The sequence below is a fragment of the Aulonocara stuartgranti genome, assembly GCF_965226115.1.
Source record: "Aulonocara stuartgranti genome assembly, chromosome: 3".
Lineage (NCBI taxonomy): Eukaryota > Metazoa > Chordata > Actinopteri > Cichliformes > Cichlidae > Aulonocara > Aulonocara stuartgranti.
Window position 1 is genome coordinate 57,196,825 of NC_138941.1, and position 72,089 is coordinate 57,268,913.

Below are 72,089 nucleotides of genomic sequence, written 5' to 3' on the forward strand. Positions count from 1 at the left end.
GGACTCTCCCTTCCCTTCCATCCATGCTGGAATGGATCCTGCCCAAATCTGGAAGATCCTCTGTCTATTTAATATACAATAAGTTAGTTGAACATGGTGTAAAACCTTTGCCTATTGAATACATTTGGAATGGGGAACTGGGAGAACTACAGGTAAATATAGACTGGGATACAGTATGGTTTAATCTAAGCTTGACTTCTAGGAACTTGGCTCATCTACTATTTTATTTCAAAACTATCCACAGAACATATATTATACCCCATTAGAGATTTCAGATGAAAATACAGGCTACATATTGCTGTAATGTATGCAATAATCCATCACCAGGCACATTACTACATATGTTTTGGAAATGTCCAGTTATATCTGAGTTTTGGGTTTATGTAAACTCTTCTTTATCTGATGGACTTGAAGTTTTTTACATTCCTAATCTTGGTCTCTGCCTCCTTAATGATACCACTGACATCCCATTAAAACAAATTCAATGCAAAATGTTTGTTGGAGGAGGCAATAACTGATTTTGTGCACCTATTATTAATATTTGTATTTCCACTGTCTTTTCTTCTTTGCCTTGTGTTGCAATGTTGCCACTGCAGTTTATAATGTTGAATATGTCTGTACCCTAACCCTCTCCCCCTAAACCTGTAGTAAATCAATAAAATGTTTATCACAGAAAAATGAATCAGAATCAGATTACCATTTCAACTCTTCCTTGAAGTATTTGAAAAACTGCAGCCCTCCTTTTTTATGGCACTTTGGACAATTAAACAACACTTCATCATAACTTTCAAATAATTATGATATGAACATGTATGCTATAGTAAGTCTTTTAATTCAGAGTAAAAATGTTTTCGTTTGAAAATGTCCATAAGGTGGCAATAGACAATGTCTTGATGTATGCTTAGTTATCCAGATAAGGAAATCCCAATAGGTTGATCCTGTTCATCTGGACATAGTGAGTTCATTAGCAGAAATGTATCATCACTCATTCAAGTCTTATTCAGTTTCAGCTGACTGCAGGTTTCCCCAATCTTATAAACAGTACATTTCCACAATGACTGAAACTAGCAACACTCAGAGCCATTTCTCTGTAATAAACTCTCTTTTCCAAAGATGAGCGATTTCTCGATCAGATTTATTTTTTTTATTACTTTGTTGTTTCAGCAACATTAAATTTAAAAACTGTGCTTTTGAGTTAAAATATATATTTATAATTTTAACAAATGACAAATTAAAAAGGCATGAACATTTTTTTGTATCAAAAAAATATCGAACCGTGACACCTGTCACGGCCAGGCGGATCAGCTGCACGCTGATCAGCCCTCTCTGTTTCTCTCCCTCTCTTCCTCTTCTCTCTCGCCGGGGCGGAACTCACTGTGGGTTCACGCCCTCGGCCCACGCCCTCAGGAGATGAGACACCTGGGTCTCATTAAGGGGAGCAGCATTTAAGCCAGGAGGTGACTGCTGTTCGTCGCTGGATCGTTGTCTACCACGCAGCTTCCTGGATTTTTCCCCGTGTGATTCCCGAGTGGCAGTGTCGGAGTGTGAGCCTGTGATCGTGTGAGTGGATATTCTGAAGAACACGTGCTTTCCCTTGGACTTCCCTGGACACCCCTTCTTCCCCCACTCAGCTGTATATAACACCCCCCCCGCACATTCTCCTATATACACCTGGTGACTTGTAAATAAACCCTTCTTGTGAGCATCAGAACCGGAGTCCTGCGCTTGAGTCCTCCTCCAAACCGTAACAACACCAAAGTATCAAACCGAACCGAACCGTGAATTTTGTGTATCGTTGCACCCCTAATATATATATATATATATATATATATATATATATATATATATATATTTACACACATATGTATAGTGTATATTCAACAGATAGACAATAACTAATGCAATCCATTGCTTTTTTATTTAGTTTTGACAGCAACAGCACAGAAAAAAACAATGCTATAGAATTCTACATCAGAATGAAAAGTGCAGATTTTGTAATATGAAGCTTACCATCAAGTTTTTTAACATTGTGATGGTCATCATTTTTTGCATATTTAAAAACAAACATATTCAAAAGTAATAAGGAGACAGTTTTCAATTTTCAGTCCAAGTGGCAGATTGTCATTAAGCCTGCATATACGCATTACATATCTGCTAAGATGTTAAAAAAAAAAAAAGGATCAAAATAAGAATATTGCTTAATCCCAGTAATATGTTGATTGTTATTGCTCTTCTAGATAGTCCAGTCAAAGATGATCAGGCTCTCTCCTTTTAGCCTCCGCTTGAGCTGTAGGATGAACAGAACCTTTATGTAATGGAATATTTTATGAAGGTAGAATTTAATTCCCAAAAAGCAGCCTGACACAACAACAACCAAAGTTATTTTGTGCTCCTAGTTTGCCACACTTGTACATTATCTGCCCTGAGGCTGCAGGCAGGCCATGTCATTTCAACATAAAGCTTTTAATTTCTGTCACTGTTGTTGTCATGACAGACAGCGCTGAGATCACCTCAATAACCACAGTTGTTTCTAGGTGGACAGCAGCCAGAAACCTTTCTTGATATTTCTTATAGAATTTGAGTTATTGAACTGGTTTTACACCTTTAAGCTGGCCTCTTTTTATCTTGTCTGATCACCATGGTGTTGACCAGTTTTTACCAATTTGGACAGACTGAACTGACAAAAACTAAAAATAGTCAGTTTTGGTCTCTATGGTTTCCTTATAAATAGGTCAACTCAAAATAAACATTAACCCTCATACACACAGACACATCTGAATTACGCTAATTTTAAATGATACATCATTAGCCATTTGGGGTTCAAATATTTCTGAGGCTTAAAAAGTAGAACTAGAATGTAAAAAAATAAACTGTTAAAACCGGAATATTTACAGATCCTCTTACCTCGAGCCCACTTTCGGTACGTGTATATGCACAGCATAGCTATAGCAGTGTAGAGGAGGAACAGCAGGATTGTGGACACAAGATTGGACAGAGACATCAAAGGAGGCTCACTTGAAGGCTGAGCTCTGGCTGTAAGGAAGAAATAAAAGAGTTTTGCTGTTTAAAAATGTTCTCTCTGCTATTGGCCGCTATGCAACTCTTCTATTTTAACAGGTGTTGTCCCTAGGTCATTTAACTCTTGGTTGGTCGTCAAAATTTACACCCTTTCACGGTCGTCGGGACCCAAAATGGTCCCCATCCAAAAGGTGATATAGCAATGGATTTTATGAATTTTTTTTTCATTTTTTTTCACATCAGATCTTTTGAACAACTTCAGACCTATCCACTGATATAAAGTTTTTCATAATTTTTTTCATATTTTGTAGGTTTTTATGGCTTTATTGTCATAAAAACCCCTGTTTTTTGGGGGGTAAAAAACCATAATATGCAATATTTTTAAAAAATGAGTTGCAAATGGAACTACTTGGCATGAGGTTATTAGAGCCTTGGATAGGTAAAAAAATTCATAACAGAATTGATTTGGATACTTTATTATTTTTGGAGCAATAAGAGTTTTTCAAATTTACACCCTTTTATGGTCCTCGGGACCCAAAATGGTCCCCATCCAAAAGGTGATATAGCAATGGATTTTATGAATTTTTTTTTCAGTTTTTTTCACATCAGATCTTTTAAACAACTTCAGACCTATCCACTGATATAAAGTTTTTCATAATTTTTTTCATATTTTTTAGGTTTTTATGGCTTTATTGTCATAAAAACCCCTGTTTTTGGGGGGGTAAAAAATAATAATATGCAATATTTTTTAAAAATGAGTTGCAAATGGAACTACTTGGCATGAGGTTATTAGAGCCTTGGATAGGTAAAGAATTCAGAACAGAATTGATTTGGATGCATTATTATTTTTGGAGCAATAAGAGTTTTTACAATATACATCCATTGGTATCCCTTGGGACCCAAAGGGGTCCCCATCCAAAAGGTGATATAGCAATATCATATATGAATTAATTTTTCATTTTTTTTCACATCAGATCTTTTAAACAACTTCAGACCTATCCACTGATATAAAGTTTTTCTTAATTTTTTTTTACATTTTTTTAGGTTTTTATGGCGTTATTGTCATAAAGACCCCTGTTTATATTTTGGGGGGTAAAAAACCATAATATGCAATATTTTCAAAAAATGAGTTGCAAATGGAACTACTTGGCATGAGGTTATTAGAGCCTTGGATAGGTAAAGAATTCAGAATAGAATTGATTTGGATGCATTATTATTTTTGGAGCAATAAGAGTTTTTCAAATTTACACCCTTTTATGGTCCTCGGGACCCAAAATGGTCCCCATCCAAAAGGTGATATAGCAATGGATTTTATGAATTTTTTTTCCAGTTTTTTTCACACCAGATCTTTTAAACAACTTCAGACCTATCCACTGATATAAAGTTTTTCATAATTTTCTCAATATTTTTTATGTTTTTATGGCTTTATTGTCATAAAGACCCCTGTTTATTTTCTTTGGGGGGTAAAAAACCATAATATGCAATATTTTCAAAAAATGAGTTGCAAATGGAACTACTTGGCATGAGGTTATTAGAGCCTTGGATAGGTAAAGAATTCAGAATAGAATTGATTTGGATGCATTATTATTTTTGGAGCAATAAGAGTTTTTGCAATATACTTCCATTGGTATCCCTCGGGACCCAAAATGGTCCCCATCCAAAAGGTGATATAGCAATGAATTTTATGAATTGTTTTTTCATTTTTTTTCACATCAGATCTTTTAAACAACTTCAGACCTAACCACAGATATAAAGTTTTTCATAAATTTGTAAATATTTTTTATGTTTTTATAGCTTTATTGTCATAAAGACCCCTGTTTATTTTTTATTTATTTATTTTGGGGGTGGGGGGGGGGGAAACCCGTAATATATATTATAAATATATTCTCAATCACATTCACACCACTCTCTTATATCAGTTCCACTACATCGAGACTATTTTATGGTGGTCAGCTGTTTTATTGTCATGTATTTTGCATAATAAGATAACCATGTCCTGCATTCAAAACCACTGAAAATGTCTATGGTGGTGCTGTACCTAATATTGTGCTCATTGGATCCAAAACATATTTTTCCTTTATTTTGAAGCCTGAGGCTTAGATCCATTAGGTATTCACGAGAAAAAAATTATCACATGTCAGGATTACAGTATATCGAAAATATGTGATTATAATGGGAGTCAATGGGACCCAAAATGGTACGAGGACCACAGAAACTGAATTTGAATAAGTTCAATTTGAATTTGAATTGCTCAGATTGAATCTGAATTGTAACTTGAATAAATGCTTCTGAAAACTGAATTTGAATTAGTCTAATTTGAAATTGAATTTATGGTTTGAAAATGATCATCACTAAATTGAAATTGAATTTATATTTTGAAAATGAATTGATTTGCTTTGAAACTGCATTTTATCCTTTAAAAATTCAGCTCTCGAATAATTTCAGTTTCACTTCTCACCATTCAGTTTCAGTTCTACAATTCAATTTCAGTTCCAAAATTCAGTTTTTTGGAACTTACATCCGGTTCCGGTTCAAGCGCAGATTAATAGAACTACGTTTTACTAGCGGACCGAAAGTGTTACTGACGGGAATCTACAGCGTCTTGAGCTGAATTAAGACTTCAGAAGTCATTCGTCATGTCGAATGACCAGCGGATAAACTCTCAGGTTGGTAATAAATGTATTACATGTATAAGAACAAGCGTCATGTTAACAAATGATAGCCGTAAGGTAACTTTTATGCTTATTGTAGCTGTTAGCTAAAAACGCTAATTTAGCGTAGTTTGCCCTGGATTCAGCTTTGACAAACAAATATGATCGACTGTTTCTAGCAGAATTCCAAAGTTGTCATCTTGTACCCTGTCAGAGTACCCCCTCTGTATGCTTGCAGAGACCCCTACAGTAGGGAAACATGCAAAATGGTGCCCAAACCTTTGTATTTTAGCTTTATTTATGTCTTACACAGCATCCAAACTCTTTAGCTGACTTAATAACTTTAGCTAACGTGAATAGTTAGTCTAATTCATTAGTGCAGCATTACTGGATCATCTCTGTTTGAAGTGATATAATGTGACTAATGTGACAAGAGTGAACAAGCACTGATAGTGTAATCTACAGCTGTGGCCAAACGTTTAGAGAATGAGAAGTGTTGTTTGCTTATTTACAAAGTTTGCTGTTTCAGTGATAGTTGTATATCACATTATATCACTTCAAACTGTTGGTAGTACACATTATTGTGTATGTACAATAATACGTACATCTTTTTTAGATTATTGTGAAGGACTTTGTCCTGTGAAGAGTGATATATAAATGAAGTTGTTAATAATAATAATAATAATATTGCTGTTGTTTTTGCTAGACATATTGGTGCTTTAAACATCATAAGGTGAGTCTTTTAGTCAGTTTACATTACAGCGAATATTTTCAAAGTAGTCAAGAATAGCACTTTAGACCTCAAAATAACAGGTGAACTATCACGGTCACAGCAATACAGGCTCTGACTGGATTATTAGTATATGGATTGTGACACAATTGATCATAATATACATCTATGGTAAGTTCTGCAAGGTATGTTTTGTACTTGATCAAATACGAGGGGAGAATTTTTCAAGTTGAAATTTTTGTCTCCAACAGAGCTTTGCCTTGGAAATACACATTTCATTGTCCTATTGCAAATATAATCATGAAGCAAAAAATTTCATGTAACTAAACATCATTATCACCTCTCACACTCAGCCAGCTCTTTGGGGACTTTCCATGTTCAGGGTGTTCACAGTTGTAGAAGCCATTGACAGACATGGGCACATTTTTAAGGATCATCTCTCCTCTAGCATACTTTCCAATGAAAACATCATCTTTGTAGAAAGTAGCAAAGAAATCTGACGACGAATACTCATCATATCTTTCCTTGTAGGAGCAGCGAAGAGCCACATTATCTCCCTCAGTCACGGGAAGCGCAGGGCTCTCTAGGATCACCACACCAACTAAAATACAGAAAAAAAGCACAGATGTTTGCAATATGCTCTTTTTTCTATCGAGCTACTAACATAAACATATTTTTAAAGAGGTTAAAATGAGAAAATATAGACTTAAAAGCAGAGTGCATATTTAAGAATCTCCCACTTTGAGGAATTTAGCCAAACAATGTTATGACACTTTGACAGACAGCATAGCTCATTCAGACCTTTACTGCTACAAAGTTTCATTTCTAGTGCTTACATTTGTTTAACTTTAGTATATTTAATATGGTTGATTTAACAAATTGACAAATTACCTATTTACTTATTACTTATTATTTTTTTCTATACAATAGGTTTAGCTGATGTGGTCAGCTAACACAAAAAATTAAGAGAGGGACATTTCCTATCCCACAATTACGCTTAAACATTTTTACTTCTTTGTTGCATTTGTGCAAAGCCTCAGCCACATAAAGTGCTGTTCAAAACCAACAAACTTTCAGTGGAAATGGCTTATAAAGCCACTGAGTCTGCACTGTTGATACTTACTAAGCACACTCACTGGCAGTGCAGGAAATGCTTTTATGATTGGTGTGTGCGTGTGTGTTTTAAGATTCTTAATAACAAAACAAGTTTATTTTTCATTTTTATATATGTTAGTGTTTTGTGATACAAGCACAATTCTTGTTGTTTTTGTTATGACTACTGGTATAAAAAAGAAAGAGAAAAAATATTGAGTGGATTTTGGTAATTATGTAAACAACACCTAATTAAAACTGAAATACGATATGTAAGTTTTCCACTAAGTGATGAACATGATCTTAATATACCTCTCCGCTTTGGGTGAGGGCTTCCAAAAGCGTACTACTGTTCACTATTTTTAAAAAAAAGAAAAACTTCACAAGCCACAAGTGCGACTACAAGTGTGGCTACTACTTACACCCCCTATAGTGTGAGAGGATGCAGGAAATGGGCTGCAACTGGTTCCAAATAATGGGGCCTGAGAAACAAGACTGACACAAAACATGGTAATTTGGACTCTACCAAATGTCTGTCACATCATGAAAATGTATTTCTTTTAAAGATATTGTGTATTTCATCTGACATTTCATAGAGAATTTTAGTTATACAAATGTGATATATGTTAGGTTAAAACAGACCTTCCCAAAGTGCGGGGCCCGCAGAGCCATGGCAGGGGGGGTGCGGTATGAAAAGGAAAAAAAACAATGCTTGGACACTGCTAGCACGGGTGCCTACAGAAACGCAAAGCAGGAGATGTCGCATAGCTGAATATGTTTCCAAACCAACTTCATTCTAAGCCAAAGGCTAGAAAATATGGTGAAGCAAATCTTCCCTTTGGTTTCACCTGCACAAGTGCTGAGGTAGGTCTCTCCTGCAGAATTGGTTTTCCCCTTTGTCGGGAGCAGCGCTGGGCTGTTCAAATCACGGACAAACAGGATCCCACATTCTTGATTTTTAGTTCACAAACACTTGTTGTAATGACTAACTACTCCTGACATTTTGGCGATGTTAGCTCTTTACAGTAAAGTTACAGTGGGATACAAATAATATCAGGCTGATCCTGCCACGATTTGTTCCCTCGGTTCAAATCACAGACAGACAGAATCCCACAGCTATTTATGTTTTTAAACCCATTTTGCACAGAGGCATTTTTTGAAAAATGTATTGATAGCAATGTTGAATATTATTACACAGGAAAAAAAACACAACTACACGTAAAATAATCACACGTGACGCCTCTGCCTTTGTTAATGGAGGGACAGTAACTGTGTGTAAAACCTGCAGATAGTCAGATTAACAGTATTTTGTCTCTATCTGCAATTCATCTCAGGTAAACAATAACGTGGCGCACAGCGTGACGTGAAAAAAGGCACATACCTTTGACGCAAAAAAGGAGTTTTAAAAAAATCTCAGTTTTCGGTGATTCCAAACGCCGTTTACGTGTGGATGAAAGCTGCGTTTTCAAAAATACCCGTGTAGGTGTGGACATAGCGTAAAAGAGTTAGTAGTTTATTTTATTACTACCTGTAATTTATTGCAAGTTACTTGTATTTGCTTAATTGTTTACTAAATGTTTGAGGTGTGAAAGAAACCACAATGGAGCAAAATATGGGTGTGTGTGGTTGGAGGATGTGTTTGTGCGTGTGCGTGGGGGGGGGACATTTTTCTTGTAAAACAAAGGGTGGCCCAGCAAAAAAAGTCTGGGAACCACTGGGTTAAAATAACTGTTAACTGTTAATTAGTTAGTTTTTCTTTTTTGCTTTTAGTTTGCTCCATTACTTTTGCTTCCTGTGTTATTATCAAGCTTGAGTTTATTTCTGTTCAGATGATCTCTCAACAATGATTTGGCTTTTTTTACCCACATTCTTTTGGGTAAAAAAAATGCCACTTTTAAAATTTACCTGCTATCCAGCTCGGTCCCTCACATGCTTTAAGCATGCATTGCTAGTAATACATTTCATTTTTTAGTTTTGTAAATAAAAACAGTTTTTGATGGTAGTTTATTTGGTACAGAGTCTAATCTGACTGACATTGAGCAAGAGACAGGATACAACCTTGATAGGTCACAGTTACTTCACAGATCTAACACAAAGAGAAAGAAAATCCCCAAAACCCGTAGAAAATATTGTTTCTTGAGGCATCACTGGGAGCCATTGAACTATGGTATCACCCCAGAGACAAATCTGCTCTAAAACTCAATGTATAGAACAAGTATTTCAGAATTGCAGTCTTACTGTTCACTGTTATGTTGAGGGTGTTGCTGCATTCCTTCTCAGACTCACACCAGTACAGTCCACTGTCTGCTGAGTAGGCTCTGTTATTGATGCAGGAGGATCCATTTGGGCGACCCCAGCCATCCTCACATAAAACACGCAACCCCATGGAGGTGTTTCTTCTCACTGCCCAGCCGTTAAAGTTTCCTGGCACTGCGCAGTTGAGACTGAACGCTTCATAGCGAAAGAACTGAGTTCTGTCTGGCTGGATACTCAGCGTGGCTGCTGTGGGTTCCATTAAGAAATTATAGCCAAAAATCTTGTAGGACAAAGTTTGACAACACAATACTAACAATTGTTACTGCAAACTATATTGTATTGTGAACACTGCCTATAGCTTTATACGTTCAATTTGACCCCAAGCATAGGAGCTGTAGTATTTCACCAACCAAACAAATTGACTGAAGTCAATTTCTGTCATGCTATTCTACAGGTGAAAATGATTGCTACATGTGCTGGAATTTCAAACTACATTAAATAGTAATTTAATGAAAGTCAAATTTCTTACAGATGAGTAGGCAGAGTGAAGCCGTTTCCATGCTCTTTCTGAGTTGTCTGTAGTCTACTGCAACAGCCTGACCCAGATGAAACCACATCCTGAGCATATATGAGAATTGAAACAACAAAGCACAACCCCCCAAAATTACTCACATGGTTATAAAATAAACTACACCTATCCCCTGGGCTTCATGAAAAAAAGCAAATGTAAAAATTCTTAAAATTATAATGGCCTGTGAATTGTTGTTTTTTATAAGTCCATAACTTCTTTACCTCTGCTGTTACTTTGTCTTTTCATTTATACTTGATTCTTTGTTTTAGCTTAGTCTAGCCTCCATAGTGTCATTTTATAATTTGTCAAGTTTTTCTCTTTATGTTAGCCACTTCATTATTACAGTCTGTACTTCCTGCTTTATTTTAATAGTCCTATATCTTTCCAGATGTACTTTTAGTTCTATTTCTTGTGTTTTATGATTTTCCAAGTAGCAAAAAGAGATAAACAAGTATCTAAGAACTGATCACTGACTTACGGAGAAAGGAGGATACACACACCAATGCACATTAAAGGCAAAGAAGTGAAGAAGAAGTAGTAATTCCTGGGCATCCACATCACAGAGGGCCTCAAATGGACTGCAAACACCAACATGCTAGTGAGAAAGGCACAAAAACAGCCAGGATCCTGTGCTTAATGGCCTAATGAGAAACTGAACAGACATCTGTTCCTGAAGACTGCACCTTTAACATGATGCAAAACAATGTAGCAAACATTGTATTGAAATCTCACTTTAACTATTAAAACCACGTTCACATTTTCCTAAACCTGTGTTGTCTGCTCCACGAGTCCAGCCTGCCTGAAGGCTTATGCTTTAACAATCAGTGTAGCACTCCAGAGGCCTCCCAGAGCACGAGAATCACGGCGGGGACAATCTTGGCCCACACTCAGAAAAGAGCAGAGAAGAGCAGCAGAAAGAAGACCCAGCAGCCACAGTGCAGAAGCCCCCCCTGCCCCACCGCAGATAGAAAAATTACACCCACTCTAACATTCAGTGAACCCCCAGACTCGATAAGACAACAGACACCCAGGTTGAGTCAATTCTCTACCTCTGGCAGATGCCCACTGGATACCCTTTACATGCACTTGCCGTTGATGCTGATGGGCCGTAGCATGGACTTTGTCAGAGTATTTTTGTTTTTAAAGGTTTTATTATTCATATAATAATCAGCTAAGAGTGTTTATATTTCTGTCTTGTACTCAAACAGCTGCATATTCTTGTACTCAACCAGCTGCATATTTTAATTGCTGGCTCTCTACTCTATAACGGAAACTGTTTGCCTTCACATTATCACTGTTTGCCTTCACATTAATTGTCAGCAGCAGGAAACCGCCACCCAAGAATAAGAAACAACCTTGTAGAGAATACAAAGTTCTTGAGAAATCACACCTGCTTGCTTGACAAGATAACCATGATATTTCCTTTTTTGTATGCTTCCTGTTGTGTATAAATAAAGGCAGCGAGCTGCTCCACGGTGTGTGAGTCTCCCCCTGAGTCTCTCACCCGTGCACGTTAAACTGCTAAAGTGTCTGAGTGTTATTTCATTACATCTGAGTGCTTGATAAAAGAATCTCTTAACAGACTTCCTCCTTCTTAAGTCGACTACCAGCTCTTTTGTCTTGATGGTATTGAGGTACAGGCTGAGGAAAGATGAGTCCTCTAACTCTCTGTACACAGTCAGAGAAAAAGTCTCTGATCCAGCGGCAGGTGGTAAAAGGAAGTCTGATATCCAGCAGTTTTACTATTCGTCTGTCCTGGAGCATGATATTATAATCAGAGCTAAAGTTAACAAAAAGCAGCCTGGCGTAATGCCCCTATGGTTCCAGGTGTGAGATGGTAGTGTGGAGTTTTTAACAATGACGTTTTTGCTTGATCTGAGAGAGAGAGAGATTTGCAAATTATTTTAAGGTCAACATTAATTAATTAAGGGATATTGGTCTACAGCTGGTAGGAAATACAGGGTCTTTGTCTGATTTTAGCAGGAGACTAATGTTGGCAGAATTTGCATTTGGTGCTAGTCTGCATCCCATGAATCCCATGATCGGTGTTTTTTTATGCACGGCTTCTATACAAAAGAAATGACTAAAAATAAATGAATATTTATTAAATAAATCAAATGTCATTATGTGTTTTTCTGTTTACTATATTTAGGATATTTAGGATGCTGGGGTATACTTTGACTGCTCAAAGGTTAACATCCTTCTTCAATTTGGAAGATGATCTGCCAGATGGTGTTAACAAATAAGCATGAAGTGAAGATTTGTATTTATGTATATTGCAGGTGTATCACAGGTTTCAAAATTACACACACTGGAGGAGTGCACATACTTAAATATATTGAGAGTGCAAAAGTAGTTTCTTGAAAAATATTTGCAAGATGCACACACAGCACTTTCAGAGTTCAGTTCTTTAATGCAAGTTTACTTTTCTAGGCTGTTGGCTCGCAGGGTTGCTAGATTACATCCGCACTCACAGCTGTCCACTCTCAGCTCCTCATCCTCTGGGTGTCCAGAAGGGGCTCGTACTGAAATAGGCGAGAAATGATTAGATGGTCACAGCCAGTCGTGGTCAATAGCTTCGCCTGGCACTGCTGCTCCTGTCAACCACCACGCGGACAACTAATTGTTTACAGATAATTTATTCAACGTTCAGCCACAGGATCACTCAGCGTCGTCATCATCGTGATAACTAACCAAACAAAAGCAATTACAATCAGCAACATCACTGTTTCTTAAATATAAAAGATAATACTACTTAGCTTGTAACACATATTTATTGAATTCAAAAACGTAACCATCATATGACATGTTTACAATAACACTGTTATCACTGTGAACAAAAACAAAACAAAGGCGTAGAAACACAAATGCCTGGTTATGGCGATTTCATCGAATCTCAAATTAACAGAGAAATCTTGAACGCACCTCGTTGCCTGCTGTAGTCAAACGGGAGAAAGCATGTTCCTCGCAGCTGCTACTCCTCTCAGTGGTAGATAAAGAAATTCGGTGTAATTTAACCCAATACCTTACATGAATTCCTTAAAACCTTAAGTTCAGCTTGAAGGCAATAGCATGCAGTGTTGGGCAAGTTATTTTGAAAAAGTAATTAATTATAGTTACTAGTTACTTCTTCAAAAAAGTAACTGAGTTAGTAACTGAGTTATAATATTCTAAAAGTAATTAATTACTTGAAAAGTAACTATTGCGTTACTTTAAAAAAATGTTTAACCCTCTGGGCTCCAGGGTATAATTGGCCATTTTTAACTACTTTTGATTTTCCCTCCACATTTTACCTTTAACCCTTTAAAGCCGGTCAGAGCGGGCACGCTCTGTTTTGCGTAACTATTTTTAAATCCCTGTAGAACCGGAACCACGTAAGCTAGCACAATTTTTTTTGCATATGAAACTGGAGGAGTTGTACTTACATCTTATGCCATCAGCTTGTCCTAGGTCACGGTTTCCTTCCACATATAGCTTTGCAAAAACTGCATAAAAAGCGCTTCCAGCAACAAAAACATAATATTCCAGAAACACGCTTTGCCAATCCGATCAGCTGTTTATAACACTTCCCACATTGAAAAAGACGTCAGTGCGAACGATCGCATGTCCGCCATTTCCTGCCCGAAACCGGAAGTGACAGTCATTTTGCAGAAAATGTAGTTTTTTACTTGTTGGCCTTAAAAGCCTATACTGGTGTTTTTATAAGTCATGTTTGACTTCATGCTTTTCTGAATAGTTGCTGGAATGTTTAGAACTCGAATTGCACTGCTGGAAATAGTTTATTTTGATGCACCTGCTGTTTTCTTTGCAAATTTGCATCATAGGATTGTTTTTCGTTTTTCCTGCAGTGTATAAAAATTGCTGTATCTCAAAAATAAAACTATGAAGACACTCAAAAGAAATTTCCTGTTGTTGTAAACTATTTTTTGCAACTTTTTTGTTAAAGTTTTGAGGGATAAATGTCTTAAATTTCTCCAAGTAGAAATATATGTAAAAAAACAAAACAAAAACGATTTTCAATTTTTTTGTAGTTTATTGCACTTTTTTGCAATTAATGTAGTTACTATGGACTTAATGCATACATATTATTAAAATATGGGCTATAACAGTTGTATTGATGTATAGCAACTTGAAATGGTCCCAAAAATGGCACTACAGCATGTAAAAATATAATATAAGCTCTGGCGGACTTGGTTCTATGGTAGGTCTTAAAGGGTTAAAAACTATTTACTTTGCCTTCTTTTCAGCACAACCTCATGTGTCTGAATTTACAGTTATGTTTTCATTTTGACATACTGTATTAACACAATTGATCCAAAATCAGACAAAAAAACATAAAATCCGAGTAGAAAAAGTTACATTTTTACTGTAACAACCACAAACATGTTTAATGAATCATATTTCATAACTTTAAATGCAAATATAAATTGTCAATTTTAAAATCATATGCACAAGTTTTGCAAACAACAAAGTTATTTGCATCCATTTACCTTTTACCTTGATTTTTTAAATAACCATTTCAAACTATTTACAGAACAATGAGCTGTTCTGCATTCAATAAGATGCCACACAAATTATTTGTGCCACTCCAAAAAAATAATTTCTGTCCACTATAAAGGAGAACATCACAGCCCGATGCCTGCAGGTCTGACAGCAGCAGGTGTATCACTCCTGTATTCTACCTGGAGACAGCAGTCGCCTCATTGTTCTGACACACAACACAAAACTATCGACAGCATGACACACTAACTACACAAGACAACACTACACTACATTAACTACACACTCCATTAGTAACGCTGTTACTTGTGACGCCGTTATTCCCATCACTGGTACCATGATGCTCCAGAACCTGCAGTGCACCCATGCTTCCCCGCTCTTGTGTCACCACAAACTCAGTAGGTGCTGCGAATTACTTCCGCTACAGCAAATTTCAAAAGAAAGCCCCACGATTAAAGGATAAAGGAGGAACATTAATGTTAAGATATTCATTGTGTGTACTCATGTTGTACAGTGTGTTTAACTGCATTATGGTTACTGTTGTTTAACAGAGAGATAGTATTTTAGTTGTCACCACAAGGAGGCACTGTTTCATTGTAAGGGCACGTATGCTGCGTCATCACGCCCCTAAGAAGAAAAAGTATTCCACCACAACAAAAATGGCACCCACGAGGAAAAGTCTTGCCCCGTGTTGATGTGGAATAAAGTTCCCAAAATATTAAGGAAATTTTTGCCTCCGTTGTCATTTTCCTTCGAGTTGATCGCTGTCGATGCTGCAATAGTCAATAATTAAAATACTTAACTGTCAGTTACAGGCGCTACCCCCTGAACCTGCTCCGTCACCCCTTCCCTGCAGCTGAGCAATGTCAGTTGAGGTAAAAGAGAGCATGTGGTAGGCTGAGTAACCTACTGATGATGATTGTCTTATATTTGTTATTGTTCTCTCCATTTCTTTTGGGGAAGGCCTTTTATAAAGTGAAATGATCCAGCCAGAAGATGACTTTAAACTTAGTGTTACGTATTTACAGCTTTAAGTATCCACACACGACAAACAACCTATTTATGTTATATCCTCTTCAATAAACACAATATTTGTTCATACATTAGGTTTCCCATTTAATTCTACACAGCCAGGATCTATGTCCCACATCTAGTATTTTAAATTACATTTCTTTAAGATTATGATTAGTTACTGCTCTAAATATTTGTCTTTTTAAATCTTTCTGCCCCAGTCTTGCACAGGGTTATCTTTCCTCTATTTCAGGGGAACTAATTGTATCACGCAGGCCTTCCCACAATCTGTTTCCCCTGTCCATGGACAAACAGTATCTCACATTCTTGTCTTTCAGCTACAGAAATGTGAATTACAAGAATAAAATAGACAGCTTTCAGTGATGCAATCATAAAGATGTATTTTTGTTTCCAGAAGATCCATTGTTTTGTCGAGCTATAAAGTTTCTATGAATTGAGTTTACACAGACGTGATTATCCTCTTATCAGGCTAAACGTCCTCGGTTTATTGAAATAATCCGGTCCGATACCACGTAAGAACAAAAAATGTATGATTTTCTGTTGTAACCCGCAAGCTGAATGGTGATATAGGTGATATAACGACACTCATCTTTCACTACTCCGTGTCTAGTTGGTTGTAATGGAGGCATGGAGAGATCCGCTCTCCCTGGCCAGTGCGCGCTCCCGATAAATGATAACTCATTTGGCCTGTCCGCCAGATTACCAATCCAGATCTGCTTTGATGCCTGGCTTTTATTCAAATTGTGAAGCACTTTGTAACTCTATGATTTTGATTTTAAAGTTATCTAGCTATACAAATAAAGTTGTTATTATTATTATCCACCGCTTTTATTTCCTGGTTTGTCGATAGTGACTCCTAAAAGATGGTGCGTTCATTATTAAATTGTAAATCAGAATGTCTGATTTCCCGGTCAGCATTTTAATATAGAACTTCCCCTCACTAGGAAAGTCGAAGCAGCCCCAGCAATCCAGAGATAACACCAATCCACGCTGGCGGCACTGATCACAAACAGTGAGTAAAAACTTTAAGCTATAAATCTGTACTGTCACCGACTGACTCAGCAGAGCACTGATCGTGTTCTATCCATTACTGTGCTGCAGCGGTGTTTTTAAGCGCAACAAAATAAATATAATGCTGTTTTGCTAGTAATACTTGAATTGCTATGCCTTGATAAAAACTAAAACAAATCCAGTTTCTTTTTTTATTCTGTAACACGTTAAATCGGGGCTGACGTGAACGCGGCAGTCTACGACATAGTTCCTTTCGGTTTAACGAGAGCCCGAATCTAAATAGAAAGTATATTTATATTTACGATCTTTTTCTTGAGCTAGAAACAAAAGGGCAATGAAATGTATCCAACTTATCGTGATATTTGGACTGTTTGCAGGTAGGCTTTGGTTTTTAGAACGACGTTAAGTAGGTTTTAATCTAAACAGCGAGAGGGCGCGGACCCAATCTTTTCTCTTATTCGTATGGTCTTTCTGTCTATAATCGGGTCGCACCTTCGTGTTTGGCAGTAAACATTCAGTAAATGTTATTGTATAACAGCAGATTTTGGTTCAGCGTTAATTTTCAGTTGGCATCACGGAAAAAAACAATTAAGGATTAAAACTTTAGGCGTCAGTGAAACTGAAAACCTTCAGATTTGACCAGGTTATAACTCAGAAGCCTATCTGACTATGGAGAGAAATCTTAAAATGTTTACAAGTTTATTTGTACTCTTTTGTGGATTCAGCTTACACAAAAGTTATTAAACACAGTAAATCTTGGTCTGTAAAGTAACACTTTGGAAGCTAACTTCTCCCCAGATAGCCTATTAAAATAAATTTTCGGACCAAAGAAGCATTTCTTTTACCGAAAAGAAAAGTAATTCAGGGTATGCCAAAATGTGATCATTATTTCATAATAAAGAAAGCGATCGCTATAGACGGTAACAATAATAGTTAGTTATTAAGGCACTTTTAATCAAAATGTAAATAAATACAAACCATTATTTAGAACTGACAAGTTCTCCTGGATTAATGACCAGTGAGGAGAGAGAGAGAGCAAGGTTTCTGTCTTCTCTTCAGAATAAAAGAACTGAAGGAAAAATGTCATGTGGCAAGAAAGTTGCCAAGAAAGTCAAGAAATGATCCAATTATAAAAAATGAAGTAGAAAAAAGTTCGAAAAATCAGCCAAATTCAAACCGAGCTCAACACTGTTTTAATTTGGTAGAGATTTTACTCCAGATGTCCTTCCTCATGTGACTCTCCCATTTATTCAGGCTTAGGACGACCTGGAGGACATTTGCTTATGAACCCCTGAGGATGGATTTCTAGTATAATAATAAAGAAAATAAAAGAACTAATAAATGCTAAACTGAAATAAGCAAAGTCACTATGAAGATGACACTAAACTGAAACAAAAATTTAAATAAAACCAACATCAAAACAAAGTAGTTTTAAAAAATCCCTATCATTATAATTTCAAGGTATCTCCTTTATACCCACAAAAATTTAATTATTCAAGATATATCATCACATTACAGTATATTACAGCACAAGTATCAGTTGTCTTAAATTGAAGAGAATGCAGGCATGTCTGCAATACTGAGTAGTTCACACTTAAGTGGCTTATATGAATATGTGGGACCTGCAATAATATGGATGTTTGGGGTTAATGTCCATTTTAAATTGAATGCTTTCTGGGTTTTATGTAAAGTCCAACATAGAAAAGTGCAGAGTTAATAGTTTAAAATGATTTGATCTGTAGTCCTTATAAGGAGTTAGAACTATTCTTTCTTTCAGAAGCAATAAACCTTTATCCAAGAATGTAAAAGCTGACATTTGCAAGTTGAAGCCCAACTGTCTTTGAATTGCTGCTTTAACCTTTAATATTTTTAAATATTCAACCTGGTTACACAGTGATAAGACTAAGATCTCCTCCACTATGCTGCATATTAGTGTCATCTGTTTGTTTGTTTTTAATTACAGAAAGGAAGACAGAATGCCCTCTTTCTCCAGGATATTTTCAGGAAACAAAGCCAGTACAAGCAGTGAGTGGCAAGAACATTATTCTCCCATGTTTCCCAAAGTTCAATCTGAGCATAGGACACGATATACTGGAGTGGCATTTCTATGAAAAAGAAATCTACACCTTTGAAAAAAAAGGACTGGTCCGAGAAGAGAAGTACAACAACAGATTATTCACTTCTACTGAGGAACTGGAAAAAGGAAATGCCTCAATTCAACTCTGTGATGTGAAGGAATCAGATGCTGGAGAATACTGTTGTTGTATTGCAACAAAAACAGTACCAATGCCAAAATGCACTAAAATGAATCTTGGTAAGAGCTCCACACAACATACCTATAATTGTTAACATATTGTTTTTTCCCTGGGGATTTTACAAGAGGTGGTTGCTATTAATAATTTGGCTACTACAATCATAGACCAGTAGTACCTCTTATCATTTTTTAGCAAAAGTTATCAATCTCATCTTTTGGTAAACCAAATAAATCACCTTCCTAAGAAACATTAAGGGATATAAGGTACACATTGCTTGTTCAGGGTTAAACCTTGGCTTCTGAGGTTCCTTAATTCTTCGTGGCGCAGATTCAACGAGGTTCAAATTTTGGCCGTAAAAAAAACACATTGGCCGTAACAAAATACAGCTGACAGTGGTAACACCTGGTGCATCATTTGCCGCTATAGCTGCTTTAAGGTTTGATATGTTTTGTGCTCAGAAATGGTCTTCTGCATACTATGGTTGAATTGAGTAAGTATTTGAGTTATTGTTCCCTTGCTATAAACCCAAAGTACTCTTACTATTTTTCTCTGAGATTAACTCCCAAAATAATTTTACACCCAAAATAACAAAATAAAAGTATTTTTCATCTTTCAAGGAAACATTTGAATTTTCTTTCTAGCCCAAAATGGATGAGGAGTTATGGTAATGTGAAGCATACATGGTAAAATTTAGCTCATTTTTGAAAAAGAAAAATGCTACCACGATACACAAAATACCCCTGTAAAGTTTGCCTTCATTTCTTTCAGAAATGGCTAGAATTTTGTGTTGGTAAAAACTGTATCGAAGCTTTGGTTGTTTAAAAAAAAGGCCTGCCAATGTTGAGAAAAAAAAGAAGCATATTCCCACAGAGAGTTTCTGCTGTATAAGTATTTCTTATGGAGGACGAAGGGAGTGTTGTTAGTCAAAATAACACTCTACATGAAATAATAATTACGGTGGCCCTTAGAGGTCAGATAGACTGCAATTTGAGAATCACCAGCAAATAGAAAAATGCTTCAAAGGAGACAATAATTTTGTTTGTCAGTCAGTTTAATCATGTCAAAATGAAGCATTACTTACAAACATTACAGCTTTTTTTAAATGACATTTTATATCCTGGAAAAAAAAAACAGTGGCCACTCACCTGCAAGTTCGCCTATTGAAATATCCCTTACTGTTCAGAATGGATTCTAATTTCTATTCTTTATGCAAGTAATTTGCAAAGTTATAAATCCAGATGTGCTGAAGTACAGTGGGGCAAAAAAGTATTTAGTCAGCCACCGATTGTGCAAGTTCCCCCACTTAAAATGATGACAGAGGTCAGTAATTTGCACCAGAGGTACACTTCAACTGTGAGAGACAGAATGTGAAAGAAAAATCCATGAATCCACATGGTAGGATTTGTAAAGAATTTATTCGTAAATCAGGGTGGAAAATAAGTATTTGGTCAATAACAAAAATACAACTCAATACTTTGTAACATAACCTTTGTTGGCAATAACAGAGGTCAAACGTTTACTATAGGTCTTTACCAGGTTTGCACACACAGTAGCTGGTATTTTGGCCCATTCCTCCATGCAGATCTTCTCGAGAGCAGTGATGTTTTGGGGCTGTCGCCGAGCAACACGGACTTTCAACCCCCGCCACAGATTTTCTATGGGGTTGAGGTCTGGAGACTGGCTAGGCCACTCCAGGACTTTCAAATGCTTCTTACGGAGCCACTCCTTTGTTGCCCGGGCGGTGTGTTTTGGATCATTGTCATGCTCTTCAAATAAACCATTCCTCTGCAGATGATCTGTTAGCTGTTTGACAACTACTCTTTCAAGGATTTTTGATATGAAAGGAAGGTTGGAGATTGGCCTATAATTAGCTAAGACAGCTGGGTCTAGAGATGGCTTTTTGAGTAAAGGTTTAACTATGGCCAGCTTGAAGGCCTGTGGTACATAGCCGATTATTAGAGATAGATTGATCATACTTAAGATCGAAGCATTAATTGTTGGCAGGACTTCTTTGAGCAGTTTTGTAGGAATGGGGTCTAAAAGACATGTTGATGGTTTGGAGGAAGTAATTATTGAAGTTAATGCAGAAAGATCAATTGGAGAAAAAGAGTCTAACTTAACATCAATGGTACTAAGAGTAGCTGTAGATAATATTACATCTGTGGGATGATTACTGGTAATTTTTTCTCTAATGATAAAAATTTTATTTGTGAAGAAGTTCATGAAGTCATTACTAGTTAACGTTAAAGGGATGGTTGGCTCAGTAGAGCTCTGACTTTTTGTCAGCCTGGCTACAGTGCTGAAGAGAAACCTGGGGTTGTTCTTATTTTCTTCAATCACTGACAAATAGTAAGATATTCTGGCTTTGCGGAGGGCTTTCTTATAAAGCAGCAAACTATTTCTCCAGGCTAAATAATGATCCTCTAAATTTGTGACACGCCATTTCCTCTCCAACTTACCTGAAGCACTCGAAACACGTTGTGCAACACAGATGAGCTTTCCACTGTTGATCATTATATAAATCACATTGCTCTGTAATCTACAACCAGAGTTTTGCAATTTTTTACAGTGTTTCCTAATTTGTTTCTTTGTATCTGGATTCCCAGGTTTTGGTTTGTCATCTAATTCTGTTCTTAGTTTACATTGCCTTTCTTATGTTCCCATGTTTTGTCTTGTATCCCTTTGTGTCAAATTGGTTGTAATTCCTCTGTGTTTTATTCTTTGTTCTTGATATTCATAGTCATTGTCTGTGTTTAATGTTTCTAGTTTCAGGCAATATAACCATCATTTATCTGGGCTCTGTTTTTTGTATTGTCTCCCTATTATCGTTATATTGTTTCTCTCGTGTCCCCCGTGCCTTGTGAAATTTTCCTTTGTTTGTGATTCCATGTTTTGTTACTTTCTGTTTTATTTTATTAGTCCATCTTCTCCGATGCACTGTGTTTGCTTTGCTTCCCTTGTCTTGTTTCACCCTATGAATCTGTATTCCTACCTGGGCCCTATACTACAAAGCTAGTTCAACATGTCCACAATATCTTTCTGTGTAGATTTATTCGCCTTACTCTGGCATTCATAACAAGTGGTGACACAAAACTTTGATAAGAAAGGGATGCTATTGGCAGCATCTAACCAATCTCAAAGGGCTGTTTCACATGAAACAATGATGAGTGCCACCTACTCTAAAGAAGATAGGTGGCACTCATCACTGGTACAAAAACATACCAGTAAAATAGAACAGTGTTGTAAAAAGAAATTGATGAATGCCACAGTAAATGCTTCAAATAATTTGGTGATTTAGTGCATGCAATTAACAATTTAGTTCTAGTTAATAGTTTTTCACTGAATGTACTTTTATTGTTGCTGATTATTTCTAAGGTGACAGCTACACATTAGAGGTCTAATACTTTAAGATGGATACATTTAAACATTAAAGCTTACTGTACCACAACCTGATTTGGAGATATGGAAATCAATTTAGTCTTTAGCAGATCAAAGTTAAATTAATTGACAGAACTGGTATTCTTGGTATGTGTTCTGTATTTCCAACAGTGGAGAGCAGACAGAGCATAACAAAATTTGGCCATTTTATAGTTCACCAAATTAATAAATGGACATTCCTGTAACAATGCAATACACGGTTTGTGCTTTGGTAAGGTACGACACTTATAAAACAAATTCCCACTGCAGAAAATCTATATCACACAAAAAACATGCTTTGAATAAAAGAATTAGTGAAAGTGTGACCTGATTTTAAACCAAAACTTAGAGCATAATCTGCTCCTGACACTTTTAGTTTTTATTCTTTCAGCTGCAGACTTACACATATTTACTCTTTACTCTTGAGTTTGAGAGTAAAGAATAAATAATTTAAACTTTGTATAAATTTGATATAAGGTCAGAAATTACAGTGTAGTTATGCCGTTTTAGGATCAGATCTAAATTTTTTTTTGAAACATTTAAATAGTTTGCTTCTAACAGTAAAAAAATAATAATCAAGGAATAAAGTTACATCTAAAAATCTATATTATTTATTGTTGCTGTTATTTGCTCATTACTAAAATACAAAGACATTAGATGCTATCAAAAAACTGAGACCCTCCTTCTGTCGATGCTATTTTCTGGAGAATTGATTGATCAGTAGGTAATGATTTCATACTTGTTGGTCTCTAATCTGGTTCTTACCCTGCTCTAGACACAGTTAGGTTCAAAGCACAAGTTATCATAGCAAGTTGCCCTGGTATGAAGTGAACCACCTTCGTAGTAGAGAAACCCAAGGTTAACCTGAGGTTATCTGCATCAGCCAAAGCCCAGTTTTGGGATATAGGCCTTTGTTTCCACTTCCCTCTATTCTATTGAGTGTTTATTGTCTGTGTCACCTGTGATAACCCACTGCACCCTGCCTTCCTTTTTGCCAACTTGTGTCTTTTTTTCAGGCATTGGAGAGGCAGAGTTCCCGTTCACAATAAGTGACACTGGCAACACCTGAGCCCAGTGTGCCAGAGCTCCATAAAAAACCTTTAGTTGTGCAGCTGCTTCATTCCCCTGAGATACCCTAGTTGGTTTTGAGTTGGTTCTTGCATTTAACAGCATTATGTACACCATTCTCTCCCATGCACTCCTCTGGTGGTACTGATTACACACACCACAGTTTGTATTTATGGCAATAGGTTTCTTTTTTCTGTTTTATTTATTTAAAATAAAATAGTTTTGGAAGACATTCCCATGATTTTCTGGAAGTGTCTCTGGGACATTTCCAGGGCTGTCAGGTGAGTAACCAGCTTGCTGGGAGCCTACCCGGATTACTGGGCTGAGTGTTTGAACAGCCCACCGCAAATCTGCATGGAAACTAGGGTTTATGGTGTAGGTGAGCTAGGATAGGCAGGTAAGTAGGGGAAGATTTCCATTTCAGTGAGGAATATTTTTAAGGGCACTAACTGGCCTGGGGTAACACTGTTTTGTTGACTGTCTTTTTTCCCCCTCTCTGCATGAGCCTTGAAGAGTCATGGCAGTTATACAGTGGCTTGCAAAAGTATTCGGCCCCCTTGAACTTTTCCACATTTTGTCACATTACAGCCACAAACATGAATCAATTTTAGTGGAATTCCACGTGAAAGACCAACACAAAGTGGTGTACACGTGAGAAGTGGAACAAAAATCATACATGATTCCAAACATTTTTTACAAATAAATAACTGAAAAGTGGGGTGTGCGTAATTATTCAGCCCCCTGAGTCAATACTTTGTAGAACCACCTTTTGCTGCAATTACAGCTGCCAGTCTTTTAGGGTTTGTCTCTACCAGCTTTGCACATCTAGAGACTGAAATCTTTGCCCATTCTTCTTTGCAAAACAGCTCCAGCTCAGTCAGATTAGATGGACAGCATTTGTGAAGAGCAGTTTTCAGATCTTGCCACAGGTTCTCGATTAGATTTAGATCTGCACTTTGACTGGGCCGTTCTAACACATGGATATGTTTTGTTTTAAACCATTCCATTGTTGCCCTGGCTTTATGTTTAGGGTCGTTGTCCTGCTGGAAGGTGAACCTCCACCCCAGTCTCAAGTCTTTTGCAGACTCCAAGAGGTTTTCTTCCAAGATTGCCCTGTATTTGGCTCCATCCATCTTCCCATCAACTCTGACCAGCTTCCCTGTCCCTGCTGAAGAGAAGCACCCCCAGAGCATGATGCTGCCACCACCATATTTGACAGTGGGGATGGTGTGTTCAGAGTGATGTGCAGTGTTAGTTTTCCGCCACACATAGCGTTTTGCATTTTGGCCAAAAAGTTCCATTTTGGTCTCATCTGACCAGAGCACCTTCTTCCACATGTTTGCTGTGTCCCCCACATGGCTCGTGGTAAACTGCAAACAGGACTTCTTATTGTTTTCTGTTAACAATGGCTTTCTTATTGCCACTCTTCCATAAAGGCTTTGTGCAGTGCATGACTAATAGTTGTCCTATGGACAGATTCCCCCACCTGAGCTGTAGATCTCTGCAGCTCGTCCAGGGTCACCATGGGCCTCTTGGCTGCATTTCTGATCAGCACTCTCCTTGTTCGGCCTGTGAGTTTAGGTGGACGGCCTTGTCTTGGTAGGTTTACAGTTGTGCCATACTCTTTCCATTTCTGAATGATTGCTTGAACAGTGCTCCGTGGGATGTTCAAGGCTTGAGAAATATTTTTGTAGCCTAAGCCTGCTTTAAATTTCTCAATAACTTTATCCCTGAACTATCTGGTGTGTTTTTTGGACTTCATGGTGTTGTTGCTCCCAATATTCTCTTAGACAACTTCTGAGGCCGTCACAGAGCAGCTGTATTTGTACTGACATTAGATTACACACAGGTGCACTCTATTTAGTCATTAGCACTCATCAGGCAATGTCTATGGGCAACTGACTGCTCAGACCAAAGGGGGCTGAATAATTACGCACACCCCACTTTGCAGTTATTTATTTGTAAAAAAATGTTTGGAATCATGTATGCTTTTCGTTCCACTTCTCACGTGTAAACCACTTTGTGTTGGTCTTTCACGTGGAATTCCAATAAAATTGATTCATGTTTGTGGCTGTAATGAGACAAAATGTGGAAAAGTTCAAGGGGGCCGAATACTTTTGCAAGCCACTGTAGAAGAATTTGTTGCTGCACTGTGTAAAGGTTTCCTCGATCGCTGCACTAAAGACCAGCTGTCAAAAGTTGCAGATGAGTATGAACTTGATTTAGGTGGCAATGGTGATAAACATTGTAAAGATATTGTGAAAGCTGAGAAAGATTAAGATGCAGTTAAGTGAAAAGGGTGTCTTGGTGGCTGGGCAACAGGGAACTGGTCAGCCAGTAATAGCGATACTGCAAGTTTTACCAGGACATTTGACTTGAGCAACAGAAAGAGCTAATGTTGCTACAAATGTCATATGAAAAGGAAATGCAAAAGTTGGAACTAGAGAGGCAGAGGATGGAATTGGAAAAACACAAGTTGGAGGCTGAATCCTGTTGCAGTAGATCCAAGCCTTCCTGTTCCTTTGGGTTTGAACATGGAGTGTGGTGAGTATGTTGAATGTGACATGGTTGACAGGCCTAAGAAGTCTTTATTGCCTTTGTTGACAGGGATGGGTTTTTTACTGTACCTGGGGTGGAACACCAAAGTCTCAGGATTTTGAGAGACACTGGTGCTGTCAACTCTTATGCCGTGGGGTCCATTCTCCCATTTTCAGATGAGACTGCCTATGGGAATAAGATTCTTATGTGAGGAATGGGGTTGAGGGCGGTTCTGCTTCTGGTGCATCGTTTCAACATTGAGTGCGAATTGGTGCAGGACGATGTGCTGGTGGGGGTTTGGGCCTGCATTGCCAGTAGAAGGAGTGGATATCATTTCAGGTATTGATTTAGCCAATGGTCATGTTGGGGTAAATGTGTCATCACCCCAGTAGTCACAGATTCACCTTTGGATTTGGGCCGCAGTGAGTTAATGAGTGTGGAGAGAGCTGACCCATCCATGAGACTGCAGTTGGGGTCTGTGTTGTCAGCCCCAGAGATGAAAAGTGTGGCTAATGGTTATTTTTTGCAGAATCTTATTTGGTGAGGATGTGGGTGCCCCATGGGGTGGACTTTGTGGGGGATCCACCAAGTCGGTGCAGCAAAGTATGTCAGCAGATTTTCTGAAAGGCTATTGTCAGGTTCCCCTGTTAAAAGGAGCACAGGAAGTGGCGATATTTATTATTCCTTCAGGGCTGTTCTTATAAAGTGAGGCCATTTGGTTTGAGCAATGCACCAGCTACATTTCAGCATCTTATGAATCGCATTGTGGCTGGGTTGGCTGGGTGCCGTATATTTAGATGACTTGATGGTCTAAAGTGACTCTTGGGTTTTTCATAGAGTTAGGGTACAGTTTGACCGTTTAACAGAGGCAAAGCTCACAGTGAATTTTGCGAAATGTGATTTTGCTCGGGTGACTGTGACTTAACTGGGTTGAGTGGTTGGGCAACGGTGTGTTGCTCCAGTAGAGGCTAAAGTGATGGCAGTCAAGCATTTTCCACAACCTTCTACAAAGGAGTTGATGAGATTTCTGGTGGTGGGGTATTATCTTGGTTTCTGTAAAAACTTTTCCACCGTGGTTGCACCACTCAGCAACTTGTAGGAATAATAGGAGTTTATTTTCCTTACTAAGCGTATTGCTATATACCTTTAGTGTTCTAGGTCTTTACTAAAAACTAAAATGAGAAATCTAGATATCCTTATATGAATGAGTATATTAACCAAGTAAATAATTTTTTCATTACAGAGCTGAAGAAAAGGGATCAAGGAGAAGGGCATGGAAAAGATAAAGTGGGTGAGTACATTTGAGTGCCATTTTAAGGAATAATCCCCCGAATATTTAGCTAATTATGTGTAGTTAAACAAAGCGGTATGCTTTCTTTTTTTTTTTCTTTTTTTTCTTTTAACAGCAGCATGTCTGTTTTAAAGCTTATGTCATTTGTTTGCAGATCCAATAAATGAAAATATAATTAATACAGAAAATGTAACCAATCCAGCAAAAACAAGTAAGTAAATTCTCAGTTTCAGATTTTTAAAAATGCAGCCTGTTCTTGTTTTTATTCCTGGGAGTAGGCTTATGATTTCAAAGGTATGCATTAGGTGTCTTTACATTTATGTAAAGTACATTTATGCCATGACACAGTGTTAGTGGCAATAGTGTGGAAGACCTGTGGCATCAGATTTTAACATATTTATATATGTTAAGGGGTGTTGTTTTAATGACCTGTATTTTAACTCAAACCATCTTTACCTAAACTGGGAGCAGTTTAGGTAAAGATTATGGTTCTCTTTTACAGGGCAACAGTATATTTGTGGCCTGTTTTTTCAAGGGAACAGTATTTACCTGACAAAATAACAGTATTTATAGCCTTGAAAAAAAACAACGTTTTAGTTTTGTGAGTTAGTGGTATTTTTTTTCCACATAGAACTGTCATTCTATGTGGAAAAACAATTAATAAAAAACAAAAAAAGCATGACCCCATGAGTTGTTTTTCTTCAAAATCTTTAAAATGAAAAGTTGTAATATATTCATATTCCAGGTATTCCTCATAAAATATGTTTGTAACATGAGGCCATTTGCATTTTTATTAATTTTTTCATTAATTTAAAGAAAATACTGTTTTTGTATCACTACCCCACTCTTCCACAAGTGTGGTCAAAAATGACCCAAGCAGTTCTTGTGGAATCTTCTATGAAACTTTCATTCTTAGCAACTCTGACTGTCCCACTTACACTTCTGATGGATCAGGAATTAATTTTTACACAGTAACATACATGATTTATAGTCAGGGCTGCACATAAGTGGTCTGCAGGTTCGCATTCGCTGTCAAAATAAAAGTATTCCCGGAAATTCAGAGAATACGCGCTTCCTTTGCGGTGGAGGACCACCAAAGTAATTGCTTACGGAGCTTGCTTCTTCGACATCTTTAAGAGTTCTGAACAAATGTCTGTCGTCCTCCAGAACATCTAATGTACGCAAACGTGCATTCCAACTTCTTATCTGGTGCACGTCTTTTATCTTGAAAGCAAATGCGCACCTGAGGACCATTTATGTGCAGCCCTGTTTATAGTTTCCTGTGCATTTCAAACATTGTCCTTTCTGATGTTTTTTTTTTAAATATCTAAAGTAACATGGCTGCTATGAGGCCAGCTAGGATCCCTGTGGACCTTGCCCTACAAATGATCCAGGACGGATGGGATGAAGAGCCCATCGGAGGCACTGACTCAGAAACTGACATCTATATAGAGGACCCAGACTACTGCCCCCACTGAACAAGGCCAGTCAGACACAGAGGAGTCCTCTGAAGAGGAAATGGATATTGAGTCCAACAGAATGAGCCCCTCTTACTGCTCTAGCCACAATATTCTGAATTAGTCAGCCAGGGCTTGCACCTGGCTTTAGTACTGTCTCTCCAATAGATGCATGGAAGAGGTGCTGACATGCACAAACATGGAGGCACGGAGAGTAGACAGGGGAAAAGAGTGGAAAAATGTAATCAAACTCCTGGCCTTCATTTGATTGACCATTCTTGCAGGAAGTGAGAAGAACTGGGATGTACCAGTCAGTGTGTTTTTTGGGAGTCCTCTGCATAACCCATTGTACAAGGCCACTATGTCAACTGCAGGCAGAAATTCATCCTCAGTGATTGTGTTACAGTGGATGAATAACTTGTGCCTTTCAAAGGGAAGGCCCAGCTTCTGCAGTATATGCAGAGCAAGCATACAAAAGTGATACAAGGATACAAAAACTGCAATTTCTTAAAATTAATGAAAACATTAATTAAATAAAAATGCAAGTGGCCTCATGTCACAAACATGTTTTATGAGGAATACCTCAAATATGAAAATATTACAACTCTTTGTTTTAAAGATTTTGAAGAATAACAACCGAGTTTATAGCAAAATGCATTGTTTCTATTTGTGGTCATTTTTGACCCCACTCTTGGAAGAGTGTAGGTATTGGTAGGTTGTGCATCCAAGGGTTAATGAATGTTGGCTTTTAAACAATCAAAGCCTGGACTGCATGGGACTTTTATCTCCCTTGACTCACCTCAATATTTCTTTGATGCTTACAGATCCTACTGTGGTCGGTGTGGTAGTGGTTTTGTCTCTTCTCCTTGTTGCAGGTATATATAACACATTTACAGTAAATATATGTGTTGTGTTGACAGATTTATTATGACCCTTTAATTATTCAATGTATTGTACTCATTTACATTCATAAAGGAACATTTTGAACTTCCTTATGCTTAGTTTTGTTCATGTTTTTGCTATTTTTACTTAGAAATTGGATAATGTTAGAGATGGGAATAATTTAATTTTAAGAAATTAGCATTTTTCATAAAATTGAATACTTTATATACTGTAGCGAGTTCTGAATACTTTTTGATTCAAAGGAATCAATTTTGAGTGCATAAGTACACCTTCAACTTTGACCTGTTGGTCAAGGTAGAGACATGCAGTTAGAAAAAAATAATCCGAGTAATGTCGGGCATATGAAATTACTCAAGCTTCTTCTTCTTCTTTTTTTTTTTTTTGTTAAGGTCTTATTTTCATATGCTACAAGAAGAACAGTGAGGAGCAAAGGTAGAAACGTTAGTCAGATCCTTTTACCATGGATTTCACAAGTGTGTTGAAAAGCATGTTATGAAAATGCATCTGACAGTGTTTTAAATACATAAACTTAACTATGTGGTACTGATTGCTTAAAGTACAGTGTACAAATACTAATGGATGTTTTGTGTTGTATAGTAATCCAAGACAAAGTGAACAAAACAGTGAAAACACAGAGGAAAATACAGCAGTAAACCTGGAAATGGAACGGACAACAGCTCATTTAAGACAGCGACGGAAGTGCTCTCTATCTTGATGATAGCAAATCACAACCATGGAACCATCCAATCTTACTAGGTTGTACAGTGTAAAATGTTTACAACATAACAATCTGTTGTGAAGGACTGCCTTAAAATTTTAATTTGAGTCAACAGTTTGTTTTGTAAGACAGTTAAATGTTATATTGATGAAGAATCACATGTTGTATAAACTCTTGTGTTTACTTGATTTTCTTAATTACCCAAGCTTCCTAAGGTAGCTGTATGAACTTGTAAATCAGTTTCATTTTAATTATAAAAGTTATTGGACTTGACGTACATTTAAAAAAAAAATTGGTGTGTATTAAAATTAAGTTTTCTTTAAGCCTTCCAACATCTATCTCAGCACACCTGTTTGGTTTATCTTAATCTTACATTTAAATTGGTACATTGGTTTGAATTGTTTTTTAGTTATTTATGCTTCGTAATTAAATAATGAATAAAAAGTGAAAACAGATTTAAGTTTATCTAATCATTCCATGCAAATCTGTTACAAGGACATGATAAATACCCATAAACATCCAACCTTAATCATGTATTGCTCCATCTCACTCATGTGTGAATAAAAAAAAAAAAAATCAGTGAGGGGTCAAAATCCAAGACTATGACCAAAATGGCGCCACGTATGGATGCCCTGGTACTTCAGTGTGTTACTTCTGTTTTGTTTTTGTGCATAATTTGTGTGTCTGGGCAGTTCTGGATATTCATACACCAGAGAGGAGCTTCTTAACTACAGGACTGCAACACCTGTGGATTTATTTCCAGTATTTGTCACATCTGTGGCAGATTTACTGCAGACTCTGATCAGGAAAGTGAGACGCTGAAGGAGAGGAAAGCGAGCCAACGCACTCGTGCGTCTGAGGAGACGCGGACTACGAACTCCTCTTCCTGGGATCTTCCTTTCCAACGTACGCTCACTCCGGAACAAAATTGATGAGCTGGCCCTGATGAGAAGCATGAACAGAGACTTTGCCTCTTCCTGTGTCTTATGTTTTACGGAGTCGTGGGTCTGTGAGGACATCTGGGAATGCGCGATCAAGCTGGAGGGGTTTTCATGTGCTCCGCGCGGACCGGCAGGCCTCTCTCTCCGGTAAGACCACAAGTGGAGGTGTCTACTTCTACATTAATAGTGGCTGGTGCACAGATGTGACAGTGATTGCTTGGCAGAACTCTCTGGAATACCTTTTTATTCACTGCAAACCGTTTTATTCTCCGCGGGAGTTTGCTTCATTCATTATGGCCACTGTTTACATCCTGCCAGATGCGGATGTTCAGGCAGCTCAGTGCGCACTCATTATTGCTCTTGAGGACTTTAACAAAGCCAATCTGAGCCAGGAACTCCCCAAATATAAACAGTATATTAAATGCCCGACCAGAGAGGAGAGGACATTGGACCACTGTTACAACACGATTAGCGGGGCATATCGCTCTGGGTTCAGCTTTGACAAACAAATATGATTCCAAAGTTGGTGTCTTGCACCCTCCTAGAGCCGTGTATGCTTGCAGAAACGTGGAAAAGAATGTCCAAACCATAGTATTTTAGGTTTATTTGTCTTACACAGCATCCCAACTCTTTAGCTAAATTAATAACTTTAGCTAAAGTGAATAGTTAGTCTAATTCATTAGTGCAGCATTACTGGCTCACCTCTGCTTAAAAGAATATGATATATGACTACCACTGTGTTTAACTACCATAATAATTCTTACGTTACTGAGTGCATCCTTAATTTTTTTTTATTTATTTATTTTTACATACTGCTCCATTATTATGTTTGACAGACATCTTTTACTGGTGTTTGTGCCAAAAATGGAGTGTCCACTGAAGACTCAAGATGGTGAATCTCTGATTCTCTACGCTTTCCCATTGATCCATCTTGTGCCTTCGTCAAGACAAGAGACATTTACTTGACCACACTCTCACATGCTCTGTACCTACATCACCATCCCTGACAGTCGTAGCTTGGTCCATCAGAGGCTGAAATTATCAGAATGTGTTATTTTGCAAAGTGCTCTGTAGGGTTCCTAAATAAAATATGGCATTAAGATAATTTATTTTGAATTCTTTTTTAATAATCTCTTCTTCTGAAATATAAGAAACTCTCCTGGTTTTAATGGCACTTTGGATTTCCTTACTTTCTGTTCCACTCCCAACCCCAAATAGATGCTGATAAGCTGACACAGCAACATGGAAGAGGGAAAGAAGTTTGCAAGGGCTACTAAAAATAAACCTAATGCCTAACAATGAAAAATGTAAAATAAGAACAATAATAAAGATAAAAGATGAAGTAACACAAGTTTTCTTTATTTTTTTTGTATTCCAGATGATCATCCAGATGTCTGTGACATGTGATGATAAACACCATAATGGAAGGCCTTTGTCATCACATGCTTAAACTCATCATATATTTTTTGCATATGCTGAACAGGCAGTCAGACATGCTGTAACTGTGGGGTAGAAAACTGCATGAACACCATACGGCAGGGGTCTCAAACTCCAGTCCTCAAGGGTCACTGTCCTGAAACTTTCCCATGTGTTCCTGTTGTAGCACACCTGAATAAAATTAGTAGGTCATTAGCGAGACTATAGAACTTGACTGCATGCTGAGGTGGAAATTCAGCCATTTGATTCATGTTACAGTAGCTCATGAGTGAATAAACATGGTGCAATAAAAGTACTTTTATAAGTGTATTTTTCCAAACACTAACATTTACTTAAATTTACTTGAGCAGGGTTAGGGGTTGCCACTTCAGCGTGGAGTCACGTTCTATAGTCTTGCTAATGACCTACTAATTTTATTAGGTGTGTTGCACCAGGGACACATGGAAGAGTTGCAGGACACCGGCCCTCGAGGATTGGCGTTTGAGACCTCTGCCATACGGAATATGACAGGTGAGGTTGAACTGCATGAAGACTCTTAAGTTTCTCTTCTGGCAGGACAGGAATGTGGCCTTGGCCTGTGAGCCACTGTAAGGATGTACTTAGAGTAGAACTGTACTATCACCAGAGATGGGCAGTAACGCGTTACTTGTAACGCATTACTGTAATCTGATTACTTTTTTCAAGTAACGAGTAAAGTAAGGGATTACTATTGCAAAAACGGTAATTAGATTACCGTTACTTTCCCGTAGGAACGCTGCGTTACTAAAACCGTGATTTTTTGCGAGAATGTCTCATGACAGTGACGTAAGCGAGTGCGCCGTTAGTGACAACCAATGGCGTGTCCAGCGGGGTGGCCTGGGCAGGCCACCCCCCCAACCAGACTGGCCACCCCAGGTGCCACCCCAAAGGTAAAACAATAAAATCAATCAAATATCGAATGTACGATTATGTTTTCACGATGAAGCTCAGATATCCGAGTGTAAGTGAATGCACCATCGGCTTCTGCACTATGTGCATCACATTATCAAAGGTAGGAGAGCCAAGCACGAAAGACGGCACTGCAGGAAACAATTTTTCGGTGAAAGAAAATGAGGACAGAATAAATGTCCCGGTAAGTAATATTAAGTTTGTTGAGTTTAGTAAACTTCGGTGAAATTAGAATACCAAAGAAAAAATAACACTTAAAGAATTATTGCAGCCGTCGAATATTTCAGACAGTATGCTACTGAGGGGAGCTAACATAAGAGTTATGAGTTATAAGATATAATCTAAGTCGTAACATTGCTGTATGGAGCTGCAGATTTGGTTGCAGGTTAACATAGCTGGACTGGCCATCGGGCATACCGGGCATATGCCCGGTGACTTATTTTTATTTTTATTTTTTGTAATGGCATGAACAATGAGAGGTGGTGGATTGGCCAGATGCAGGTCGATGTGTAAAAATAACTCAGTTGTTTGGTGGTGGCTATGGCGGGGCTTCCACACAGGCCAGCAGGTGGATGAGGGAAGGGGAGGCAGGAGTGTCAGGTGAACTGAACTTCAGGTAAGAAGTTATGACCTGCAGTCTATCTGAGTCAGATATAAACCAAGTTTAGGTGTAGTTTATTTTCGTTGTGCTGACTTTTTACCGTCAGTTGCAATAACTCGTACTGCGTTCTAGCCAGCTTGATGGAGTTTTTAGGTGGGTGGGTTCTATGATGTTACTGATAGTGAACTTTATTTTATTCATAAGGTTAGTTAGTAGAGTTGCCAACGGCTCCTTAAAAATATGGAATGGTCCCTCATTCAGAGAAAATATTACACGTTTCGTATTGAGCTGAGAAGAGACGCAGTTTGTCCTGAACTTTAGCTAGAATGGAAAAAGACACAAAGCTGGAGTTATTCTGTCGTTACGCTGCACAGCTGCCTCTTCTTCTCTCATTCTCTCCCCCTCCCTCTCCTGTTGCTACTTCAATCATGAAACTGATCAATGATCAGCTGATCGGCTTTTCTCTCTCATTTATTTATCGCCCACTTTGCGCCAGAAAGAGGAAACCAGCAGATGTCGCGCTAAACAACAGCAGCACGTTTAAGCTTGATCAGCTGTTGTTAGAATTTATTTAATATTAATTTCTAGTATCAGCTGACGTTTGCTGGAGCCACAGCTGTAAAGCTGCTGGTCATGATGTCAGTTTGTATATGTGGTGAGAGGGAAACATGAAGATGAAACCAGGAGACGTCCTTACTGAATCATCAGAGCTGAACAGGTGATGGAGAAACAGGTTTACCTTTTAGGTGACATGAATGAGTTGAAGGGAAGTTATGAACTGTTTCTGAGAGACAAATAACACCAGGATCCTTTTCTATGTAGCTGACAGCTGGTAACTGTGCAGGGGTGGATCTAGGAAATTTTTGCCAAGGGGCCAGGTAGGGCATTAACAGGGAAAGGAGGCACAAAGAAATACTTTTCTTTCTTATTCTCATTTAAAATATCTCGCTTTTATTAAATAATTATCTAAATCTTACAACCAAAGTTTTTATCTGACGTAAAATGTATAGAAATCATACATATACCAACAAGACTGTACATCACTGTCACAACAGCATTTGTTTTCATTCAAAGGCTTTATGGCTTTAATACCTGGTGGGCCGGTCTGTAGTCAAAATGCCCGATTTTCTGTCCCAGTCCAGCCCTGCAGGTTAATACTGGCAGTGTCACCATGCCAGCTGACTGCATTTCATCATCAGCCAGTGTTGTTCTTTATCAATATTACCAAAGTTTACCATAAGGCAGCATAGAAAGTATTTACTTCCTTTCAGGTTTTATTCAAATGTTAGTCTTTTTAGTTGTTTCCCCACTTTTTTCCTGTTTAAAAATCAAACACCAGTTTGTGAGAAGATTATCTTCTTTTTTTAATAGGCAGATAAAGTTTTGCATTGGAACTGGCTAATTTGCCAATTGTTTGTTACAAATGTTCGTATTTTAATATTAAAAAATGTTTTTGCCCAAAACATATGTGCACTATATGTCAGTAAAAATACTATGCAAATATTGCTGTCCTTGAATGCTGAGTAAACACTGACAAAGCACTGATTGTATCTCTTGTACTTTATCAACGCAGTATCTAAAAACTTTGCACCGTAGTGGTTAAAATCTCATTCTAATAAGAGTTAAAAGTGCATTCGGTTATTAGGTTTATAGGGTTATTGAATTATGGTTAATGGTTGGTAGAATTTTTTTTAAACATTATCTGCCAATTACATCTGCCACCCTTCTCCAAATCTGTGCCCCTACCTGGCCCCCCCAACAAAAATTTTCTAGACACGCCACTGGTGACAACAGCTGTGTGCAGATCAACAATGGATCACATATGATTGTGGGAGAGAGTATGAGCATGCAGCGTTTAAAGCGTGGAAGTACTGACCTTACTTTGAGTTTGATTCCATAAAAAGTGACAAAAACATTAGCGTCCATCGTGCGTGGGAAGAAAACTTCTTTTTACAGCGAAAAAAAACCCCTAAACTTCCAAGCAAGCACCGAGTGCGCAACGCCGTAATGGAAAATTCACAGAGAAACTCGCGGATTCTTCAACTGACCGCGGCACACCTGCACCAGGGTAAACCTCCGCCTACCGCAGTCCTGCTTTACAGGTGAAAATAGAGCAACAGGACCGCTGAGTCTTTGACTTTATTTATTTTCTGCTGTGTTTTACTTGCATCTATTTGAAAGAGTGAGTGTAAACACAAAAAATATTTTATTTTATGTGCTGGAATGTGCAGAAAATAGGTTTAAATGTTAAACTAATTTATTCAACTCAGAGAATGTTGCATATAATTAAATTTTTGCTTGATGCATAAAGTTAAAAGATTAAAACTGATAAAACAAGTAAAAAAAAGAGACTTTTCCATTTGATTACATTTTGTATGATGTATTATGTAGAAAAAGTAGAATTGGGCTCAAAGATCTATCGCTTTATCACCTCTTCAGGTTGTAAATCAAGTTTTTAAAAAGTAACTAAGTAATTAATTACTTTTGAAAATAAGTAATCAGTAAAGTAACGGGATTACTTTTTTGGGGAAGTAATCAGTAATTAGTTACTGATTACTTTTTTCAAGTAACTTGACCAACACTGACTATCACTGGCCTCAGACTTCACCTTTTTAAAGACAATGCAGTTGTTTAGATAAAATATTAGATATTATTTACCTTTAAATGCAAAAAGAGAATTTAGAAATGTAATTATTGACAAAAGTGAACAAGCACTGTTATTGTAATCTACAGCTGTGGCCAAATGTTTAGAGAATGAGACGTGTTGTTTTTTTGTTCTTTACAAAGTTTGCTTTGTGATAGTGATAGTTGTATATCATATTATATCACTTCAAACAGAGGTGATCTAGTAATGCTGCACTAATGAATTAAACTTTTCACTTTAGCTAAAATATTAAGTTAGCTAAAGAGTTGGGATGCTGTGTAAGACAGGGGTGTCCAAATTCAGAGGCTGCATCCTCCTGAGGATGCATTTGTATGCCAATTATGTCACAGTGGTGCAACAAAGGCTGTCCAAATTCATAGACTCCTTTAAATGTGTCCTCCTTTTCACCAGATTTGGAGGATGGGTCGGGTTTATCCTTCGTGGTCCACCATATCTCAGAATTTATAGTGCGGCACAGCCAATTCCATTTTCCAACAATGGCTGGAGCTACTTAGTTTTAATATTACTCTTATTACTCTTTCTGGGTCACAAAATAAACTTTTAGGATATTTTCAGGCAAGAATGTAGCTGTGTAAACTTCAAATATCTGCTCGGTTTATCAAGACATCACATATTTGCAAGTGTCTGTTACCCACCAGCCTGATAGCTAGCTGGGGGTTCAAGGCTCGCTAGAGCTGGCGAGAACACCGGACTCCCGGCAGATCATTTTCAAACCCCACACGGTCTTTCGGTACTCAGATTAAACATGATATACAAGTCACGTCAAAGGGAAACCTGATTAAAGAGAAATGTGAGATGTTTGAGAATTTATGCCAGTGTCCTGTTATATTTTAGATAGCAAGGAGCAGACGGCTGAGTTTGACCCTGACCCTCATCCATGACCCTCACAGTGCTAGTCGAGATGGGTGTAGACATAATTGAGCAGATAGATCATGGTGTCCTCAGCTCCAAGGCAGGGCTGCTAAGCAAACTGAAGGAGATCCTGATGTGACCTGACTATACAGGGAGTGCAGAATTATTAGGCAAATGAGTATTTTGTCCACATCATCCTCTTCATGCATGTTGTCCTACTCCAAGCTGTATAGGCTCGAAAGCCTACTACCAATTAAGCATATTAGGTGATGTGCATCTCTGTAATGAGAAGGGGTGTGGTCTAATGACATCAACACCCTATATCAGGTGTGCATAATTATTAGGCAACTTCCTTTCCTTTGGCAAAATGGGTCAAAAGAAGACTTGACAGGCTCAGAAAAGTCAAAAATAGTGAGATATCTTGCAGAGGGATGCAGCAGTCTCAAAATTGCAAAGCTTCTGAAGCGTGATCATCGAACAATCAAGCGTTTCATTCAAAATAGTCAACAGGGTCGCAAGAAGCGTGTGGAAAAACCAAGGCGCAAAATAACTGCCCATGAACTGAGAAAAGTCAAGCGTGCAGCTGCCAGGATGCCACTTGCCACCAGTTTGGCCATATTTCAGAGCTGCAACATCACTGGAGTGCCCAAAAGCACAAGGTGTGCAATACTCAGAGACATGGCCAAGGTAAGAAAGGCTGAAAGACGACCACCACTGAACAAGACACACAAGCTGAAACGTCAAGACTGGGCCAAGAAATATCTCAAGACTGGTTTTTCTAAGGTTTTATGGACTGATGAGAGTGAGTCTTGATGGGCCAGATGGATGGGCCCGTGGCTGGATTGGTAAAGGGCAGAGAGCTCCAGTCCGACTCAGACGCCAGCAAGGTGGAGGTGGAGTACTGGTTTGGGCTGGTATCATCAAAGATGAGCTTGTGGGGCCTTTTCGGGTTGAGGATGGAGTCAAGCTCAACTCCCAGTCCTACTGCCAGTTTCTGGAAGACACCTTCTTCAAGCAGTGGTACAGGAAGAAGTCTGCATCCTTCAAGAAAAACATGATTTTCATGCAGGACAATGCTCCATCACACGCGTCCAAGTACTCCACAGCGTGGCTGGCAAGAAAGGGTATAAAAGAAGAAAAACTAATGACATGGCCTCCTTGTTCACCTGATCTGAACCCCATTGAGAACCTGTGGTCCATCATCAAATGTGAGATTTACAAGGAGGGAAAACAGTACACCTCTCTGAACAGTGTCTGGGAGGCTGTGGTTGCTGCTGCACGCAATGTTGGTGGTGAACAGATCAAAACACTGACAGAATCCATGGATGGCAGGCTTTTGAGTGTCCTTGCAAAGAAAGGTGGCTATATTGGTCGCTGATTTGTTTTTGTTTTGTTTTTGAATGTCAGAAATGTATATTTGTGGATGTGGAGATGTTATATTGGTTTCACTGGTAAAAATAAATAATTGAAATGGGTATATATTTGTTTTTTGTTAAGTTGCCTAATAATTATGCACAGTAATAGTCACCTGCACACACAGATATCCCCCTAAAATAGCTAAAACTAAAAACAAACTAAAAACTACTTCCAAAAACATTCAGCTTTGATATTAATGAGTTTTTTGATTTCATTGAGAACATGGTTGTTGTTCAATAATAAAATTATTCCTCAAAAATACAACTTGCCTAATAATTCTGCACTCCCTGTAAGTCGAAGCTGGTCCAGGATGAGTCTTTCCAGGGTCTTTATGACATGGAAAGTCAGTGACACAGGCCTGTAATCCTGGAACGTGGTTTCTTTGGTACAGGGATGATGCATGATGTCTTCCACAGCACTGGGACCCTTTGCAGTCTCAGACTCAACATAAACAGTTTGTGAAAGACTCCACAAAGCTGGGGGGCAGACGCCTTGAGGACACAGAGACTCACTCTGTTTGGCCCAGCAGACTTGACTGAGTGGTGTCTCTTCATTTACTTCTGAACATGGTAGTGAGTGAAAGGGATAGGTAGGGGAGACAGGACTTTTCACTCCAGCTTTCTCCTGTAACTGCCCTTAGCCCCTCTAATCTTGTCCTTTAATAATACCAGAACCCTTTACACCTCCCCTTTATTGCCCCCTCTGAAAGCCCTCTTCTTGTCATTGAGGAGTGCTTTGATGTCCTTAGTCACCCACGGCTTGTCATATATATAAAAAGAGATGTATCTAAAAAGAGACTCTGTGAAGCTCTTGCAAAGAGTGAAGTTCAGTAACTGTAGTACCTGTTTTGTACAGCGCTCTGGTTAGGAGAAAATGTGTAGCCATTGGCAAATGGACATGCTCAACTGTCACCCATCCTAAACAGCAGGGCATTATATGCTGTGGTGTTTTTGTATGCAAGGTAGGTAAAATGCTCACAGTGTATTGTACTTGAATAAACAGATTCTAATGAATAGAAAATGGTCAGCTTGCAGAACAAATTCTATCAGGGACAACAATACACTACACTGTTGACGAGGGGGGGGTTGCTACGCTGGGACTGGACATAGTGCTCTCTCTGTTCCAAAACTTAGGTATACCCGAAAAATGGCATTTGGTTCGTCATTTAAAATATTTATATGTATAAACTCATTGCGGCATATATTTTCAGATTGCCTTTCCCAGCTATGCTAAGCCTGTGACGAGAGAAGCTCTGGTGCAGAAACCGATGAGTGGGCATGATAACCAAATCAATACCAAAGACTGAAGCACTTTAAAATTAGTTACTTCAACCTCACTGCGTGAAATGTCACTTTTATGCACCAACTGAAAATGTATAGTTCAAGTAACTTGCATGCCTATGCACTTCAAAGACACTGGAGCACCTAAAGGACACGTGAGGACATCGAGCGATTCACAGATAAGACTTTTGCCTACAAATCTGCAGTATCTGAACATTTAAACATTCTTAGTTGCTTTACTCAACAGCCTGACTTTAGATGAATGACTGTGACAGTCTATATGTGTATTATAGGTTCTTTTATTTTCAGTCACTTGATCTATATCTGCTTAAAAACCCCATGACATTCAATTTTTACTAATTCGCATTATATTTGTTGAATGCATATGTACATCCATAAAGTATAGACTTGGTACTCCAAATTAATTTACAGTCTAAAAATTTACTTTAAATGTTTTTAATTTACTGCAGAATTTACAGTGTGGAATCTGAAGTGAATATGAAGTTAAATTACTATTTGTACATACAAGATGAACATAGTTCTCTCATTGGAAAAGTGCAGAAGGGCCAAAACTGTGGTTCCTATAATAATCACATGATCATTATAGACTAGCTGATTAGACTCCCATCTAAACAATGTCAAACATAACTGTAAAAATAAATTGTCAGGGTTAAATTTGTTGTCTCTGTGGATCATCTCCACATCATAAAAGCTGTAGAAAGGGTGTATTTTTTCTTCTTCTAATAACTTTGAATACTGGAGTTGAGGGCATGGCTGTCTTCGGTGGCCTCACCTCCCGAATTCAATCAATACACATTTCCACTGTGCATGCTGTTGCTGCCTTTTGAAGCATTTTAATGACAAATAATGTGGCTTAGTGCATAGACCAGACAGTTTATCTTAGATGTACTTCATGATAATACAGTATTTATTAATGGATGCAGGTTGTTGACAACTTTGAAAATTCCTAACCTGAGGTGCGTCAATATATAGACATGATGTAGCATAAGATTAAAATCAGTAATTATATTTGAGTTTTTGCTGAATACTAACCATTTCAACACTTTTTTTTTTCACACAGGACCAGCAGAGCAGAATGACAATATGGAAATGAAAAGTCCTACAGTGGCAGAAAGTGATGGGAACAATACTCAAGATACTACCAATGCTCTGATGGTAAAACACCGTGCAGAGTCAAAACCATGTCTTGTGACTGAAATCTCATCTCCTCCTTGCTCCTCTGGTGCCAAACTAATATCCACAAAGTCTTTAGGATTTAAATTTTTTTAGTTTGTAGACAAAACAGTTTTAATCAGGATTCAATCAAGGTTATTGAAATGAACTGCTTTATTTTAATTTTAGTTAACTACATCAAAATCAAGACTAAAACTAATGTCTTATCTCAGCATTTTCAAACAATAAAAATAAAACATAACTAAATAAACCTGCAATGGAAATTAATTAAATCTAAACTGAATTGAAAACAAAAATTAAAGCTAAACAATCAAAGTGTTTGTTACTGTGAATACAATCAAATACTTGAAAAGTGAAAAGTGAAAGATTTAGGTGCCTCTTCGACCTGGTCATGATGTCCTCCTGAAGTTCAAGCATCAGATTGAGGAGGACAGCTGATTTAAGTGAATTTGAATGCTCCATGGTTGTTGTGCCAGAAGGGATGATCTACTGGGATTTTTCACCCACATCCACAGGGTTTAAAAAGAAAAAGAGAAGGGTAGTTCTCTGGGTGAAACTGTTGATTTTAGATGTCAAGCCAAACTTGAGCTGATAAAGGAGTAAATGTAGCATCCCCGGTTGAAAAGATGGTCTCTCAAACTGATGGTTCACAATCCTTTTATTAAACAGCCGTGTATGTGAACACACCATAAGAGCTACAACATACAGAATAAAAGACTATTAGTAAATCAAACAGTGTGTTACCTTAAACCTTTTGAGTTATTCATTAATCACAAATTAATTATCTTTAACTTGCATAACATACAACAGTGAAAGACATTTGCATATAACAGTGAAATCGTTGCATCGCTGCCTAAACCTGACGAGGTATGTTAGCACCCTCTAGTGGGTGAAAACTTAGCCTTTATGCTTAGTAGCGGTCAGCAGCTATATGCTCCGTAAAACAACAAAGTACATATCCACAGGACAAACTTTGTTACAAACCTTGTTCCCTCATCAACCAGGTGCTAAGGAACTGCTTACAACTCAGGATTGCACCTTAATAGCCATTTTCTCATATTCCCGTCCATTAACCATTGAGCACACTGTAACCACAGAGAGTTAACCATTAATGGTTAACTCTCTGTGCATTAAAACTAGTGATGTGCGAATCATGAACGAATCGTTCAATACTCGAGAATCACTTTACTGACTCATGAATCATGATTCACAAGCCCAACTGACTCATCCCTGTTGCTGTTAGCAGCAATGTATCTAGCTTATAATTAAAATTGTGGAGAAAAACACAACATCCAGTATCTTAACAAATGAATTTCTGCTCTGAACTGGAAGAAAAAACCCTGAGTAGAAGCTCACATCAAGCTCCTTGGTTCACAGTAGCACCGCTCTGCTAACATGCTAACAGCACATTTGAGCTACTAACCCCCTCCCTCCTGTGCTGAATCATAGACTGAACGAATCACTCACTCACTCACTCACTCACCCCCTCCCTCCTGGCTCACAGCTTCTTCTTCTTCTTGGTTGGCAACCAATGTTAAGGCGCATTACCACCCCCTGGCTCACAGCTCAGTGGACATTTAGATGAGAAAATATATATTTGACACATTTAAGGAAAATACTTATAAAATAAAAATAAACAAAATAAATGTTTATTAAGCAATTTTGATAGGGAATTACTTAATTTTTAAAAATGTTTTTGCTCTTTTTTTGCTCTATAAAATAGTTGTTTTCTTTTAGAATCACTCAGCAGTAGGATTTACATGAAAAGAGAAACAAATTAAGTTTGAGTGAAAATGTAAATTTTTGGCACTCTCTGGTCAACTGACTCAGTGAATCAAATGACTCAAAAAGGCCGATTCACTTTGGTGAGTGACTCATTAAAACTCGATTCCGTAAAAAGAATCAAATTTACCATCACTAATTAAAACTCGCGCTTCTGCTATATAGGCTGTATCCCAATTCAGGGTCTGCAGCCTTAAAGTACGCAGCCTTAACGGTCCTCAAGGGTCGCGTACTCAAAGACCGCTAAGGCCGGAAGTGCGAGGGTTGTGAAATGAGACGGTCTAGCCTCCGTCACGCTGCCCAGGTTGCCTAGAAACCATGATACTAACAGCTGGAAACGTTTCATACAGCTTTGTTTGACAGAAATGAAGGAGAAAATCATTTGTTCATTTGTTTGTTTCTACATGAGCTTGAACGGCGTGTATTTTAAAGTAAAGGCTTTAAAACCAAGTTAGTACAAACGTCACTAATGTCACATAACTTTGCCGACATGTGGCCAACAGTAATGTTTTAATGTTCTTCGTTATTAAACATTTGCACATAAATAAGAGACATAATATTCAGTACTTACTTAAAGTTCACTCTTCGGGCGCCCCTCATCCGCCGTTTTTTTTTTTCGGCAAAATTATCCACACCCACCGCCGCGCTATGTATTCTGGGATATGTTGGGCCACGAAGTCTACACCACCACGTCCTTAAAATTCAGGGAAATGAAGGACCCATTTGAGGGCCGCATTTCGAGCAGCCTTCGAATTGGGACAGCCTTCGTCGCGTCGCTGTGACATAATCGGCCTTAAAATGCGGCCTTTAAGGCTGCAGACCCTGAATTGGGATACAGCCATAGTTTACACCACTTAATTTACAGCACCTTGTCGCTCTGTGACTTTCAAAATAAAAGCATCCGCTCCAACAATATAATAGTCACTCATAACTTTACACACTAACAGTAACTCAAACAACCACTAATTACAGCAACTAGTACCAGCTGAATCCCATTTGAACACCACAGCCTACCTGAGTATTGTTGCTGACCTTGTTCATCCCTTCATTACCACAGCTTACCCAACTTCTCATTGCTGCTGCCAGCAGGGTAACACATCATGTCACTAGGTTCAGATCATCTCAAACCTGTTTCTTAAATATCACAGTGCATTCACTGTTCTCACATGGCCTCCACAGTCATCAGATTGAATGCCTTTGTGACGTGCTTGAATGGGTTTCATAGGTCGACAAATCTTCAGCAACTTTGTGAATACCAAAATCTCTGAGCAATGTTCCCAGAACCTCATTGAATCTAAGCCACAAAGAATTAAACAGCTGACGTCAGAAGTGGGTTCAAGTTGGTACCACCAAGCTGCACATAATAAAGTGGCCGGGGAGTGTTTATGTCTACAAACTGCAGTGAAACTCTAATTGGTGTTCTAGCTATAACCTCCATCCATCCATCGTCATCCGCTTTGTCCGGGGTCGGGTCGCGGGGGCAGCAGCCTAAGCAAAGAGGCCCAGACCTCCCTCTCCCCAGCCACCTCCTCCAGCTTGTCCGGGGGAATACCAAGGCGTTCCCAGGCCAGCCGAGAGATATAATCTCTCCAGCGTGTCCTGGGTCTGCCCCGGGGCCTCCTCCCGGTGGGACATGCCTGGAACACCTCACCCAGGAGGCGCCCAGGGGGCATCCTTGTCAGATGCCCGAACCACCTCAGCTGGCTCCTTTCGATGTGGAGCAGCAGCTGCTCTACTCTGAGCCCCTCCCGGATGGCCGAACTTCTCACCCTATCTCTAAGGGAGAGGCCAGCCACCCTTCGGATGAAGCTCATTTCTGCCGCTTGTATCCGCGATCTCGTTCTTTCGGTCACTACCCACAGCTCGTGGCCATAGGTGAGGGTAGGGACGTAGATCGACCGGTAAATTGAGAGCTTCGCTTTTACACTCAGCTCCCTCTTCACCACGACGGACCGGTGCAACGTCCGCATTACTGCAGCTGCAGCCCCAATCCGTCTGTCGATCTCCGGCTCCCTTCTCCCATCACTCGCGAACAAGACCCCGAGATACTTAAACTCCTCCACTTGGGGCAGGAACTCATCCCCGACCCGGAGTGGGCACTCCACCCTTTTCCGGCTGAGAACCATGGCCTCAGATTTGGAGGTGCTGATCCTCATTCCTGCTGCTTCACACTCGGCTGCGAACCGTTCCAGTGCGAGCTGGAGGCCTTCACCCGATGAAGCCAACAGAACCACATCATCTGCAAAAATCAGAGATGAGATTCTGAGGCCACCAAAGCGAAAGCCCTCCGCCACTTGGCTGCGCCTAGAAATCCTGTCCATAAAAATTATGAACAGAACCGGAGACAAAGGGCAGCCCTGGCGAAGCCCATCACCCACCGGGAACGAGTCCGACTTATTGCCGGCAATGCGAACCAAGCTCTTGCAACGGTTGTATAGGGATCGAATGGCTATAACCTCAATCTGATATTTTATTTCTTTTTTCTATCCTTTTTTTTCTACTTGAGAAAATAACACTGATAAGCTCTATTTACCAAGCTGTGGCCAAATCATCATATAAATTAGTTTAGCCATATAGTCACAGGTTTTATCCAAGCTGATTCGGGAGATGATGCATGAAAGCCACAAGGTGGTGGTATAGGAAAGCTTCTAAAGCTTGCTGTGTTTCTGTTGTATTGCTGAATACTAAAGCTTTACATGTTTGGGTGCTACCAAATGTAACCACTGTGAATGCAACATTTTACTGCATATATCTTTTTATTTGTCTGTTTCCTTTCTCATTTTGAAGTTGTATTGAAGTCTAGATTTGTTTAAACTGTATGAAGTGAACTAAACATACATACAGTGTTATGCTTCCCTCTTCAAACCACAAACTCATGAAATTTGTTTTCTCACACGAAGGCATGAACCACTGGTCTTAAGGCTCAGTGCTGTTTAAACCATCCGGCATTTCCTGTAGCCTTATGATCCTTGTTTTCTATATGTTGGGGTTTTTGATGACTAATATCAAATCCTGTTACGTATGCTGTATTGGTTATCTTTCTGACAGTTCTCTGCTGTATGCATGTCTGTGAATACATGTTTACATTTCAGTTACTTTCTACTCTTCCCTCCAGGCAGAGACAGAAAATGTCCATCAAACTGTAGCTCGCCGTTATAGCAATCAGTTAATTTATCAATTATTTGCATTTTGTTTTAAAAAGCAAAATTTCATGGTCTGGTAAACATGCAATGCCCACTCCCTATACAAAGAACAATCAATTAAAATCTAAGAATCTTATTATTTCATAATTGCCATTATTGTATATCTACATTTAAATTATTTTCCTGTTTCATTGCATTTACCATGGCAAGCCTTTTAAAAACCACAATTCAAAACTAAAACTGATAAATGGATGTTAGAATGTGGGTATTTGTTACTTCTAGACCCAGTTTAATCCATTTCAGTCTAAAGGCTGTGTGGAAAACTGCTTACTGTGTATTTAGAACATGTAGAAAAACATATTTAATAGCTGCACCCAGGATTCAGTTTGTTTACCAAAGTACAATTGTAATTTAATAAAGTGCAGCTGTACCTTATTAAAGAAAAAGAGTTAATCTACTTGCTTCTTTCAAATCTAGGTTGCACCGTATATCAATAACTTAATGAATATGCAGTACCTGCTTCCAATGGACTAGCAACATAAAGATGTTCAGATCAACTTATTTTAATCTACATTGAACAGTAAATACACAAATGTTTACAGTTACACACTTTATAGTAGGATAGTTTAATTAAATTTTTTAATTTCAGTTTTCTTTGACTTCGAAGTATTGCATACTATTGGATGGTGCATTTTATCATTTTTTTCATATGACTAGAGCAGAAATGGCTGAAATCTTTGTCTGCAAAATGTGAAATTTTAAGATTTATTAATGGAATGTGTTGTGTTCAACGGGTATCTGATCTGTATCTGATAAAATAAAATGTTTTGTAAAACCCTTTCATGTGATATGTTATTAGTCTATATAGTTTCTTGACATTTTTTTCAAGGTCAACTTTGACCTTGGGCACTAACAATGACAGTCAAGGTATTCGTGTCATTGTCTGCGACCAAGATGTAAACATATGACTCCACTTAGCACAAACTACTTCCTAGTTTCACTCCCTATGACAGGAAGTGCAAATGGTGGAATAAAATATCTTTCAGTTTTATTAAGTGACACTATTGTGCAGTGACATTAGCTTATTGGCAAATTCAACAGTAAAGTAAATATTTCAGAGTATGCAGGCTAAACAGAGTAAACATCATAGTCATGCAAGCATGCCATTCACTATGTGAACAATGTTATACTTGTTATATTTTAAGCTGAGGAATTTTTTTAAAACAATAAATGTTGTCTTGATGCATTTATTCATCCAGGTAGGCAAATCCCAAAATGTTGATTCTGTTCATCTGGACGTTTCGTCACTCATCCAAGTTCTTCAGTCTCACCTGACTGCAGGTCAATCTTATAAACAGTACATTTGCACTATGACTGAAACTAGCACCACTGAAGGAACAATAGGCTGGGAGGTCAGTTCTTTGATCATTAATATGTAAATTGTCATGACTGTTGATCAGCAACTATTGATCAAATCCCGTTGATCATAGATCAAAGACCACTGATCAATGGCGATGAGTACCATTCACAGAGAGTGGAATGGCTGCATTTACATGAAAATCAAGGAGGGGGCCTAAGGGTACATCTTTCACCATGTTACAATGCTGTGATTGCAGCTATTCCCCAACTCTCTGTGAATGGTACTCATGGCCATTGGTGAATAACTTTACTTAAAGTTACTTAAAATAAATCTTTACTAGAATCATGTTCACTGTAAATTGATATAAATTGATATATGGGCATTTTTACATCAAGTGCTAATTTAAAGTCCTCTGTGAATTGCTACGTTATCCTGGTGGAGAGGGTTTGTGTTTCCCAGGAATTCTAGGGACTATGTTGTCAGGGGGACTTTAGCCCTTGGTTGTCATGGTCCTGGGTCTTTGACCCAGGTTTTTGAGTTTGTTAAACTTGTTGTGTTAAATATACAGCAAGTTCATACAACATTTACATTTTTAGTCAGTCAGATACTAGGTTTTTAGGAGAAACTGTATGTGTGTGTGCGCGCTTGGATTCTGATTTTTAGAGAGCCTCTGAATTTTTGTTACTTAAGTTTCTAGTTCTTAGTTCCTTGTTTTTTAGTCTTTTTCTTGTATCTTTTCCTGCATTCTCTATCAGTGTTGTATCAATATTTATTTGTATTTCTATTTCCCCAGTTGTGGCTCTTTGTCTCTGACTCTCTCACCCTCATTCTGTGTCTTCTTAGTGTTGTCTGTCTCCTTCCTTCCCTTCCCTGTATTTTGTAAGTCTGCGTCTTAATGTGTGTTGAATGAACAATGGTCTTTCATCAGTTGGATTTGATCAGTGGTTGTTGATCAATAGTCACGACAATTTACATGATCAAGGAAATTACCTCATAGTCCATTGTTCATTCTGTGGTGCTAGTTTCAGTTATCGTCCAAAGTACTCTTTATAAGATTGGGGAAACATGCAGTCAGCTGACGTCCAGATGAACAGAATCAACTTTTTAAGAAGGATAAATGTTGAGATACTTAATTGCAATGTTCCTGGTGTGAATATAAAAGCTAGCACATGACCAGGTTCAGTATGAAAAACGTTCCAGTTCATCTTTTCTTTGGTATTCCCAGCAGGGCTCATCATGGCTGCAACTCACAAGCGTTCCTTTTAGTTTTGCCTGCAGGAAAAGTCAAGGAAAGATCTCTTTAAGAGGAGCCACGAGTGACATTAAAAACTATTTTCTCTTCTGAAATTTAAATTGGGATCGGATTCCAAATACAATAAAGACGAGGCATACGCATAAGCAAACAGTATCGGTGCATTTAGAAAATAACTTAAAAATTCATAAAATCAAGAAGGGTCTCACTTCTTTTTCAATGATACATAGGCTGTACATTAAAAAACAAAAAATAAAACAGGGAACAACAGGGAACAGCCAGAGGAAAAAGAAGAAGAAGATACTGTATTCTTTTAGGTTTCAGGTGTCTGGGTGTTCTTACCTTGAGCCCACTTCCGGTAGATGTAGATACACAGTACAAGAACACAGTTGTAGAGGATGAAGAGAAGGACACTAGAAATCACTCTGGCCCAGGGTATGATAGGAGGAGGAGGAGGCAGGGTGGTAGGATTTAATTTCTTGAATTCCACTGTGTGAGAAACAAACTGGACATTCAATCATTTGGTTTTACACAAGTACTGGTGATCCAGATGATAATTTAGAAAATAAAATTCAATTTATGGTATTTTAAAAAAAAAATATTCATTTAGGTTTAGTATAACTTTTGGCTTTCACAGTTTTTCTTGCCCATGTATGAAATAATACTTTTATTGATATACAGAGACAGAAACTGAGGACCTCCCTTGTGTGAACTTGGCTCCCAAAAAATACAAATGTAGAAAAATGTATAAATATTAAAGTCATTCCTAAAAGTGACTCCTAACTTTCATGTGTCTTCTACACAATTGGTAGGATTTTTTTTTCTTTTTTCATTTGTGTGTCAGGCTATGAATCCACTTTAAGAGTTTCATCAAAATAAATACATTTGACAAAGAAATAGATGCGTTTTTCTTAACTTCCTAGTTTTAATGCCTGTCCTACCAACATCGTGCCAGTGCCGGTTCCTAATCTGGAACAGTTTCCATGTATTTACAACACTTTTGGCAAACCAGATCTGGGCCACCAAAGGGCCATCATTCTTTGGGGTATGTGGGCCATGTGTAAGCACATTGTGTGGGCCAGGTCTGGGCCATAGCAATTTTGCTATGGGAACTTTTGCTTCATAACAGCTCGTTCTCAAAAGCTATCAAGGTAGAACAAACTGGGGACTACTTGAGTGAAAAAGATAAAGCATAAACAGAACTACTCTACAAAGGAACAAACACATCATGTCACCTCTTACTGCGAGGAGGCTCTGCCTTGACTCTCCTTTTGATGGGTGTTTACACTTATAGAAGCCTTCGTCAGATTTTGACAGAGCTGAAAAGGTCATCGTCCCTGCATCACCTGTCCCTATGAAAACACCATCTTTGTAGAATGCAGCTGAAAAATCTGACTTTGAAATGTCCTCATCTTCTCCCATGTAGGAGCAGCGAATTGTCACTTGGTTGCCCTCCATCACTGGATCTATGGGGCTTTCCAAGATCACACCATGAGCTGGAAAATAAAACAATAAACAGCAGTGCAAATATTGATTACTTTTTCATGTCTAGTTGAGTTTAATAAAATATATCAGAAATAATTATTAACCTATCAATTATAAAACATACAGTCATGACATTACCAATCACTGTGATTGTTATGGTTTTGCTGGACTCCTTTTTAGATTCACACCAGTACACTCCAGTATCTTTCGGGTAGGCATCCTCGATGATGCAGGACGACTCGCTCGGTGTTCCCCAGCCAAACGTGCACTCCTCAATCTTTGAGCCAGTGTTTCTCTTCACTGTCCAGCCAGTAGAGTTTGCCACACACTTCAGTTCAATTTTGTCATACTGGAAGAACTGCAGTCTGTTGGGGGTGATGCTGAGTGTGGCTGCAGAGAGGGAGAGATACAGGAATTGAAAGAATATATTTTAATGATTACATCAAAATTTAACAAAGCGTTCCTTTTCACCAGAAAAGAAAAAAAAGTTATATTGGGGATGGGAGGACCACTGGGGGTAAGGTCACTAAGGCTGTCAAACAACTCTTTAGTGGCTTGGTCATTGGGGTGGATGAAATTTGTCCTGAGTTCCTAAAGGCTTTCAATGTTATAGGGCTGTCCTGTCTGTCTGCAACATTGCATGGAGATCTGGGGTGGTGGCTCTGTACTGGCAGACTGGGGTAATGGTTTACTTATTTAAGAAGAAAGACCGAGGGTTTGCTCAACTGTAGGGACATCTAACTCATTAGCTAATGCCAGGGTGTGGAAGAGGAGAGTCTGTCCTTTAGTCAAACCTGGGATTCAGCAGGAGCAATATGACTTTTGCCCTGTCTGCAGAACTCTTTATCCTCTCCAGGATATTCGAGGGTGCATGTGTGTTTGCATACCCAGTTGCACATTCAATTTTGTCCCTTGGAGTATCCTGTGGGGGATATTTTCTTGCTATGCTTCTCTCATTACTGTACAACTGTAGCGAGAGAGGCATAGCAAGAAAGGTCCAGACACATCCAAGACATGCTGGACAGATTTTTATCTGACATTCTTTTCTCGCAGCTTATCTGGGGAAACATAAAAGTATTTGCAGGCCAGGAGAGAGATATAACATCTACAGCTCCAGGCGTTTGCTTTCGTTTACTTCTTCTGGTGGCAGAAACTTTGACCGTAAAATCATCCATAAGGGTTCCTTTGAGATCACAGCTCAATTGAGAAGTCAATTTGTCATAAACTTTGACTTATTCCCAGTCAAACAACCACTATCTCTTAAGTGGTGTGAAATCAATGTCTGACTAAAGAAAGAACTAGGTAGAGGGCATATTAGAAATAAATGTCTAGTTGCTGTGTTGATAGACAAGATATACTGGTTAAATTAATTTATCTATTACAGCCATCTGCATTTACTAAACCAGATTTTTTCTTCTCCTCCCCAAATGCACTTTGGCCTACAATATACTCCAATATAGGAAAGGCTGAGCAGTTGTTATGAGTATGTACAGAACATAACTGCAACTACATTTTCACTTTTCCTTGATCTCAGTGAAAGATTGAAAGAGAGAATCACAGCACTCAGGGAATCAGACTGTACATGTAGGTGCCTAAATAATGTGTTTGCAAATTTTGTTGAGATGTTGCTCTATTGTGGAGAAAAACCCTCTGCCTGATGTATTTGTTTCTAACTGTGACCATTCCTGTCACTCCCAATCTTCACCATCAAATATCTGCAGCTCTGCCTCCTGTCTTTTTGTCAGCACTACCATCCCCCCAAACACAAACCACAGCAGATCTCACTTCCATCTTGTGAACCTTCCTTTTCACTCTTGCTTCTATCCTTCTGTCACAAATCAACTCTGACACTCATCTCCAACCTGCCTGCACTCTCTTCTTCACCTCACCTGTGCACGTCTGTTTCTTTGGATAGTTGACCACAGATATTTAAACTAATCGAAACTACCTCTACTTGCAGCTTCACTGGTACACCTTTCTCCCTCCCATTCACGTTTTCTGTTTTGTTTTTACTTACTTTCATTCCTCGTCTCTCCAGAGCATCCATCCACATCTCCAAGTTCCCTTTACACTTCTTCCTTTCTCTCACTACACACGACAATATCAACTGCAAACATCATAGTTCACAGAGACTCCACCCTGACCTCATCTTGTATTCTGTCCTTCACCATCACATTTTCACACAAAAGGGACTCAGAAGTGACCCCTGAAAATTGCATGTCAATATTCACTCCAACCTAAACCTAGTTGTGACCAAATTTTAATTTTTTATTATTTTATTTCATTAAAACATTGTAGGACCAAGTTAATCACTGAAAGCTACAAACAAAATTATTATTAAAAGAAACCTGAAATCTGAGACAAAAGAGGGAAAATATTTTTTAAAGCATTAAATTACTCACAGAGCATGAAGACAAGTGATGTGGCCTCCATCCTGCACATGTGTCATTTGCATCTACAGTTCAACATGTAGTCTACCACATCCTGTCCTAACACAGGAAACTATGTAAGCCTCTACTCAGTAACTTTAAACAAAACAAACAAGAAAAAAAAACATTTATTTGCAAAATTTGAATTTAGATTTTAAGCTAGATTGAGTTCTAAATGGTTCATTTGAAACCTTTTAAAGGTGCCTAAATTCATTCATCATTTATGTGTTTACTAAATGTAACATCAAGAATGTGTTATAGTTTGTTGACCTAATCAGTTCTTAGTGAATGCATCCAAATCAATTTTTGTGCTTAAAGAAATTAAGCAATGGCTTGATCAGACAATCCAGTCTTGAACAAAAAAGAAGAGAAAAAAAACCTGGCTTCTGAGAAACAGGATATGAAACAGCTACAGACTAATGTTAAAATGCCACCCACAAACCCAGAGCAAACCCACACTCTTCCCTTGCATGCAAGACTCCATGGTAACCACTGGGGAGTTTATGGGAAATGATGGCATAAATACAAAAATAAATGAATATTCCAGAAAGGTTGTGCTTCCGTACAGACTTTGCATAGTGTATCACTGTCCATATTTATAAATTAAAACGTATATATTGAAGAAACCAAACTTCTATTGAGAATAGATGTGAATGTTACTGAATGTATTTGGCATTATGTTTAGCAAGAACTTAACATGTGATCACATATCGCCACCTAAGGAACTGTAAGACCACACACATTGTGCTAGTAAAACACAATTGATGCTGACAAATACTGACCAAAGCAATATAAAAAAGGAACAAAGTTTTGGATCCATCTCCTAATTATTATTATTTTTTAAAATTACAAAATTATAAACAAAAAACTCAAGAGAAAGCACGTGATAGGGTGCCAAGAGAGGAACTGTGATACTGCATGAGGAAGTCAGGAATGACAAGGAAGTACACTGAAAAAAAGGGATTGGCCATCTCTTGGTTTTATGTAAGCATCTTCCATGTATTTAACACAAGTGCCTCATGCTTTAAAGTTAAGTGTAACTATATACACTGTAAAAAAAATCCGTAAAAATACAGTACAATCTACTGTATAAACGTGAAGGAATTTTCCGTATTAGTCATTTACAGGTATTTTTCTGTATTTCTCAACTACTGCAATGCATTGTGGGAAAAAGAACCTGAAAAGGAGGGAAAAGTAAGCGCAAGAGCAGCCATTAGGCTTCTTTCAGGCTTCATCTGGATTTTGGATTCTGAAGTTGGAGAAACTGCCTTCAAATTTCTGTGGTAAGTATTAAAACTCATGTTTCGTTTTATTAAAATAATGTTTTTTCAAAAGACTCCGTGTTTTTATTTAGAAAGAATTGTTAATTTATTTGTTAACTGGTTTCGGCTGTCTCCAGACAAGTCAGGAATATTTTGCTGACTCATTTTTTAAAATAATTGTTATTTAGGTTTAACATGACTTAAGCTTTATTTTAATTAATGTTAAAATAATTTTTACTGTGATACCACCAGTTTTGCCCTTCAGTGGCTGAACCAGTTTTCATAAATATTATAGTTAGCTGTCTGTGTCTCTCTGGGTATTACACAGCTGTGACTGCTAACTAGCTAATTAGCGAAAGTCAGCGATGTGGATAACTGGGAAAGTGAGAACTTCATGGTTCTAGAAATTATTCTAGGACTCTAATAAGTACTGTATCAATACCTGTGTTTTACAGTTGGCTCTACTGTACACTTTAAAGGGTTTCAGGCAAAGTTACACTAACCCTAGTTTAAGCCTCAGACCTTCCTGGCTGACGCTAGCAAATGCTAATGTTAGCCTCTGATTTGGGCTGCTAAAGTAAAGACTTTTAGCTAGCTGACCAGCATAGATTATTTCGGTGGTTAACAGACTGTAGTGGTAAAATTATTGAAAGTATAGTTTCACCTCAGCACATTTACAATTACAGTATGTCTATTTTGTAGCACATAGAAATGTTTAGTTAATATTTACAGACAGACACATTTTCCCTGTAACTGTGTTTTTACTCCAACATTTGTTGAAAATGTAATTTATGAAATGCTGAGCAGCATTTCTTGTATGTGGAATATTTTTGTCACCCCACTGTGCTAATGTGATTAAATACTAAAAATTATTACTAAAAAAATGCAATAATAAATCAATAATAACTATTTCTTGATTGAACTATAATGTAAGCGCAGTGCTGGTGTGCAGGGGCTTTATATGCCTTGTCTACATCAAGCTTTTAGCCAAATATAAGCAGAGATATTTATATCTTTCTTAAAAATCCAGATCCTTACAGATTATTTGAGAAATGGATCAACAGCTATCACTACTTGAAGCACTTTAAGTCCTGCAGTGGAAAAATATCCCTTATTTCACCTTTGATCACACACTTTGGTTTTCCAGTGCAGAGCAATGGCCAAGAAAAGGAAAGACTTCCCCGAGTGGAAAAAAAAGATGAAGATACAAGCTGGTGATGATCCAGAGCAGCTGGTCTCAGGAAATGAAGAAAAACCCTGATCACCTTCTCTACAAACACAAGGTGAGTTTAATGTTGTGGTTGATTTAGTTTTTCAAGGTATGTATGTTACTTTAATTATAAACTGCTTTTGTTGCAACAGAATGGTGTTATGTGTATGCAACTCTACGTGAATTATAATCCTTTGTAGGGCTGCGTGATATGACCAAAATCTCATATCCCAATATAAGACGTATCTCTCCTGATAACGATATATATCACAAAATAGTGCATTTTCTGTAAATTCTGTGATTCTCGGGCAACTCGACTTATGTGAAATGTTTTCAGTTGGGCGTCGTGTACCAGGAGTCGAGTGTTTTGACCGATGCGTGAAACTATACATTTTTAGACATGAGTTTAAATGGCCGCCATTTTCTTTCTGAGTATTTATTAGACGGCGTGCTGCAAGGAAAAGCCTGTTCTAACGTTTGAGTCTAAGGATTATTTTGAGCACCTGACGACTCTTTTTTGCTTTTCATTCGTAAACTCTCTCGAAACTCTTTCATGTGATTCTTGTGTAGGTGGTTAAAGAGGTTTGTCGTGTTTGAGTGGTGGTGGGGACCAGTTTGTGGCATAATTTGCATAGTACAGTTTTCTGGGGCGTGTCAGACTTTTCATAACCAAACCATGTCCATGCTACAGAGGTAGCCCCTCATTTAACAATAAGGTCCTCGATTTCTTTTGACTGGTCCTTCTGGTTCTGCCTCATCCTTGCTGGCCATGCTGGTATTCTCTGTGCCTTCATCTGCGTGGTGACTGTAAGCGCCATTTATAGTTACTTGATGTTTTTATTTGAGGTCATTTGTTTGATGCATATTCTGAAATTTTATGTTTGAGAATAATGTATATCATTTCAGTTTAGTTTGAAAAGTCTCAACAGAAACTTGAGCTTTATTGTGAAAGGTTTATGTGGAAAATAAACAAGCGGACGGCGGAGCCACACGATGGTTTTATCCTCATTGTTGGTAACGAAAGTACGCGTTAAAAACAGTCACTTGTCCGTCCATAGTGTGGTTATTTTAAGTATAAGAGAAGGAGAGAACTTTAAGAAATAATATAGCAACTACAGTGACCATCAAAACCATGAAAAAAATATTGCCGTAAACAGTTTATTTTGCAACACCACAAAACAAAGAATAGTGTATAATATGAAACGATAGACATTTTTATATCGTAATCTGATATATATCGTCATATCGCACAGCCCTAATCCTTTTTTTGTTTATGTTGTTTATGCTCTAGGTAAAAAAAAATTATAAAAATACAAACTTTTTAAAAATGTCTTGTTGTTTCTCTTTTTTTCCTCAGAATAAATTGCGACTAGTCTCAATGGCTGACACGGAGGAGCAACACAGCGACACGTTAACTCCGACTGCTGCAGTTCCTGTATGAACTGAGCAACTCTTAAAATCCAAGGAAAAGCTGAGTGTATTTTACTTAAAGCTCAGATGGACCTTGATGTACTAACATGCAGGCTGCATTCAGGACTTTGTCACACTGTTATATGAAGAGCGGTAACAAGACTTTGTAGTAATTTGTCTTACTATTGTCTTATTTGTTGTGATTTAGGGTCTGTGCGCACAAGCAGAGGTTTTTGTTTGTAACTGTAACCTCGTTTTCAGAGCCTTGTCTAACATTTAATGGTCCTGAAATATGTCAGACTTTTTCCTCTACTTAACCAGCTTAGAGAATTTGAACACCGTGGAGAAAAAGGTGTGCATTAAGGATTTTGAACTATGATGTTTAAGTGTTGTCACTGCTGAGGATTCGTGGACACAGATCCTTATTCACTATGCTGCTGTTTACAGTTTAACTTTTCATCAGAACAAGCACTTCTAATTATACTTTGCTCCTCACTGACAAAACAAGTCCCGTAAATACACTTTTATCTTTAAGTTTGGGACAGTAATCTGTCTTAATTTATTATGTGTTGTAGTTATCATATGGGGAAAAGTCCTGTGGTTATCCATCAGTCCTGTTCGAATAAACCCAAAGTTCAGGAACATCTTCTTTAGATCTGTTCAGTTGTATTCATGTGGCACCACTTAAACAGTCAACAAATTTTGACTCAAGTATGTTATATTGTAAGGTAAAGAGCCCAAAGAGTTAATCTCAGACAAATGTTCACGCAAATGTGAATTACATTCACTTCATTAATGAAGTGAATGCAATTCAGTAATCAAAGGTGTTTGGCTATAACTGACTACATGTGTATACTGTATCATAAGTGGACAGAGATGGATGTAAACCACACCTTAACCATTTGGCTGAGGCAAAACTACCACAAGGCAGTGATTCTAACTAAAAGGTACTCTGGATATTATTAAATGTGAACATGTCGTTAAATATGACATTTTTTGTTTGTCAGGTGTCCTGTTTGAAGAAAACACTTGGTAGCCACTTGAATGAATGTAAATAAACACATTTACATGAGGGCAACCTGATTTTAAGGAAATAAAAATGCTCAAATTTGAAAGCTTGTGAGTTATTTTGTTCATGTATCAGCTGTTTAGTAGTTTTATGACAAGATGGATGCTGTCATTATATTTAAGTATAGTGTTTGAGTTAAGGAGAATAAAAGAATATTTAACATTAATTGTACCAATGTTGTTGTGTACGAAGCACAAATTAAAGTTTTAATTTATGAATTTTTGAGTACATGGTGTACTAGGTTGTAATTGCATAGAAATGTACGTTTAAGGATATAAAGAACTATATTTAATGAGTTACAGTGAAAAGAAGTGCTTGGAAATAGTAATATAAACAGAAATTTCAATTTTTCTATTAACGGAAAATATCAGTTAATGATACAGAAAATATACTGTGAATAAACGGAATTTTCTGTTTTATAGCTGAAGGAAATGTCCGTAAATAGTACAGAGAGTATACTGTAAATCTACAGAATTTTCCGTTTTATCATTTACAGAAAGGTCCGTCAAACCTCCGTAAAAAAACAGAAAATGTACTGGCAGAAAATTACCAGGACATTTTCTGTTTTTCTACGGAATATTTTTTTACAGTGTAGTGTAGAAACTACATAATATGCAGAGCGGGTAGATTAAATTGTTCATATCATAGTCGAGTAAAGTCCAGGACAAACTGTGTTCCTTCTCAGCTCAATACGAAACGCGCAATATTTTTCTCTGAATGCGGGATGATTCCATTTGTACGGGACGGTTGGCAACTCTACTAACTAACCTTATGAATAAAATAAAGTTCACTATCAGTAACATCATAGCACCCACCCAGCTGTATAGAAACTCCGTCATGCTAGCTAGTAGCAGTACGAGTTATTGTAACTGACAGTAAAAAGTCAGCACAACAAAAATAAACTTCACCTAAACTTGGTTTATATCTGACCCAGATAGACTGCAGGTCATAACTTCTTACCTGAAGTTCATTTCAGGTCTCTCCTCCTGCCTCATCCACCTGCTGGCCTCCACCACTTGCTAATGTTACTGACTCTGAGGAAGCAGTGCCATAGCCACCACCAAATAATTGAGTTATTTTTACACACCGACCAGCATCTGGCCAATCCACCACCTTTCATGGTTTATTAAAAAAAAGAAATCATCGGGCCACCGAGCAAATGCCAGTATGCCCGATGGCCAGACTTTGTCGAACATTATATAATATAAAGACAACATGTAGTATATAAGTGACCAAGCAGTACTGGGGTAAAAGTTATTGAATAGTCTTGAAATAAAATGACAAAATTTTGAAGGATCAAAATATTCCAAGAGCTCAACTTACTTCATCTAAACATGTTTCAATCGGGTTTTATGAACACAAAATGCACAGGTTTATTGAATATGAATAACTTGTGTAAATTTAAGTCAGTTGTTTAAGTTTCTGCCAAAGCAAAACATTTGTGTGCAACCAATGTCCACTATTGAATTAAATAAATCCAACATGGATTTTTTTTGGTATATTTGAGGGTGGTGTAGGCCATGCATGAGGACAGTGAGACAGTGTTAAGGTTAGGTAGGAGTGACAAATGTGTTCAAGGTAAGGGTGGGGTTACGTCCGGGATCATCATTGTTGTTGTGGTGATGGACAGGCTGAGAGGTAAGGTCAGGCAGAAGTCTCCATGGTTTATGGAGAAATAATCTGTAATCTTCCTTCTTCTCCTTCCCCTTATCCCAACCAGTTATAGCAGTTGGCTGCCCTCCTGCAGTCTCGTTCTCCAGGAGGTTTCTTACTCCTAGAAGGAGATTTTTTTCCCCCCACTGCCACAAACTGCTTCCTGCTTGGGTTTTTTTCTGTATTATTGTAGGGTCTTTACCTTACTATATAAAGTGCTTTGAACAACTGTTATTGGGATTTGACACTAGGTAAATTAAGTTGAATTAAACTGAATCAAATAATGAGAGTAGAGAATAGGTGCAAGAGAGCCTGGACAGGTGGGGGTATGCTCTGGAGAGAAGAGGAATAAAAGTCAGTAGAAGCAATACAGAATACATATTATGTGTGTTAATGAGAGGGAGACAGGTGGAAAGGTGAACTTGCAAGGAATACAGGTAGTACTATTCTAATGTATATATTACTGACTTTAATGGTAGAAACTTTCCACTTTGTGTACAGGGAAATGAGGAGGGGATCATTCATGTCCAAAAAAGACTTAAACAATACAGGAGAAAGCATGAATCCAGGAGGGGCAAAGGTTGAGGACAGTGCAGCTCATAATTCTTAGGCTCTGAATCAAAATGATTATGAATGAATAACTGAAATGAAAACAATTAATTAAAATGTTTAAAGTACTTTGTTGTGGATAATCACCTGGACACTCAATTGAGTGTTTTTGATACAGAATACAGTTCAAAAAGGGTCAGATGATTTAGAGTAGGTCTGTTCTGGACAAAAATATATTGAAATAAATAATATATTGATAAATTGAAAATTAAAAGTTAGCCCTGGCATTTTAGCAAGGTGGTGCTGGCAGGAAATGGACCTAAACACAGGACTCAAGACTTAGATATTCAGCATTGATATGCTCTCAAATGCAATATGCCAAAACTCCAGAAACTAGGAAATTCAGAGGAATACGTGGGACATTAAAAAAAAAAATAGCATGACGGTGAGTATGATGAGTTAAGGGCAGAGTGATGTTATATATATTAGAAATTATGCTGCCTTCACTTGAAAAACTATTTTTTTATGTTAATGAAAGTTTTTGCATCACTTTTTTGGCACACCTTGGTGCCAGTTGGTCCGTAACCTTTATAATTTACGGATAAGGAAAATATATATATTGAGCCACGAGTGTGTTAGTGCACTTTGCAAATGCCAGATTAGAAATCCAGCCGTGATACTTCCCTCTCATTAGATTATATTTTCTACAGTGGAGTTAAACTGTGCCAATAGGCGGGGACTTGAAACCAAAAGTTAATCGCAGCATCTCCTTTTTCTTTTCTTTTCTTTCTCTTTCTGTTCACAAATCATGAGCCACAGTTTAGTCTTTTGGTTTTTGATAAGAAGACATGTTATTCTTGTTCTTTTGAATGGATCTAACGGTTTTTGTTTTGCTGTCAGTCTGCAGTCACCAGTTTGTCTTGGAAGCTACACGTGAGTAAATATTTTTTCATCTTTTTATAAAAAACCCCACCAAAGCACTTCATACACGTACATTTTATAAATACATGCCTCATCCAAACCCAAACACACACTTTCTCCGTGCTTAAGTTCTTTCTGTCTAGCGACTTTGTGTTAGAATCTTGCCCAGGAATATTTGGCATACAGGTGCAGGAAAGAATCGAAGCTCTAACCTTCTAATCAGTACATGACCCGCCTTACCTTTTGAGCTACAGCACTTCACACAATAAAACCACACATACTAACACATGTGAAAAGTTACATTTGACTTACATATATTACACAACAATGATACCAGTGTATTTTTCCAATTCACAGCTTTAAGCAGACTGGACCATTTTGTGGTAAGAACAACAAAGAAGAACTGAATGCAAGATAAATCCTGGGCTTTACCTAAGCTGTCAAATTTATCCAGAGAGCAGCTGTCCCATCCTGCAATGCTTGCACAATTCCCAACAATTTCTAATAGCAAGGTTACATAAAAAAGTAGAAAATATACGCAGATTCTTCTTCAGCTACCACACGGAGACGGCTCTGTAAAATCTGGGATTACTTGCCCTCTTTGTATATAAGTTCGCACATTGTCAGTAGTTCACCCACAGATTTTGACACTCCCATGTGTGATTGATTTACACTCACGACATCACGTTAATTCCCCCCATTTCGTAAATCAAACAAAGCTGAGCACTTTTTCACTTTTTTTTACAAATACAAATTTTGTAAAAGAACACATTATAACAGCAATCAATATTTTTGCACTGTGCCCTTACCCTTAGAGATCCATCATCCGTGCTTTCTTTAGGGGTAAAGGTCATCACTGTCCCAAAGTAATGGGATGCCTGAGAACCAGAAAGCACCAGGAGAAGAAGAAGCAAGCCTATGGTCATTATGTCCTCAGTTTAACTGCTGCTTTATACAGTCAGCTACTCGATACAGTACAAAAACGGACTCATCTGAAATGAAACGAGCACAACGGTTAAAAACAGGATTGTTTCACTGCTCCTCCTTCTTTACTCCCCTCCCTTTAAAACATCATTTATGTCCCACTCAGTAGAGGAGACACAGTGAGACTTCTGGTTGGGTTTTACATCATCACTCATAGATACAAGCAGAGATTTGTCTCATGATCCTATTTAATTCAAGTAAGTTGTAGCAACACTGGTTAGACGTTTTTCATGGTTTGGTCTCTCACAGCTTTATCATTACTACTTGATTTCATCAGTACTCCTGCAAAAGAGAAAAAAGTTGAAGGTAGCTCAAAACAAAACTGCAATACTGTTACAGAACTCGTGCAGCCTGGGCTGACTAACTGTTAGAGATCAGCTTGTGCTTTGCTTAGTTTAATCAGACATGGACTAAAGACGAGATTACAAATGTATTATATGGAAGGCTGTTTTCTATCTTAATACCAACAGTGAAAATGTACAGAAAATGTACAGTAAATTGCTGACCTTATTATTAGGGAAAATAAAATCTGTATATCAGTTTATTAAAACAGTATTTCTTAAAAAAGCAAGAAGTATGGTTCTGAATAACAAAAGTGATGGAGGGAGCATAAATGTGCTCTGTGAATATGAAAAGACAAATGTGTAAGATGTAAAAATAAATAAATAGCATATGAAAGAAGATTGCTTGTTTATGTTCATGCCTTTCTAAATTTATACTTGACTGTTATGTATTAATGGAAAACGCCTTCTTAAAATAGTGTGATGCTAATATAAGAAATTCCTTCAACTGCCTCTATACCAATAAAATAAAAGTAATAATGTTTTAGCAGAATAAGAAACATGTAATTTTCATTGTGTTGATTTGCCCTGAGGAGCATGTGAATGTAATAACTGCCACCACATTACAGACATTGCTGAATGGAGCACTTCAGGAAAAGAACTCACCAGTTTTTGAGTGACAATAACAATGTGGTTATCGTCAGAGATGTCCAAGTCTAATTTACTGTACTCTCCCATGTAGGACAACAACCTGCTGATAAACCTTTCAGACGTTATAAACTTGATTTTAACATTTGAAAAGCTTTCATTTACCTGTGCAAATAATGGCTACTCTTTTTCCTTTGGTCAAATATAAGACAGCTATGTTGTCAAAATGTCTTAGTTATACATAATTTCTTTATAACTGCCCCATTTTGGTAAAGGCTAAGCCAAGTCACTGGGGGCAGATATATAGGTTCTGACAATAGTTTGTTTTTATTAGTTGAAATAAACTATATTGACCTTTAGCTCAAGAACAGTGTGTGGACAGCTTAAATGAATGGATTTCTATGGCTGGATCCAAGCCTTACATCACCAAGCACAATGCTAAGTGCTTCTTGTTCCAACATGACTGCGCTCCTACACACAAAGCAAGGTCTATAAAGACTTGGATAGGTAACTGGCATGCACAGAGTCCTGACCACAACCTGACAGAACACACAGTTGGGATGAATTAAATTAATTAAATCAGAGACTGCAAACCAGGACTTCTTGTCCAACATCAGTGTCTGACCTCACAAATGTGAGAATCATCAGAAACGCTTTTAAACCTCGTGGGAAAGGCTTCCCAGAAGAGTTGCTGTGATAGCTGCAAAGGGTGGGCCAACATCATATTAAGCCCCATGGATTAACTATGTGATATTACTCAAGTTCATACGTGTGTGAAGGCAGATGAAAGAATACTTCTGTTAGTATAGTGTATTTTACAGTATTTTATAATAGTATTTTTTTTTACTAATTTTGTCTTTGGCATTTTGTGGCATTTCACCCTTGATTGTGTATAGAGGTCATTCTTACAGTTCATCTTTGGCAGTGTCCTAATTTTAAACTGAAAATGTCAAAAGCCTGTAATTAGACAGAGATGTGAGTCATAATAAGCAAGCATATCCAGACATGGACATTGTCTAGTTTGGTTTTGATGTTGATCTGTCTTTGTTTATGAAACACAGAAAATACAAAACCATTAAATAATAAAAGAGATTTCAGAGAGTGGTCAAGCATAGAGACACAGATTCACAGTGCAATACAATAGTCTAAACTAAATCAATCAATAAATAAAAAGGATTAGTCTATGGTTAAACAAAGAATGCATGAAACCACAAAATGTGTCCTTGACTTTGGTGATCTTACACTGACACGCCCTTGGAGTTAAACTAGTTGAATCACCGGCTTTGAATTTGGGTAAATCCTATAAACTCAGCTTCTTTTGGTTTTCCCATCTGAGCAGTCAGTTATTAAAAAAGGTTGTGAAACAAACAGTGTTCACAAGGTTACTTTTAAAATGTATTCCACTACAGATTACAAAATACATGCCCCAAAATGAAGTTTGTAATGTCTTCTACAAGTTACTCAATGTGAGTAACATATGAATACTTTGGACTACTTGATATATTGTCATGCTTTTTACAACTACATGAATGTGCTATTTTTCTTCTCTTCTTCCTCTATTTGTGTTGTTTTTATTTTTTGTTTGTCTATGTTTGGGCCATTTTTCTATATGTGCATAAATATTTTTATATAAATACGTGCATATCTTTTAAATTAAACAGCATGAATTCAGTGTGCAGCATTTGTCTTGAAGACTGATGAAATACATTTTAAAAACTTTGTTCCCTTTTGTTGTTATGTTTTCTGTTCTGAAACACGAGGCAACAGTGTAAAAGGACACATTAAACATAAGGCTGTGTTTTGCTGTGAGGTAGGTCAAGTTGATGGAATGGCAAACGGTAAGCTGGAAATTAACTCAATCATCTTCAGAGCTTTCGTTCCCAATGACACGTCATCTGTTGGTCTAACCAGAATCTGCGTTGTCTGAGGTTTTTTTTTTTTTTTGCCTATCCCGTTTTGCACTGGTGCAGCCAAAGGTTTATTGTCATATTTTCAATTAATACATAGTATAAAACGCCTTTTTATGCATTGTCAAATCTTTGTAGCTTTTTAGCAGAAAACCTTCCATTCAAATCCACTGATAAAAGCGTTTAATCACTAGACATTTAATCCCTGACCGACAATGCTATTCAACTGCCAATGTTTACCCTGCCAAAAGGAGCTTCAAGAATAAAATATTTCTCTGTCTGCATAACAAATACTCTTATTTTGTTATACTGGTATTGACATTTACTGGTAGCATGTCTGCGTGTCAGATGGCGGTTTAACTGTCAGGACAGTTACCTGCTGGAATAGGTGTGTCCTTGTTTGCTCTCAATGTCTCCATTGTATGTAGACATACCCAAACATGTCTATGGTATAACTGTGATCATAGAAACGATCAACGTCATTACCTGACAGGTTTTTGTTTGATTTTGGAGTAGTTGATTTTTTGTTTCTTGGTCAACACCCTCTCACTTCATGTGGATGTAAAATTAGCTTTACTGTGGAATGATTGAGTCTCCATGGCAGGATTGAGTCTTGGTGGTTCCTCGGTTGTTTCCAAGCATCCCGATCAATTTCCTCTCAGCTGATGGTGACAGTTTTGGTCATCTTCCAGAACTTAGCAAAGTAGTGAAATATCCAGAAAACTGGTACTTATGTAGAACTGAACCGTGGTCATTCAGAAAAGGCCAATAAAAAAGGCCCACAAAGTTTCTGGAATGGATTTCCCAAAGCAGAGACCTCTGCACTATTTAAAGACTTCTGGACTATGGTTAACATCTAAATAAGGTACAACACTGTCCTTTTCAAAGTATTTATTGATTATTGAAGAAAGAAAAGAAAAGGAAGAAAAATCTCAGCTTGCTTATAAAAACAAGTTCCTTATGATGTGCCAAACATCTATGCCCAGGAGTTTGTACTTTGATGATCCAGACAGAGCATCTACCTGATCAGTTTTCAGTTTTCAGTTTTAATTGTCATATGCAAGTTAGCACAGGGTCAACATCGCAATGAAATGTATTTGACAAGCAGAAGACAGTCACTCAGCAGAATGGTACAGTAGAAAAAAATAAAATAAAATAATAAAAAATAAATAGAAAAATAGTAAGAGCAAAATAATAATAAGATGTAGTAAAAGAAAAAGAGATTTTAAGTTAACTGACCATATATATATATATATATATATATATATATATATATATATGTACACACTAGTGATTAAATAAAGAAAAACTTAAATAGGAATGTGGGGGGGGGGGGGGGGGGGCAGATGGGATATTGCACAGGAATAAGCAGCAGTAACTAAAGTTTTTGTTTTTTGTGGCAGTTGTTACAGTATTGCACTTTTTTTAAAATATAAATATCAATAAAGTGGAGTGACCAGTGCAGATTATACAGAGTACTTGTGAAGCTGCAGGTTAGCTTCTGAGTGCGTCCTGTGGACTGTGTTGTGGTTGAGGTGTCGTATGGCTTGATGGTAGAAACTGTTTTTAAGTCTTGTAGTCCGAGCAGACAGGCTCCTGTAACGTCTGCCAGATGGTAACAAGGAGAAGAGCTGATGTGCTGGTTGGCTGTGGTTCTTGATGATGCTGTGTGCTTTAGAGGCATCGCTGGAGAGAAATGTCCTGAATGGCAGGAAGCCTCATGCCAGTGATGTTCTCTGCTGCCTTCACCACCCTCTGTAGTGATTTACGGCTGCTGGCAGAGCAGCTTCCGTACCAAACTGTAATGCAGCTCATCAGCAAGCTCTCGATTGCACACCTGTAGAAATTTGAGCTGATGTTGGCGTTCATGCCAAACTTCCTCAGCCTCCTCAGGAAGTAAAGCCGCTGGCGAACTTTCCTGATAGCAGTGTCTGTTTGAAGGGTCCAGGAGAAGTCCTCAGTGATGTTGACTCCAAGGAATTTGAAGCTGCTGACCCTTTCGACCTTGACACTGTTGATGTGGATGGGCTGGTTTTCCCTGACTGGTCATTTCTGGTAGTCCACTATCATCTCTCTAGTTTTGCTGATGTTGAGAGTCAGGTTATTTTCCACACACCACTCGTACAGCGCCATCACGTCCTCTCTATAGGCCCGTCTCATCGTTGTCTGTGATGAGGCCTATGATGGTTGTGTCATCCGCAAACTTGATGATGATAATGTTGGACTCGTGTTTAGCAACACAGTCGTGTGTGAACAGTGAATATAGGAGGGGGCTAAGCACACAACCCTGTGGCATACCTGTGTTTAGGATGAGTGGTGAGGAGGTGTGCTTACCAACTCTCACCACCTGGGGCCTGTTTGTGAGGAAGTTTAGAATCCATCTGCAGATTGGTGTTCCCAGCCCAAGGTCGACGAGCTTCGTGGCAAGTTTTGAGGGGATGATGGTGTTAAATACCAAGCTGTAGTCGACCACTGACTGCCTCAGGGAGAGGTTGAAGATGTTGGTGAACACCTCTGCCAGCTCGTCTGCACACACTCTGAGTAGCCGGCCTGGGATGCCGTCCAGTCCTGGAGCTTTGTGAGGATTGACCTTTTTAAAAGTCCATCTCACAGCTTCTGTTTTCAGAGTTAAAGTTGCAGCCTCACTGTCCTCCTGAGGGTAGAGGATCTGCTCTGTGTTGTCTGCGTCAAAACGAGCATAGAAGTTGTTGAGTTCGTCTGCGAGAGATGCAGTGGGCTGAACACTGACTGTGTTGACCTTCTTGTAGTCAGTGATGCAGCGCAGTCCATTCCACCATCGCCTGGTGTCAAAGCTGTGGTAGCTGGACTCCATGTTGTCCCTGTAGTCCTTTCTGGCCTTTTTTATGGACTTTCGGAGGTCGTACCTGGCTGCTTTATATGCATCAGCATCCCCGGAGTTAAAGGCAAGGCAAGGCAAGGCAAATTTATTTGTATAGCACAATTCAACGACAAGGTGATTCAAAGTGCTTTACAGAGACATTAGAAACAAAAACAAATAAAAAGCATGATTTAAAATTGATTAAAACAAGCAAACAAACAAACTAACTAAACACACACATTTCACACCTGTTCGCGCGATCTGAACCCTTATCGTAAGGGGAGCTACCAGTCCTTCTGTGGACGAGCTACTTTCTATTTTAAATTCCCTGAATTTAAAATACTCTCTAGACCCAGTCTAGACCCAGTTGGGGAGCTACCCAGAGCTCTAATCCCACACCTGTTCGCGCGATCTGAACCCTTATCGTAAGGGGAGCTACCAGTCCTTCTGTGGACGAGCTACTTTCTATTTTAAATTCCCTGAATTTAAAATACTCTCTAGGCAGAGGTCCGCACTTTTAGCTTGGCGCGAACGTGTTTATTTACCCAGGGTTTGTGATTTGGATATATGCGGACAGTGGTTTTTGTGATGATATCATCCATGCACTTTCCAATATATCCAATGACAGAGTCTGTGAGTTCATTGATGTTGCCATCAGCTGCATCCACAAATATCTGCCAGTCAGTTGTGTCAAAGCACTCCTGCAGGACCTTTCAGTCTTTGTCTGTATGCAGGCAGCAGTATGGAGCAATGGTCAGCCTTAGCAAAAGCTGGGTGGGGGAGGGGTTTGTAGCACTCTTTGAATGGAGTGTAACAATGGTCCAGTGTTCGATCACCTCTTGTGGGGAAGGAGATGTGCTGATAGTATTTGGGTAGAACCTTCTTCATGTTGGCTCTGTTGAAGTCTCCCAGCACAATAAAGGCAGCTTCTGGATTTTTGTTCTCAAGTCCAATAATGATGTTATACAGTTCGTCCATCGCCGTAGCTTTATCAGCGTGTGGGGGAATGTAAACAGCTGAGAGGAAAACTCAGCTGAACTCCCTCGGGAGGTAAAAAGGCCTGACTTTAATGGTCAGCAGCTCGAGGCTCTGAGAGCAGTACGTTTTTAAGATACACACATCTCTAGCCCACAAAGCGTTAACCATAAAGCACACCCCTCCTCCCCTTTTCTTGCCTGAGTCCTTCGTTCGGTCTCCCTGGTAAACAGTGAATCCATCCGGCGTGATGGCGCAGTCGGGGACGCTGTGAAGGCCAGAACACAGCAGTTCCTGATGTCTTGTTGGTGTTTAATCCGTGCACGCAGCTCGTCAAGTTTGTTGTCCAGAGACTGGAGATTTGCGAGCAGGATGCTGGGCAGAGGTGGCTTGCTGTTTCTCTGTCACGTTTGGCACAAAACTTTGGCGCGTTTCCCCCTCTTTGGTTTCCCTCAACGTCGCGCGAGTAAACAAAAGATCCCAGGCAGCAGAGCGTCCACGGAGTCGAAACCCGCTGTAGTCCGAAGTCCGAACTGGCTGCCGAACGTAGCTCCAAAAGCGTTTGTCTGTCATACCGAGTGTATGATCGCGCTGTGCGCACAGAAATAGAAAGCAGTGCAAAATAAATAATAACATTTTTGCTGAGATGACTGGGAGCTCTCGTCGGTGCAGCCATCTTACGCAACCAGAAGATCATATAATTAGTTGTCTCTTTTGGGGTTTCTTCATTTCTAATGATGTTAGCAGTTTGCAAGTATGTTTCTGACAGTATGCCATTGGCACTTCAGCAAAGTACTGGTACTGCATAGTGTGTAATAATTGTCAACAGCTTCTTTATTTAACCTTTGTGTTGTTTTCAGATTTGCCAATTAAAGTCCAGGTCAAATAAATGATTTATTGATTACAAATGTATAAAAACACTTATAACCGTATGATTCTTACAAATGTGGTGTGTATTTCCAACATATAGAAAGTACTTTAAAATATGACCTCTGACCTCTCCTTTAAGTTCAATAGATTAATCTCAAGATCTAAGTGATACTAATGCCACATAGAGCTAATTAAATGTTTGATTTGATTTGATTTGATATACCTTTATTAGTCCCACAGGGGAAATTTCATTTCATAAGGCTGCCGACCTATTGCACGCAATGGCGGCACCATCTTACCCTCCGACCATACATACATTACACAAAAGATCACATGGGGAAGACAGGTCAGAGAGGTATAACAATGGAAAATGCACCACATGAGGAAAGATAACGAGAAAAAACTAACTCCCCCCAGACTGAGCTCCAACAGTTTGAGAACAGAAAAAAACACCTCTGCACATAGCACATGAAAAAACTCTTAATACACCAAAGAAACACATGACAAGCCACAGGGGTGGGTAAAGGGTGAGAGACAGCCAAATTAGACAGTACATCCGGGCCTGCGTGCGCTGGTCTCCTTGATCCACCGTCAGCATCGGAAGGGAATAAGCATCGAAGGCGTTTGGAAAGGGAGGGAGGATGAGTGTGTGCATATCAGTGTATATGTATGTGTGTGTGTGTCCAGAGTTCAGCTGAGACAGTGTCCTTCGCCCTGCTAGGCTAAGTAAACAGTCTTCCAGCCAACTCAGGTGGCCTTGCATGGAATGGGAAGAACAGTCTAAACACAGTCGTTATCAGGGTGTTTTTTGTTCGGCTCCAGCCTTGCGACCGCAGCTGGCGCCGAGAGGGTATCCGCATGAAGTGATGGTGCTTTTTACTTTAGTGCGAACAACTCATATGAAGTTCAAAGCTGTTCTAACAGTCCAACACTGGTCTCTCAATCTCCCGTTGGAGAGCCGTGAGCTTTCTATGATGGTATCCAAACTTACGTTCCGTGATGTTGTCGTTCTTTTTGCTCAAAGAGCAGGTTCTGAGAACTCACGACCGCAGTGCACTTCCCCAAGATGTGATCGAATTTGCGCTCAAAGGTGTTATTCGAGCTAGTCCCTCCAGATGTAATCCAGTTTTTCACTCAGAGGTCTTGTTCTGAGTATTCACGGCAGCCGTGCTGCACTCAATGAGCCCATTTTGAGAAACTCACGCCTCGTCCCATCATTTCAATCCCAGCGGGCAGCCTTGTGGGGGGTTTGAACAGCCGGTTCCGCCTTCTTAATTCTTCAATAAGCCAGGGCCAAGCCAGCTCCGATCAGCAAGAACCCTGTTACCATGGTTCTGAATAGGTAGATATCTTCAGCACTCAGGCTCACCCGAGCCCAGACTTCTCGTTGAGAAGGGGTGTCAATTGCATTCAGAGACCAGTTGATCAAATCCATAATTCTCTTTTAGGTTTTAGAGAACAGACTGTGAGAGAGTGTTCCAGGGAAAAGTAATACAAAAAACACGAGACTAGACAAGGACACAAGAGGCTAAGCAGGGAAGCTAAGGGAGAGGAGGAGGAGGAGAGGAGAAAAGTGCGACCGCCTTAGCTGAGAGCAAGAGCAGATATGATATCTCTTCCTGCTATTGTTTGTATTGACAATATAGAGAATGATATATGGGGGTTATACATATAAGATTACATTAGACCCCTGACCTTTTCATCAAGGTCAAATAAGGTCAAACAATCATTAATTGTCTTTTATATTTTGAACTTCTTAAAATTTGTTTGTATGAAATACTGATATGGGAATTCTAAATATTTCAGAGACAAAGAGGAGTTGAAAAGGGTGCAGAGAGAGCTGAGGGGACTGATAAGGAATGGGAAGGAGAGCTATAGGCAGAAGATGGAGAACCAGCTTCAACAAAACAACGTTGGTGAAGTCTGGAGAGGCCTCAGAACCATCTCGGGCCACCAACAGCAGAACTCTCTGCCTGGGAGGGATGTGAGATGGGCAAATGAACTGAATCATTTCTTCAACAGATTTGATTCAGCCATGAGGCAGTCTGCAACATCAGCTGCAGACTCACCCACCCCCACTGCTGCTGTTCCACCTCAGACACTTCACACCTCCTCTATTCACCCTGCTCACTCCCCCCCACCCCCAACTGCAGCATCCAATACACACTCAACACAAGGCTCCAGCCTGTCTCTCTCAACCACCCAGGTTAGGAGGGAACTGAGGAGGATTAATGGCAAG

General features: G+C 38.5%; 3 protein-coding genes and 1 long non-coding RNA gene across 6 annotated transcripts; 2 read left to right on the forward strand and 2 right to left on the reverse strand.

The window, feature by feature from the left end:
- Positions 1-2,093: 2,093 nt before the first annotated feature.
- LOC309701859 (Fc receptor-like protein 5) lies at positions 2,094-10,323 on the reverse strand. The gene is made up of 5 exons (XM_082526170.1): positions 10,277-10,323; positions 9,730-9,993; positions 6,740-7,000; positions 2,905-3,033; positions 2,094-2,287 (listed from the first exon to the last, which is right to left on the reverse strand). The coding sequence occupies exons 1-5, from the start codon at positions 10,305-10,307 to the stop codon at positions 2,247-2,249; spliced, it is 726 nt and encodes a 241-aa protein (XP_082382296.1). The 5' UTR covers positions 10,308-10,323; the 3' UTR covers positions 2,094-2,246.
- Positions 10,324-17,113: 6,790 nt separating this feature from the next.
- LOC309701863 (uncharacterized protein) lies at positions 17,114-30,705 on the forward strand. 3 transcript variants are annotated; one of them, XM_082526174.1, is made up of 7 exons: positions 17,114-17,238; positions 18,825-19,175; positions 27,383-27,430; positions 27,585-27,641; positions 29,712-29,762; positions 30,180-30,222; positions 30,388-30,705. In XM_082526174.1, exons 1-7 carry the CDS (start codon positions 17,196-17,198, stop codon positions 30,503-30,505), a joined length of 711 nt encoding a protein of 236 aa, XP_082382300.1. In that variant the 5' UTR covers positions 17,114-17,195; the 3' UTR covers positions 30,506-30,705. The 3 variants fall into 3 exon arrangements, with proteins under 3 accessions (XP_082382300.1, XP_082382302.1, XP_082382301.1); XM_082526176.1 differs by lacking the exon at positions 30,180-30,222; XM_082526175.1 differs by lacking the exon at positions 27,585-27,641.
- Positions 30,706-47,461: 16,756 nt separating this feature from the next.
- LOC309701864 (sialoadhesin-like) lies at positions 47,462-53,274 on the reverse strand. The gene is made up of 5 exons (XM_082526177.1): positions 53,246-53,274; positions 50,982-51,233; positions 50,594-50,854; positions 49,701-49,847; positions 47,462-49,378 (listed from the first exon to the last, which is right to left on the reverse strand). Exons 1-5 carry the CDS (start codon positions 53,250-53,252, stop codon positions 49,341-49,343), a joined length of 705 nt encoding a protein of 234 aa, XP_082382303.1. The 5' UTR covers positions 53,253-53,274; the 3' UTR covers positions 47,462-49,340.
- Positions 53,275-54,335: 1,061 nt separating this feature from the next.
- Positions 54,336-58,235, forward strand: LOC309701893. Its single transcript, XR_014275285.1, has 3 exons — positions 54,336-54,555; positions 55,682-55,817; positions 57,102-58,235. It is a non-coding gene; the product is annotated as an uncharacterized lncRNA (long non-coding RNA).
- The last annotated feature ends 13,854 nt before the right edge of the window (positions 58,236-72,089 follow it).

Bases quoted from the DNA above. Each gene is read 5' to 3' on its own strand.
- LOC309701859 (XM_082526170.1), bottom strand. From the start codon at position 10,307: ATGGAAACGGCTTCACTCTGCCTACTCATCT. The intron at 9,994-10,276 runs GTAAGAAATTTG...TGGAACCCACAG, and splicing joins TTCACTCTGCCTACTCATCT to CAGCCACGCTGAGTATCCAG. The intron at 3,034-6,739 runs GTGATAATGATG...TCTTCCTTACAG, and splicing joins GAGCTGGCTGAGTGTGAGAG to CCAGAGCTCAGCCTTCAAGT.
- LOC309701863 (XM_082526174.1), top strand. From the start codon at position 17,196: ATGAAATGTATCCAACTTATCGTGATATTTGGACTGTTTGCAG. The intron at 19,176-27,382 runs GTAAGAGCTCCA...TTTTCATTACAG, and splicing joins ATGCACTAAAATGAATCTTG to AGCTGAAGAAAAGGGATCAA. The intron at 27,431-27,584 runs GTGAGTACATTT...ATTTGTTTGCAG, and splicing joins GCATGGAAAAGATAAAGTGG to ATCCAATAAATGAAAATATA.
- LOC309701864 (XM_082526177.1), bottom strand. The intron at 50,855-50,981 runs GTAATGTCATGA...TTTATTTTCCAG, and splicing joins CATAACAATCACAGTGATTG to CTCATGGTGTGATCTTGGAA. The intron at 49,848-50,593 runs GTGACATGATGT...TTTCTCACACAG, and splicing joins GAGCCTCCTCGCAGTAAGAG to TGGAATTCAAGAAATTAAAT.